General features: G+C 29.0%; 5 protein-coding genes across 7 annotated transcripts; 1 reads left to right on the forward strand and 4 right to left on the reverse strand.

Moving 5' to 3' along the window:
• Positions 1-952: 952 nt before the first annotated feature.
• LOC111031175 (sodium channel protein Nach-like) lies at positions 953-10,506 on the reverse strand. 2 transcript variants are annotated; one of them, XM_022311006.1, is made up of 10 exons: positions 10,300-10,394; positions 10,018-10,221; positions 9,484-9,643; positions 8,648-8,790; positions 7,415-7,571; positions 6,143-6,437; positions 3,629-3,682; positions 2,871-3,006; positions 1,790-1,911; positions 953-1,329 (listed from the first exon to the last, which is right to left on the reverse strand). In XM_022311006.1, exons 1-10 carry the CDS (start codon positions 10,392-10,394, stop codon positions 1,187-1,189), a joined length of 1,509 nt encoding a protein of 502 aa, XP_022166698.1. In that variant the 3' UTR covers positions 953-1,186. The 2 variants fall into 2 exon arrangements, with proteins under 2 accessions (XP_022166698.1, XP_022166699.1); XM_022311007.1 differs by lacking the exon at positions 3,629-3,682 and having other exon boundaries at positions 10,300-10,506.
• Positions 10,507-10,629: 123 nt separating this feature from the next.
• Positions 10,630-17,190, reverse strand: LOC111031176 (small glutamine-rich tetratricopeptide repeat-containing protein alpha). 2 transcript variants are annotated; one of them, XM_022311009.1, is made up of 7 exons: positions 16,734-16,836; positions 15,805-16,017; positions 15,417-15,535; positions 14,226-14,375; positions 11,654-11,935; positions 11,497-11,562; positions 10,630-11,304 (listed from the first exon to the last, which is right to left on the reverse strand). In XM_022311009.1, the coding sequence occupies exons 2-7, from the start codon at positions 16,015-16,017 to the stop codon at positions 11,166-11,168; spliced, it is 969 nt and encodes a 322-aa protein (XP_022166701.1). In that variant the 5' UTR covers positions 16,734-16,836; the 3' UTR covers positions 10,630-11,165. The 2 variants fall into 2 exon arrangements, with proteins under 2 accessions (XP_022166701.1, XP_022166700.1); XM_022311008.1 differs by lacking the exon at positions 16,734-16,836 and adding an exon at positions 16,866-17,190 and having other exon boundaries at positions 10,642-11,304.
• A 147-nt stretch (positions 17,191-17,337) lies between these two features.
• On the forward strand, positions 17,338-27,128 carry LOC111031174 (pumilio homolog 3). Its single transcript, XM_022311005.1, has 12 exons — positions 17,338-17,509; positions 20,048-20,346; positions 20,421-20,635; positions 20,700-20,930; positions 20,998-21,206; positions 23,352-23,535; positions 23,591-23,719; positions 23,810-23,964; positions 24,545-24,690; positions 26,293-26,460; positions 26,533-26,623; positions 26,710-27,128. The coding sequence occupies exons 2-12, from the start codon at positions 20,073-20,075 to the stop codon at positions 26,855-26,857; spliced, it is 1,950 nt and encodes a 649-aa protein (XP_022166697.1). The 5' UTR covers positions 17,338-17,509; positions 20,048-20,072; the 3' UTR covers positions 26,858-27,128.
• A 3,126-nt stretch (positions 27,129-30,254) lies between these two features.
• On the reverse strand, positions 30,255-32,310 carry LOC111031178. The gene is made up of 2 exons (XM_022311010.1): positions 30,542-32,310; positions 30,255-30,460 (listed from the first exon to the last, which is right to left on the reverse strand). Exons 1-2 carry the CDS (start codon positions 31,830-31,832, stop codon positions 30,306-30,308), a joined length of 1,446 nt encoding a protein of 481 aa, XP_022166702.1. The 5' UTR covers positions 31,833-32,310; the 3' UTR covers positions 30,255-30,305.
• Positions 32,311-53,604: 21,294 nt separating this feature from the next.
• On the reverse strand, positions 53,605-55,087 carry LOC111031172. The gene is made up of 2 exons (XM_022311004.1): positions 54,737-55,087; positions 53,605-54,270 (listed from the first exon to the last, which is right to left on the reverse strand). The coding sequence occupies exons 1-2, from the start codon at positions 55,085-55,087 to the stop codon at positions 53,605-53,607; spliced, it is 1,017 nt and encodes a 338-aa protein (XP_022166696.1).
• Positions 55,088-71,224: the final 16,137 nt, after the last annotated feature.

Raw genomic sequence — 71,224 nt, forward strand, 5'->3', positions numbered from 1 at the left:
TTGACCGAGACTCATATCAATTTCAGTTAATCCATCTGGGTGTGCCTCTATATGAAATCAGAAGAGTGTCGCAGACTTGATGTTTTTATATAACTTACTGAATGGCAAAGGTGGGCAAGTTAATGAAAATAATTAACTCAAGATCGATAAGTTAAAAGTTAACTGTTAACAAATTATAAACTTAACTCGATAAGTTAAAAGTTAATATAGAAAAAAAAATTAACTTAACTCAGTTTAAAAAAAGTTTATCTATTTTTATTTTAAGTAAATCACATAAAGAGTGAAAGTGTCTTCCTAGTTTCTAATTTATATGTACGATTACGAACAACGTAAGGGACTGGCCGATGCAAGCGCACTATAATTCATAATATTGTATTGTATTATAGTCTTCAAGTATAGACCAGCATAATATTATCAATTATCATATTGTATATATTATACACAACTATAACGTCTATACTCTATACCTTTTTACTTTAAAATGTACGAGGTCACAAAATCTATTCGTAGTCCCATCTCATACCACCAACTATAGTTCCGCATTTTTTCCCAGAGTACTTACTCTGGCTAAAAGTGTTGCTAATAAAATCGACATTTTTTTTATGTCACGCAGTTTTCAAATATAATGTTTATATAGCATTAAGTTCTGCTGTAAATTAATTTTTAATTTGATCAATTAATTTCTTCTTTTTATTTGTATCTTCTCTGTATCATGTTTTTCTTTTTTGTTATTTTGTCTTGTAACTGTATTTTAATTGTTCTAGTTTCAACATTTGTTTCTTATTTTTTTTTTTTTGATGAAAATGTATATGTATCATATTAAGTATTCACTACTATTGTCTATTTGTAAGTTTCGAATTATAACTTATTAATTACACTGTACTATTATCAAAATCTTCTAAAGGGTCCTTACCCGTTTATTAAAAATAAAATAAATCAGAAAACTGGACAATATAAATAAAATGCGCTTTATGTCTCTATAGTCTATATATTGTACAATTAAACGATTCACACTGTGTAAGTTCCAATTTATATTAATTTAAAACCAAAATCATGATTGTTTCTTAAAACATATCTTTTACGAGCATATTTGCAAATCTTTGGTGCATATAGATGGTTATTTTTTAGTGCGTATAATTTCAAGTCTTAATAATTAAGATCGCTTGTATGGAACAGTTGCATCTCGTCAAGCTGGGTCATTGTTTAACTGGTAGTTGTTGTAGAGTTTTTTCGCAAACACCAAGGCTGACTTGTAGATGACGTAAAGGATTTCCACTATACTGACTAGGCTGCAACCCAGAAACAGACTGGCTACTCCACCAAACGACACTGTTGAACATAAAAATGTTTGTTATTATAATGTCATATACGAAATACTGATTACGAAACTTCAGTCTAACACAATTAGTTAAAAACTTTTAGTGCTAAATTTAATTTTAAAAAGTACCAGACGTTTATGTTTATTTCAAAATTATTATACATGATTCTTGAACTTATATATTATGTATTCCACATTTTATACCAATCAAATATCGGAATATTTACAGACGAATTTACTCAGACTTTATTTTATCTTCATTTCTTTAAAGATAGGAGATTTAAATGGTTTAGTATTAACTGTAAGGAATAAGTAAAAACCTCTTTTGAAATTGTCAACTTTATAGTTCTCCAAAAGCGTAAGGAGAATGCATCAAATAGTTCTGAAACTATTTAAGATGTGATTTCTTAGCACAAAAAAAAATTAAAAATATTACGGTATCTATTATAGTTTACCTACTAGAATACATACCCAACAAATCTTGAGTGGTATATCTCATGGACCGACGATAGCTTGTAGCATACAGTTCTCTGTAATTTACTTCTAGGAATACGTTGTATCTCGAGGACGACGGTTCTTCATTAATTAATTGTCTAAAAAAATTAAGTTATATTGTTTAGATTTACGTCTGTATAAGAGAGTTTTATTTAGTGATATACCGGGTCCACGCATAATGAAATACATAGTTTAGGTAATGTGGACTTGCAGGGGCTATGGAGAGTGAAATGGCATACAACACCCATAATAGTAAAATATGAAGGTCTGATTTTTCAGTGAGAATATTAACACGATGTTTAGTTATGAGGTAATAAAGTATCTGGAACTTTAACTTACTTAAACTTCTTATTCTCTCCCTTAAGCAATTCCTTAATACACTTCTGCTCTTAAGACTAAAATGATTTTTAGTAAAATATTAAAATGTTTTATGGTTGTAATAATTACACCTAATATCGTATAATAAAACTTTCGCCGTAGGGAATATATCATAGTTTCCGTCACAATGTTATGATATTATATTAATATGAACCATGTTTTTCATTATTATATAGATAGTACGTATTAATATAACAAAACGTAATTAGACCTTTGAATCCAACCAAAATTACTTTTTAGTACACTTATGACCTTTTTATATAGCATGAGGTTCTTATAAATCTTAAAATGCATATTTTTCTATATAGGTTATGTTTTTTCACTGTATTTACTTACCGTATACTATACTGTATAGTGTATATATATACACTGAACAATGTTTATTTGAGCTCACTATTAATTTTTTTGTTAGTCTCCCCAAAATAATAATTATTATAGGTAGATATCTACGTATATTGTATTGGGCAATTTAATTTATTTTTAAACATATATAGGTATTTTATTATTTACCTACACAAAATATTTACTATGCAATAATCATTGTGGATAATATTCAAACGTGCGTACATACTAAGGTGTCTAAGGTGTGTAAATGCTTATAACTTATAACATATCACCTAAATTATTATGAATTATTAATAATAATTAAATATTAAAGCACATCGATGATAGGTATTACCTAATTTCATACCGGAGCTCGGTTGTATACGTAATAAACGAACAAGGCGGTCTACAACTGCAATTCATGGAAAATGGTACGCTCCATTCGGGAAACCCTGGTTCATCTTCCGTGGTTTTGGGGTTGCGTTGAAGTACTAAATAATGAACAATATCGTTACTGTAGTGTGCCATTATAGATTATAATATTATATTGATATTACATTTTTAGTAATTATTATCAAATATTCAAATAGGTATAGGTTTTGATAATAATAGATTGTGATTATTGTATTGAATTTCATCATAAGTACCTATACTAAGTACTTACAGTATACTGTAATTTATAACGTAATTTTTAGGTACCTAAATATTTTCTATGGAACTAAATATATAAAATATAATCGACAAATAAATTCAATGTTTATTACATTATCAGGAAAAAATACTAAACAATAAGTTTAGATATAAGTATTTTATTTTTTAAATGCAAAATCACATGTTTATTTTATTGACAATGCATTGCTTAATATAATACATATTTTATAATATCCAAAAGTGACTTGACTTATTAACATGTATTTCCCATATCATATTACCAGTGAAACTTCATATAAACCTAGGTAAGTTATCGTTATGCATTTGGACTTAAGCCTTTAGAATTAATGTCTTAATCGTTTGATTAAAATAGATTGGGTTGTAACATGATCAAGTCCATACAATAAACCTATAGTTATTAAAAGTTGATACTTGATAATGTCGTAAGATTCATGCACTTACTATCGTTCGCAATCAAACAAGGTATGTGTTCGATTCCACAATGGCTTCCGAGACCTATACAAAACGTCAACCATACAAATATTAATTATTAATTTACATAACAAGTAACTAATAAGTAGGCTAAGGTCTTTAATACGTTTTATACTAGGTATTATTTTAGATTTTTTTAATAAAAACGCCTAAAATAGATAGTATCTCTCCGCAACCGGGGCTCTGTAGGGGCGTTCGTATAAACTATAAGCGTAAGGGACGGAAGGCGGTCGTAATCGGCAATCAAGACATTGAAAAGTATAAACTAATTCTATTTTTTTTATTTTAATACATTTTCAGTGTATATTTGTTGTTGGTTGCTTAATTTTCAGTTATTTATATTTAGACATTGTATCATGCTATTTTTTTAAATCAGATCTGAATACGATTACCGCGTAACTTACGATTTACCCGAGTTTAGGGGTATATACGAACGAGTTACGTATCCAATGATGGTATTAGGGGGTTTTGACACCCCGCCCCCAGCTCCCTCAAACTATGTAATATCAAATTAATACAAATATTAAACTGTAAAGGAATATGTATTTTATTTTATACTTTAATAACTGTAACGCCCGGAAATACCATGTTAAAGGTTTGTTTTTTTTTTATAAGTATACATTTGTAAAAAAATGTATGATATAATATATTACAGAAAATTATAATATAATACCAAGTCATATAGTGTACCCTCGATGGCAGCCCAATAAATGAACAAAAAAATCTTCTTTTTTGTGAGCTGAAAAAAATTCATGTCTACCATTTTAGCTACTTTGGTATAGGATTACTTCTATAACAGTTATTAATATAACTATAAACACCATCAATATCTTAAGGAATTAATTGATATAACTTTTTATCTAAAACGGTATAATAGTTTTGAATCTTTAAATTTTGGATAAACCAATGCGGCATAACTATGACGCCACCTCTCGCGTCGTGGTAACCGACTATAATGGCCACCGAACGGGTTTTTTCTTAAACTCTGTAAAGAAGTTTCACATTAATATTTATAATTATGACCCTCATTACAAATATTCTACTTCTGCTAACGGACGTTACGCTTTAGTAATCTTTTTTTTCGTTAAAGTTAAATAGACTTTTAGGGAACATTCAATTAACATTTTAAATGTTAGTTATGAAAAGATAAACTTTAGTTAAGTTCTATCTGAAAATAATCCATCGATAAAATAATTTACAAAATTTGAATATTTTCTCATGGCTATAAAAAGCTCAATAAGAATCAAACTAGTTTGATTTTTGTTTTTGAGTTACAGCTATACATCATAAAACCGATAGATGACAATCCGTCAATTTACAGGTGAAAATCAAATATTGTAAAAATGTTAAACTCAAACTTTCATAAAAAATTAACTTTACTTTCCTGTAATATTTTTTTTATTAAAGGTAAAAAAATTGTAGGGCATCTTCTATTAAAATGTCTAATGTCATCTATAGAAAATAAAAATTTTATAGAATTTCGACAGAAAAATAATTTGAAATTTATCGAGATTTTGATGAATTTTGTCAACATTTTAACTCTAAACGCATATAAAAAATAGTAGTGCTTACCTAGTACCTATCTTCAATATTTTTGAACTTTCATTAATGAAACTTATAAGGAACCTTGGATTATATATTCAAGCTATTTTACTTAGTGATAAAGTTTTTATCAAGATTAATTTAAAAAAAAATTTACAAAATATGAACAATTTCTTAAGGCCATAATTAGCTTAAAAATGGTCAAAATATTTTGAAAATATTAACATAAATTAAAAATGCTAATATTTTATGCTAATATATTTGGTGTAAAATTCATGTGTTAACGGTTATTAGTTCTTGGGTAATTGAGTTACACCAAAAAAATTAAATATATTTTTTCATAGATTGGTTTCGTGTAAATCTTTTTTTCTTTATCAAAGCTAAGACGCTTTATAACACTACTGAGAATTTTCAATTTTGATCTTTCAAAAGTAAAAACTAGATTCACTTTTCTTCCAGAAAAGATGCTTATGTCAAAAGACCGGAGTATTTTTACTACCACAAATGCTGATGACTGACAGGAAAAAACTCGACATTTGAGTGCATATTAAATACACTATACGAATGTAAAATTTAAATTTTTATAAAAATTATTAACAAGCATGTATTAAATAACCTAGCAGTAACTACTTGTTTAAACTGTTCTATAACCTTGATAAGTGTGTAAAGATTTGTCCAGTTTAAAACATTAATATGATATGATATAGGAATTAGGAATATTATATAACGATTAATAATTAAAATGTTCATTGTCTTACTTAATACACTTATGTAATATCATTTTTACTGTATTTAAACTTAAGATAATTCAGTATTCTTGGGACTCAGCTATAGACTGTATAGGTTTAAAAAATAAATTAATAGGAGTGGTGCGTCTGTAGACTGTATATATAGATATGTTTTTATGATTTTAACTTTAAAAATTGTAACGACTCGCCACACCTTTGAACAATTTGAAAAAGTACTGTGTGCAGTTGCACGCCTTGTAGATGGCCCTCATCCTACACTTGATGAAACACGTGTCCTCATTGCTGCTCTTGTGAAGCAATGAGCTGAGATTCTTCGCCTTTGCTTTGTACAAGTAACACTGGCTGTTCCAACTGTCAAGACGGTCGAGCGATTCGTCTGCTTCTACTTGGGCCGCGCTCACCGATATCAGAGTGATGCGATCGCGTACGGCGTGAATCTTGTAGGCGGTCGCCACGTCTGGAAAGCCATCTGGAGGGTGTACCATCACCTGTTCGGAAAAATTACAGTGAAGAAAGCTCTTTATACACCTTCATTATTCCGGCCCTGTTTAAAAGTCAACTTACAACTACCAATATTACTAAGGTAAAGCGCGCACAAAATAATTGCGCAAATACAGAACTTATTTAGGGGAAACGGTTGTTTAGCTTGTTACCATTAATATGTTTATGGCGTAGATTATAATATTCACTCACCTAACGAACATTATTGTTTTATGAAAAGTATGTCATTTTTAATGAATAAAATATGTTATTTGTACGTATAGGTACAAATTTAAGGGATGATTTGCTATTATTATGAATATTGAATAGAACTATATAAGAAGTAAGGATAATACTGACACAGATATCAGATAACTTCTTTACTAAATAAAATACAACAAGATTTAATCAAAATTTAGGTTTAGTTTGAAACATTTTTCAATTCAAACTTTCAACGCGGCACTGGTACCTATATTTAAAAGTTCCAAAAATCAGAATTTGAATTTATGTTTAATTTAAACATAAAAATAGGGATAGTATGCTTAAAAAATCACTCTATAGATTTGTGCAATTGTTTTACCGGCCTATAAGTGCCTATTATAACTTATAAGCCATTGTTTTTTATATATTATACTACGCCACGAGGTGGAAAAAAGTATTATTCTATTATAGACCAAATTGTTTGTTATATGCTATAACTTATACCTATATTGAGCCACCGGACAATTGTTTTTATATTGTGCATTAGGCAGTTTTTTCAATGTTGTGCCAACCTTCTACTGTTTATTTTAAATATTAAATTGTGATAGTTTACCATCGAGCTAAATGGTATTATTTATATTTTACATAGTAGGTCAAAAGTGATTAATTGTTCAAGAAAAATATAATGTCTTAATTATTTCATACAACATTTATAACCAAATATAAATTGAATATTCTGTGTCATGAAGGTACTCAAATATAGAATACACGTATTCCAACTTACGTAAAAGCCTCTCCTGCGATTGTCAGTGGGAAAAAATTCGTGGCTCATGTTGCTCATGATTAATTTTAGTCCGGTCTCTTTGCCTGCGGCGTTGTTTCGAAGTGGAATGAGTACTCCATCCGACCCAACAAACGGTGGATTAAAATTACTTTCGTTACTATAATAATTGTTATTGTTTGTGAGCAAACGATGGAATACAAAAAGGACTAATCGTTGTCCGTTGATATTATCAATGTCATTAATTGGTGATTTAATTGTTCCAAGATTAGCACCTATTAATATCTGGGTAGACAATCACACGCTTGATATTTCTACATATAGACTTGACTTGGCGTGGATAGGCAACCTTAAACGTACGTTGACGACGCAGAGGAATGGAATTCACTGAACATTAGGGAAATAGTATTATACAACTCATTGATAAAGACGATAGAACTGTGGTCGAGTCGGTCTGGTGAAATTTCCACAAGTGTATAAATACAATAAATTGTGACATACCTACTTTAAAGCTTAAACGATAAGGTGAAAGACTGATAGGACCGATGAGTGACATAACTAGACGACCATGACAGCCTCTTACACAACCCACTATGGGTGCTGGAGGACTTATACTTAGTAGTTAGCACAATCATGGCACCCAATCCCAATATCTGGAAAATTCATTGAAAAAAATGACCAAACCAAAAACAGCAGTACAAACTACCAGTATCACTAAAGAAGAAATGTGAACTTATGGACAAATCTCAGATTTATGAGACAACTTTGAATTTCGGTGATAGCACAACTCGTCACTAATTTTGATGGTTATACACTCTTGAATCATCTATACACAAAAAATTCACTAGCTAGAGTGCTCTTGACTTTTAATACCAATAATAATAATAAAGACTTTGCGTAGCTATATTAGCTTTATTTATTGTTGTTTATTGTTGTGTTGTAATGGCTATAAGAGAAAAAATTCACATAACAATAATTTTAAAAAAAGTAGCTGCTAGGGAATATGACAACGGCGACGATGTAATTATGATGATCATGATGATAATAATAATTATAAAGAAGTTGTAAATCATTTAATACATCGAGAAAAAAGGCCTCCAAGAGATTGGGAGTGAACAAAGTTGCCTATTATGAAGTTAATAATTACCAATATGTATGTATAACTTACAGTGCACCGCCTTTAATTGTAACTTGTAGCCTGCATATTGTATAATTTAGGTACCTAGTGGTACCTACCTTGTACTCCTCTCAGCAGTTTGGCTGTTGAATGAATAACAAAACCCTTCTTCGGTACGTTGAAACCGCAGGATATCTTTGCATTTGTACGTTACGCCTCTCCAAAAGCATTTTATGAATATGTCATCTATGGATGGTGCCAACTATATGTTGTAATACATTTTTTTCAATGTGTTAGAACGCACAAATCAAAAAATTAAAAATTAAACTTAAAAGACGATGAGAATCACTGTATGCGCCTTCATTATCTACTACTAGAAGTTTGAGTGATTAAGAGGGGGGGGGGCAGGGCAAAGCTTCAACTAGTCACGATTTAAGAAAATGTATGAAGGATCATAATATCATAATCAAATCATAAAAGAGTAAAATGTAATTTATAATCGTTTTTCTGAGCCTGTGCGAAATGTTCCAACATTATTGAGACTCACATAGTCACTTGTATACGAAAAGAACACGACAGAAGTATCCAAGTAGTATCTTTAAACTATGTTCGTTTTTTACCTACCCCCTCAAGGGTGAACGATAAAAAAAAATTCGGAGAGGAAAATATGATTTATATTTTAAGATATTTTTTGTCGTCACCACTTGGTAATCAGTATACATAGTGATATCGGTCACGGGGGAGTAGCTGGTTACACAAACACACGATAATTGTATTGTTATTTTTGATATTTTGTCAATATCAATTTGCAACATTTTGTAATTAATTTTCAGAATATTGACACTGGAGAAGGAAGTCAAGGTTACGGACGTTTTAAACTGGAATTCAATGATATAAAATTGCATACCAAAATATATTATGCATATTATTAACTTTTATACTTAGCATTTTTTACTTTTAACATGATATCAGATATATCATCCAGGGGTATATTGACCAGAGATGCATTTTGGAGCATATAGTATAGATTTGTGTTATGCGGGAATTGTATCCTTGCAAGTATCATCAACGAATTTGTCCACCTAGTTCTCAAGTCAGAATCGCTGGGGTGTTTACTGAAAACAAATAAAATAAACTACCTATTTTATCAAATTATTTAGTAGTCCTGTAGCAGTACTAAAATATGAGTTAAGCGATAAATGTTTTAAACTTAATATTATAATCATACCCATAATCATTCAGATATGATCAAGATATTTTTAGATATATGAAGAAATAAGACTATACTAGAGACTCCTTTTTTTCCAAACCAATAGATACACTTTACAATTTCATCTATTTAAATGATTTTGATATAAAGTTTTTCTACAATCCTGATTTACAGTTTTATTTGAACAGCTGAAATAAACTATTATCCACCTTAATTTGATAAACATAATTTCTATTTTACATATTTCTAGAAAAATCAAACTAAATTAATTGTATATACTTGAGCACTAATTTGAGAGCCTTTGAATATATGATTTTGCTGATGGGACAAATAGTAACTGCAGGAAAATCAATCTTGGTGAGTGGATAACGAGGGTCATCAACAGCAATTTCCATTGAAGAGTAAGAATATTTCTCCCAAGACGCCGAAACCAAAACCACTATAGCTATGCTGGCGACAATCAACAACAGTATCCACATAAATCTGTATGTACAATTTTAAATAATTTTAAACCCTCACAAATATTAGTTAAATATTAAATCAGTCACATCAGTATGATACCTATTAAGTGGTTTCTCGTCTTTCTGGATAACATGCCTCAACCCATGTATTGAACCGTTTTCACAGTAGTCAACCCAAATAGATTTTAGAGTCATGATACATTACAATATTGTAACGTTGTTATATAATATTATACATTATTTTAGCTGAATTTAAAAATGGATTATAAACATTAGACACTAGACAAGTGTTAAATGTTACTGGGGTTCAAACAAAATATAAATGTGGCATATCAATAATTAAATATTTATTAAAGGGGTGTAGGGAAAGATGACATATTTTGATAAGGAATGAAAACAGTTTATAATTCAAAGAAAAGGGCACTATTGAAAAAAAAAACGATTATATATTGTAATATGTATATAAAAAGAGTATGCAAACATAATTTTTAATCATATTTAGATTGCATTAACTATGAAAACAATGGCCAATATTGCAGAATTTAATTTATACTGCACTTCAAAGAACTATTGTCGTTACCAGACAAATGTATGGTTGGTGATTTCACCTAGATTGGTATTTTTAGGAAATGTTCACACACTAAAAGTGCATGAATATATTAAATATAATATAACTTTATTGTAAATTAAAGAAGACTAGTCAATATTAATTGAATTTAAAGGTTTGAGATAAGAAACAAAGTGGTAGTATGAAAATATGTGACTCTAATTTTAAATATCTCAACAACAAATATTACCTCCTGATTCACCAACCGCACATATACTTGGCAAGTTCTAAGTTACTAATGATTATTAACAACACCGATTAAATTAATTAATTTTATAAAGGTAATCAATAATTATATAGATATCAATGTTTATGAATAAGGAAAATATTTGAGATATTAAGGCTTATATTTTGTTAGACTAATGTTGAGGTTCATCATCATGGTATCCATTGTGTGGTGGCGGTTGTCCTTCGTTTTGAGCGTTCTGAAATTGCATTCGTAATCCATCTAACAGATCGGGATTGGCAGTTTGTAGTCGAGTAACAATAGTTTGTCCACTACAAAACAAAATAATTATTATAAATACATACATTTTAAAAACTTAAATATACAATAACTTAAATATACTTAAATATATTTATCATTAATATTTAAAATATAATTTCAATCCAAATATTTGTACAACACATACACTATTATCGTAAAAATAAGCATACACATTTATTATTAATAATTAAAAATATACTCACACTTGCATCAATCTATCTAGTCCATCACTGCCAGTACTAGTTACATCTCCCAAAATGTTGTTTAACCTAAAAAAAATGCATATTAATAGTTTTCAATTTTTAAATATCGTCATTTGGCTAATAATATAAATAAATCTAGTAAAAAATGATTGCATACACTGATGAAACTTCTGGATTATCAGTCATGATACGTGCTGCGGTTTCCATTAAATTTGGAGTTGCTGTGATAGGGTCGTGTAACATTTGTGCTGGTGGTGGAGGTGGTGGAAATGGTACTCCAAATGGTGGTGGTGGAAATGGTGATCCGGAAACGGTTTGCAAGTTATTCAATGTAAGCTGATAGTTCCGTTGATAACCCTGGTTATCAGGATCTAATTCACATGCTTTTTTGTAGCAAGACACTGCTTTGTGATAATCTTTCAGATATGAAAAAGCTAATCTATTAAAATGAAACACAAAATACATATAAAAGGATTAATTTTTTAACAAAAAAAAAAAAAAATTACATAGCAATTTTAATATTACATGATAAGTTATACTCTGATATCTCATGATACTCTTCACATTTAATAAGTATTTAATAAATACAGTAGTCACTCGATAATTTGAAAAACTCCATAAATCGAACTAAAAGCTAAGTCCCCTGAGAAAACCTCTATAATTAGAAAAAATACATGTATTCCAGTCCCCTCTAAAATTCAAAATGTCTGTTGGTAGAATTCAAATTTTATTTCCACGAATCTCTATAATTCGAATTTCTTTAAACGCAATTATATGTAAGTTCATGTGGATAAAGATTATGTCAATCTATTTAACGTACACGTAATGAAACTAATAATGATGATGGTTAAATATGATCTTAGTTTATAAATGTTATTGTCTCTAACCTACCTAATCTAAACTTTAATTGTATCATTAAAAAATGAACGAAAAAAAGGTGCATACTATTTTCAATGCTATCAGTAAGTTACACAACGCTATAGACCAGATTGTGGCCAATATTTTTTCTCAACAAAAAAAAGAATAAGAGATTTCTTTAATAATATGTATAATAAATAAATAAATAAATATCAATTTATAATTTTAAAACATAATTTTATTTATCAGTAAATGTCAAAATAAACGTAATACATACATTCAATTTTTCACCTTTCTTTAATTCAAATTAATTTTTTTCCCTCGATTATTTGAACACTCGGTAAATTGAAAACCTCTATAAATCAAATTTTTAACTCGGTCCCCTGAATTTCGAATTATCAAATGACTACTGTAATACAATTAAACGTAATGACCAGAAACCTTATGATATATCTCTACTATGAATTTAAATAAATATTTTAACAATTAAAATTTTATGTGTATGAATATTCATTTTTTTAAAGTTGAAATTATACTAAATTAAAAATCTAAATGGTTATTTAAATTTTACTATTAATTATAATAGTAGTTAGTACCATATTTACTATAGTCGTCATATCGCTTTTCTTTATTACAATTTACCGTGATAAATAACAAATTATACATTTTAATAACTATTCAGAGTAAGCAGTCATCAAACAATGTTAGTATCAAAATTATTCATTTTTGGCCCTATATTTATTAATTATTCTGTATTATGCACAAGTGAAAATAGCAAAAATAAGGTTAAGTTACCAGCTTATAAATAAAACTGACATGTTATAAAAAGCATTTTATAACTAAAAAGTATAACATAACACATGTAATCATGAGATACATTTTTTCAAATAGGTGAAATAGCATTTTTAAGTATAAATAACCATGGATTCTCCAGTTGATACACAATAACAGACACCAATTTCCATTGCATTTAACTACCTTAATATTAACCTAACAAGTATAAGTGTTATTAATAATATTAGGTACATGTAAAACAATATAAATACAGTAGAAACCGTTTATCATTATAACGTTCAAGGGACCAAAGAAAATAGGTCATATTAACCGATTGTCATTATAACCAAAATGACGAAAAAAAATTGTAACTTCAATAAGTACATATTATTATTATTATTTATTTATCCAATGTATTATATAGAAAAAAGTAAAGATAAAAACATTTAATTATGTACATACATATTTAAAATAATTAGCTCAATTATTATTTAAAGAAATCTGTAATTTTAGATTGAACTTTGTTAGTATAAAAATCACGCTCTATTGTTTTTTCTAGTTTATCAACATTTATTTTTGGATTTACGTTATTCAGAGCCATATAATTCGCTAACGTTTTTGCTGCATTAATGGATAAATCTTCATCGGGAATATCAGCTTCATCACTATTATCGTCTTCCTCAGGTTCTTCGGGTTGATTAATCAATGAAGAAATATGTTCTTGATCACTTAATGGTTCTAAAGTTGGCACATCATTATCAAAGTTAACATATTCATTTAAAAGTAAAGTCATTATAGATAAAATATTTTTCCAATATAACCAAAAATAACCTTCATAACATCCGTATAGTCATTATACAGACGTCATAATAACCGATACAAATTAGTACAGCAATATCGGAGTTTTGCCGGGACATTTAATCTAAGGTCATTACACCAAATATGTCACTACAACCGGTGTCATTATAAACGGTTTCTACTGTAGTAAAATAAAAAATTTGATGTGGTTTCTAATATTTTGTCATAATCATTAATTTCTACTAAATGTTATTTATAAACCAAAATTAATTATTAGAAACTAAAATAATTATAATTACCCTAAACGACAGTATGCCTTGCAATATGACGAGTCAAGTTCAATTGCCTTCTGGCAATCTTCAATTGCATTAACGTACTTGCCGATAGCATTAAAGGCAGCAGCTCTGTTGCAATAATAAATTGGATTGAGTGGATTTAATTTGATCGCTCTGAAATTAAAATTAATATTAACAAAATTGCAAATAATTAGAAATGTGTGTTAAAATTTGTATGGGTAAATATAAGGTTTACTATACATTATACACAACAATTGTTATTTTAAATAGTATACTTGTATTTGCATAACAGCTAACAAGTCATGAATTCTTATTTTTTAAATTAAAATTACAAATATAAAAGTTTTAATTTATGTAAACTTGGTATACATCTAATTAGTTTTGACAGTAAAAAGTTTAACAATATTTATAAATTAATACATAATATTATATTATATTACCAGCCAAGATTCCTGATTCCAACAACACCAACACTAACAACTATCAAAAAACCAAATCCTACGCTGAAGCCACCAAAACTCATCAAAACCTACACTCGGAACTCAAAACCACCGACGCTCTCTCAAGATTAATATCAAATTTAAACTAACTAATTAGCCCCCTTATCTCCCTACTTTCATCAGTCCTAAATGCACTCACAGCTAATAGCACTCCATAATCTTATCGTCCAGACAATCCATACTAAAATTAATTAACTTATATAATATCTTATCTCATTTCCTTTTCCCATTATATTATTTAAAAATATCTATACATAATCAATTACCATTCGACTCAACTAACACAACATAATATTTTGTAAAATTATATAATGTTTATACTTGTAATAGCATCTTGTATGCTGAGACATTTTAATATATTAAATAAAAAAAAAAATGTTTATTTAGTGACATTTTTGAATTGGTCAGTAATGAGAATATTTCAATGATAATTTATTTTGTAAATTATATTTCATTATTAAGTTAAGCATGTACTATAATAAAACTTGAATTAAAACAAAATGTATATAGTTATATATTAGATAGTACATAAAAGTGTCTATAAGATCATTAAAAATGAACAATGTTTTTTACAGGTTTTTTTTTATAAATATCATAATTTCAAGTTTCAACATTTTTCTTATTAATAAAAAACTTAACATTTTAAAGCATTAATCATGGAGTTGAATAGTTCTAAATTTTAATTATAACATACTTAGTGTAAGCTTCAATAGCTTTGTCATTATTTTGAGTTTTCATGAACTCATTTCCAAATTTCTTTTGGTTTTCAGCTTCTTCTTTTTGAGCTTGACTTATTTCTGACTTTATGTTTGGCTAAATTAAAGTAACATTGTTTCAATCAACATACATGAAAAATTAAATATAAATAGGTACCTAATACAAATTAAAGTTGATAAAAATAATAAAATATTCAAATTAATATAATTAATACCTACGATAATCAACAAAATAAAACTTTCATCTAAATACTGGGTATTATATAGATACTATTGTGGTGATGAATTGAATGCAAGAAAATGTTTCAATTAATCGGCATGTTGATTTTATCTCATATATAATAATAATGCTTATTACTTATTTACCTTTTGTTCTCTAACTTGATAATATTCTTTCACAATGCTTTCTAACTTAGCGTCAACACGATCAGATTCAGTTGGGCTTAAATTATATGCTGACTCGATGCACTGAACTGCTACTTCCATACTTTCCAATGATTCATCATTGAAGTTACCATGACTTAATTGACTTTTCAAATGGTTCACAATAAGCAAGGCCAATTTCTTTTTGTCTTCCATCTAGTAAAAATTAACATAAATGATACAAATAAATACCTAGGTAGATGCTACATTATATATGAACATTACATTTAGTAACTATTTATACTACCATATGCTTATATTTTTTTAATTTAATGAACCAAGTATGTATCTATGGCATTGTAAATATTTACTGTATATTAGAACTTGATTAATAAATATATTTCATCATTTTAATATTATTACACTACACTCAAATGTACATTTAAATATTTAGTTATACATTTTGAAACTTATTTAGGTACTATGAATCAAGTTAATAAAGATCATAAATAACTTATATTTCTTCAATTAATTTCACGACACCAATTTAGGTATAGGTTCTGTTAACCATTGAAAGACATCAGTAAAACAATGGGCAATTTAATTAACGTCAGTATTGTGCATTACTCAGAACGTCTACCAGCCTAACATCTGATAAGTCACTTGTTTATCTAAAATGTAAGTTTTCTCATTATGCATTAAAGTAGTGCGCAAATACAATCTAGATTATTTTTCTGTCTGATGTACATCACACATCATGTGAAGACATGTGGAGATCTGGGGCATTTAAAATCTTCGTAATAATAGGCCTATGACTTAAAACAACGAAATAAATCTAGAAACTTCAAAGGTTATAACTTCTAGACTAAATCGGATCAACAATTTCGGATAGCTATATTGACAACACGGTTTAAATATATGATAAAGGATACCTGAATTACTTATATTTCATTGCGAAGTTACTGAGGTTATGACGTAGATGCAAAACAGCAAACTTTACAATTAACATAATGGCTGTCATTCACAAGGCATATGAATCTTATTTAAAATTCAATTCAACATACCTTGAACGATGGATTACTCGAAATCTTTTTTACTGAACGAACACCACAAGAGGTAGTGTTGTTTGACTCTTAAGATGTCGTACGTTGTTATAAATATTATATTAGAATTGTATTATTGTTGACATGTAACATAACAATGGAAATAACAAAATGGCTAAGCTCTATGACTCGCAAATCCGGAATAAATGAAGAGTAGTAATATCTCGATGCTTTTGCTATGATAACGAGTTGGTTATTTGCTATGCTCAGTGACGTATTTGATTGGGCACAATAATAATAATAATACTTGTGCAGTGATCGACAAACGTAGTTCGACCACGTATAACCGCGACCAACTCGATCCGAGGTAGTCGTCGGAATAATGAATCATAATTTATCATATAATCATTAATGTTATCACGAGTTCTTATCAGACCGTTCTTATGATAAACACATACATACAACGACAAAACTTCACAAAACACGCTGTGGCCCGTGATAAATATTTTACCCGCATCCACGATCCACATGGTCGGCATTGTTGATTCCGGATTCACGAGAAAACCAATTTTCGTTGCTCTCGCTGTTGTGACTTAAGAGTTGAAATTATTTTCATCGGTCACCTATTCAAACGATCGCATCCAAACTCCAACATCGATTGTCTGGTAAGTACCGAACGTGTTCATTTCATAACTTTTAATTCTGATGGACTTCACGCTCTACAAATTTAACATGGTTGTATTTGTTATACTTACAGTATATACAGGTATGACCTAACCATCGAGAGTATATAGACGCAATTCCATATCAATGGCTATGTTTGTTTGGAATAATTTTGAGATTGAGTTTTGCATTCAATGTGTGCACAGCAGGGCTGATCGTACATTTAGCATCAAACTATTCCAATCTATTCAGTAGCTGATTGTCCGTTTTTTTTAAATATAAAATATTGTATGGTAGTTAAAATTGACACAGCATCTAACTATCCAAGTAATCTTACATTAATTATCTTGGTGTTTCAAGTTATAAAATATGTTTTTAAGTAAAACAAAACATGTTTGATTTTGTACCTATTACATATTTTTACAATTTCTATGAATACTATTTTTGCCTTCTATCAAACCCATTTCCATTAATTTCTATAGTATATTTTTAGTTGCTTAAATAAAATTATTCTAATTAATTAAAATCTCTTCCATTTCAACAAAGTAAGTCTGTGTTGTGACTTCTTTTGTTGACATGTTTAATTATTTCAATGAGTAATTAAAAAATGTTAAAAGCATGAAGTAGTAACTATAGTGAATTTAACTTGATTTGTAATAGTTATTTCTTTTCCGAATATTTTGATTGTGATTTGGTTCATTACTTTATTAACTTTAGCCCTCTAAAAAAAATTCCTTAATAGTTGGACTCACGGTTCAAATTGGAGTATTTGGAATAAATTTCATTTACTAAAACTAAATAGTTTTAAAAACATTTTTAATCATCTTTACCTACAGTTACAATACAATTGGATCTTATATTCTTATTATATACTTAAATCTGAAATCTTTAACCTAATGAAACACATACAAATATTTTATTCATTATTGAAATAGCTGCCAAAATATTAGTTAGCAAACATGGTTAGCTATTTTATTTTAACATACCTACTATATTATTAAGGAGATGTCAATGTAAAATTTGTTTTCTTTCCCAGACTCACACGCAACATAGATAATACGCTTTCACTTAAAATAATTTATTACAAAAAGTATGTAGGATAATATTTATGAGGGTATGACATACCGGTTTTATATTTTATTACTATTTGACTTTGTATTCAACTTTCAAAATAAAAATAAAAAATTGTAAATTTAAATGATGTTTAAAATGTTTTGGGACAATATTTAAACTAATCATGGATGATTTTACTCTAAGATTATTCAAAAACATAAAAAAAATGATTCTGCATAAATGCCTTTTGTGTACATTGCGCGTGGGCCAGATAGAGAAAACAAACAGTGCTCTGACGTCCTGTTAATAACTATAAAATTGGTATTTATTGTGAAATCAAAACTTAATTATGTGGTTGAGCCGCTTGATCAATAATACTACACATACATGCATATTTATATTATTATTTTTATTACATAATGATTCGATTTTATAATGGACATTTGCAATTCACCCATTTTCTAAATTCTAACATTGATATTGACTATTTAAATAAATGTTTACAAACTAGGCATGTCCGTAGACAAAAATTGGTCGGAGATATAAAGGAAAAATTTATTTTGTTTTAAACAAAATTTAACACCAAAAAATATTTATATTTATAGCTTAATCAATTTTCTTGTGACAAGTTCCACATTGCTGCAACTCATCAAAATCAAACGTCTTCTAGGCATATTTTGTCATTAGTTGAACATTCAGTGTACTGTTAATTATGAAACAAAACAAAATAAATATACACACATATACACACCATCCAATCATAAGAATAACTATTTTTTTTTCTGTAACCAATAACGACTATATAAATATCGATTACAAAAGATTCAATATGGTCGAGTTATCGTCGATGTTATTATAATATAAATAATGAGTGATTAATCTTAATTAATTAATGGCAGCACCTAGAAATGTCAAACTTAATCTATGCATCTCTTTAATCTCTTTAGGTATTAAAGAATTTAGATTTTAAGTTTCATGAAGATTAGTTTAGTAATTTTGGAGACAATAGTCATTATGAAAAGCATTGACTAAGAGATAGTAGAGCTAGGCATTATAGTTTAATTTTAATTATGAATATTCAGTCGATTGAGTATTGCTGACCTATAAAATGCCTTTCCCAAGATCCTCAGGTTTAATACCGATTGACATTTATTAATCTCTTATCAATTATCGACAACATTTACATACAGGAACAATAAAGTATTTGATGAGCGCAGCGCTGTAAGTTAACAGTTAATATATGATCAATTTCAAAATATTTGCTAGGAATTTGGCGTTTTTTTTTCATTTTCAAGATTTTTGTCTGAAAATTTTAAGAAAATAAATAGGTTACATTTTCACACAAATTATTTTGAGTGTTATACTATAATTCAATTTGTTTCTTATTTTTATGTATTAATTAATAAATATTTTGTATTAAATTGAGAAAAAATACAATTTCTTTCACCTTTTAAGATTTAATTAATGAATTTTTAATTATTTTTCAGCCTTTAGTGTTTTGTTTTTAAAAAAATGACAATGAAACGTACTTCGTCTACTAAAAACAGTATCAAAAAAAAACCAAAAATACTAAATACTGAAGATTCAATTGACTATACTAAGTCATTAACATCTGAAGATGCTGAAACAGTTGAATCTGGATTTGAAGAACTAGATATTGCTGAAAACCCTGGAAAAATAAAATCCGAAAAAAAAAAAACTCAAGCCATCAAGAAACCAGTACTAAAATCTGAGAAAGAAAATAAAGCATCTAAGAAAACTAAAGGAAAATCTAACACTACAAATGGTGGGCATATTTTGATTATTACTTAATTAATGTTAATTTTAAAATTTTAAATGCATTATTATTATATTTTATAGATGACAAGCCTACTGAAAAACCTAATTGGAAAGAGTTTAAAAAAGAAAAACAAGAGCTTCGGCTGAAACGTAAAACACAAAAATGTCCATTTTATGAAGCTGTTGTGAAAGCTAAGAAACTTTGGGAAACTGTGCGCCGCGATGATTGTCCCAAGGAAAAAAAAGAAACTTTACTGAATGAACTTTTTAAATTTTCTAAATCACATTTAGAAACAGTAAGATTCATACCTTTGAAATGTCTATATCTGGTTTATAAAATGTTCATATTTGATTCTATAGATGGTTTTTTCACATGACACTGCCCGTATAGTCCAATGGATGCTGAAACTAGGAACACCAGAAATTCGTTCACAAGTCATAAATGAGCTTATAAAACATGTTCCAAAAATGTTACTTTCCAAGTATGCATGCTTATGTGTTAAAAATATGTTGAAACAAGGTGATGCAGAACAGCGTAAAATCATAATCAATTCCCTCAAGGGAAAAATCTATACATTTACATTACATACTGTAAGTATAATTGTAACAAATATATGGTGTTAAACATATTTTAATTTCGAAATTTGCGATTATTTAGAACTCTTCTAAGATCATGGATTTGATTTATACAACTTATGCGACACAGGAACAACAGAATACAATGATGCATGAGTTATATGGAGCAAATAGTATATTGTGCGATGCACCCAATGTATTATCATTTACTGAAGTATTGAAGAATTCACCAAACACAAAAGACATAATACTTGCAAAGACAAAAGATCACATTAGAAAATTTGTTTTAAAGTAATTATCAAATTTTAAAAAATTATCTTATAAAATACCTGTCGAGTGTCAACATTTAAAAAAATTTTCTTTTGGAAACACCTGGAAACAAGTTATTTAATTACTGAGGAATATGTACAGAAGTAAAAATTCTTATTCTACAAATTTAAATCTATAAAAAAAAGCTTAAAATATTTTACTAATTATTTGGTACTGATTAAGGTAAATACTTGAGGAAGCTATTTAATGGTAAAATCTGATAAGTATCTATGTTTTCATTGTGATATTTTATAAAAATTTAAGAATTTTTCAATTCCTCTAGTAATTTTATTGTCAACTGTTTGATATAATTTAAATTTTCCTCATGTTTATCTCTAAAATCTCTACTTAATAAAACAACATCTACAAAATAATTTAATAATTGTTTCTTAGAAAAAAAAAATGTATATATTTCTATTCTAGATAATATAATTTATATCCTAAAAATCCAAAATGTTTATACTATATTTGAAAGTATTAATAAATATGAAAAGTAGGTTCTGAGAATACTCTTTAATAAAATGAGTATGTAAGCAAATAATATTTCTAATTTAGCTTTTAGGAGATATTCTGACTTTTTAAAGTTGAAATAGGCAATTTTTTAACGACATGCAAGCATATTGTGTAGATGTATGTGTAGTAAGTCACTATAGTATAAAACTAAAATATTAACACTCCATACCAATAATGTATTAAACTACATATTATTATATGGGTTTTTAATATTCAATATTTTAAAATTCAACTTTGAAGTTTTTAAATTTAAATTTAAATCAATTGATATATTTTCAGAAGTTATTTCCATTAATTACAATACTTAATATATTTTGCATAAAATAGGTTAGGTATATTTTGGTTGAAGACGCTTGTGGTGGTTGAATCTCTTTAACACCAGTAAAATTCAAGGCTAGGCAAGTTAATAACATTTAATTCAGTTGTGTAACTATTTTTTTTCCTTTTAAGTTAATTAAATTAATATAATTTTGAACACATAGGTGAAGTTAAACACTAGTTAAAAAATACCATCAATTTACATTTTTCATTTAGGATAATTAATAAAAAAAAAACAAGTAAGATGTGTTACCCATTTGGACAGTAATTTAATATATTTATCTATTTAATGTGGAAACCTATAATGCTATGGATATTATTTGTTTTAAAACGTGTAGCATTAATTAAACTCATATTTTAGACCTCGAGGATCATTTGAATTCTTTATTTATAATTTACTGAATAAACAACTCAAATATTATTAAAAACAGAAGATATATAAAAAAAACTACTATATTTTCTACTTATAAACATATTTATTTTACATTATGAGTTTAGTGCGCCTTTAAGTTAATAAAATTCCATTATATGTGATTTGTTTAATTTAAATTAAATTGCATATTATATCTAAAGTAAATGTTAAACAAATAACTAAGCAATTATTGACTAACTAATCACAGTAAGAATTAAGTAGCAAATACTAAATGCTGAATACTGAACAACACTCCACCAGTGTAATACGTGTGAAGGTTAAAATTATAACAAATACAGTTATATTACAACTATAGATACCTTTATGGTTGGTAAATATAAATTTAAACACCCACAATCCAAAATAATTGTTTTTTTTATTAATATTTAAGTATAATAAATACTATTTGTGGGCACTAGGATATTAATGTCTTTGTTTGGGTAACTTCTGTTTCCCCTATAATATTAGTTATTAATATGATGAATTAGTTTTTATCTATAAACATAAATAGAAAATTCTTCATAAATACCTATAGCATTTTTTTCCTTATATTCTTTTGTATGTCTTACAAACTCATAATAATAATAGCAAACTATGATAAACAAAATACATATTTTTCTTTGTAGTATGAAAATGTAAAATTAATTTAATTGAGAATATTTTATTACTATTATTATATTATTTATTTATATTATGCAAATGAGTTAAAGTTAAGTGATTTGAATATGTAGATACTATTTAAATTAACTAATTAACTCGTCAATGTTCAGCCTTAGACTAATATCCCTACAATACTTACATGTATGAAATTAATCTTCGAATTTTAAATAACACACTTAAGGGGATCTCATAATTTAATATTTATATCTTGTGTATTACTTTAGGCAAAAGACTTCTATGCAGACAACATTAGTTCATAATTTAATATATGAATACATTTTATATACTGGTGGAAAGGACTGTGGTGAACTATTCACTTCACTTAAAGAATTCCCAATAGAACTATTTTATACATCCAAAAGTGGTTGTCACCTTGCTATGTACATTATATGGTCTGCAAACTCTAAGGTAAATACATGATTAAAAAAAAATTTCTAGGTATTAATTTCAATATTTTATTTAGGAAAAAAAGGCTATATTGAAACAAATCAAGACTACTGCTTCTACTCGTGATTTGGCCACATCAGAATATGGATATTTAATTTTATTAGCTCTTTTTGACTCGGTTGATGATACAGTTCTTGTAAAAAAGGTAATAACAAAATTTCTGCCGTTCTTAAAAAATTATATATAGAAAGTAGAATAATGGTTTATCTTATTTAAAATTACCATATGGTTTCAGACAATTATTCCTGAAATTTTGAATAATTTGGATACAATTGCAACTAATGAATATGGCCGTAGAGTTATATTTTCGTTGGTAGCTTGGAGAGATTCTTCATATTTCCATCCTCGAGATATTGAATTGTTAAAAAAAGGAGAATCAATTAAAGAATGGTAATATTTAATCAATAATTATGTTTTATGATTATAACTTAGTTTACATGTTGTATTTATGGCCTTGGAAAATACATTTATGCATTATTCAGTTAAACTATCCTGGTATCTTTATAATTCTTAACTCAAATCTAAATAAAATTTAACTAAAACAATGATTTTTATTATGAATTGTTTGATTAAAATTTTATTTTAATATCTTGTTGTAAAAATGTAATTTTTTATGTATTTAATATGTATTATAAATATTTATTTTGTACAAATCGATACATTTTTTCACCTCATAAAACCATTTATGTTTTGTCACTTTTGAGAAGTTATTAAATATTAATTATTTTTTAGTATTAAATTATTTACACAATATTTTACATATTTATTTGGCTTAGTAATAATTGTTGGAATATCTATATTCTTAAAAAAAAAAAATACAACCAACATCACTTCTTCAATTCTAAAAAATGTTTTTCTAAATAAAAGTTTAAACTTCTTCATTTTACTTCTGAATATTTTCAAAAATTTACGTAGAATTTTGTCTATTAACCTGTTATACTAATTTTGTTTTATTTTTAATATTCAACAGCAAAAAAGATGACGATGTTAGAGTAAAAGAACTCTTGAGCACAGTTTCTGATCGTTTTCTACAGCACATACAAGAGAATCCAAGCTTCTGGTTGAGTAGCGGGTCAATTGCAATGGTATTACTTGCAATCCTGAAATCAGGCAGTGGTAATTAATTAGTTAATATTCTGTTAAAGTCATTAAATAATTATAATTTGAACATTAATTATATATTTATAATAAGGTGTATAAAATATTAATTTATATTAAGTTATTATAAGGTATGGATTATTCACTTGCATAAGTGTGGCTAAATAGCTAGTTGTGCATTATTTTGAATAGTTTATTAGAATTGTGTGTGTGTTTGGGGGGGGGGGGGTTAAACTACACAACATAAAAAAAAAGGAAGATTCTAATTCCTACTTGGATCTAGTTAGTACTTCTGAGGGGTCAAAATTGAAACATTCCCAATATTTTTCAAAATATAATGAACGTAATTTAAATTTATAGTTAATCGATTTAACAAATTGTTAGCAATTAAATTAAATTTTAAATTTGATTGCATAATTCTATACCCCTGTAACCAATTTGGACAAAATATTTTATTTACCTGTACTGTACCCAATTCGTACACAATTTATAACCGTAATGATTTTCGGATCCAATTCAATCGAGTCTTCATAGTCTATGTAGCAATTTAATAAAACCGATTTTTCACTGGCATGTCAATATAGATAATGGTGCCCGACTTCCGACAAAATGTGTATGTTAGCAACAATGTGGTGGTGAACACAAATACCATTTTAATATATTATATATTTTTCTTTGATTTATACTTGTAAAACTTTTTTGCGATTGTGAGATTTTAACAGGGCATTTCACCCAAATTAACCAATACTTACCCAACATTTATTTAAATTTTTTATACCGTATTGAAAACCTGTATACATCTAGCACCCAAATATTTGATTCCGTTACAAAGCCCTAAATTTACCTTAGTCTACTCTTGACAATAATGATGCTGAGCATGCACACATATTGTTACACATACTATATCACTGCATTTATGTTGACACTTCGCTTCTCTTAATGCAGCTGTAAGTGCAGTTAACTTCAAGCTTATTACTGTAAGGTCTTTGATTTTAATAATTTACTCATTAAGATTTTACGGACTGAGCCCTTTAAACAATATATATATGTTCATATACATATAAATGTGTTTTGCACTATAATACATTTATATATACAATAACTAGGACAAATACTTATTTTTCAATATTCTAAGATTGTACAGTTCAAATGATAGAAGGTTATTATTAGAGTGGTGGTAAACTCCAGGGATAACATACTGTTTGCCTGAAGAAAATAATATGTAAATTCTTCAAAGTTGTTTTAAATTGTATGTTCATATAATTATAAAAATCAAATGAAAAGTATACTAATTTGAAATTGATTTAAATTAGGTATTATTTTGACTATTTACTATAATTTAAATAAATTACCTTTTTTAATAGAACTCCAGTGTGTCTTAAATTTAAAGAAATTGTATGTTCACATTATTATAAACATTAAATAATCGGCAATGATATTTTAGTTATAATGTATAAATAGAGTTATCACATACTCTGGAGAGTTTACATTTACTTGCCAGGCAAAACTGGAGTAGACTGGAGAGAGTTTACAGGTCATTAAAATTGGGAGGGTTAACTATCGCCCCATTGTTATTATTAAATTTAATTATTTTAATTTCAATTTGTGTTCGTTAATTAGGAGACAAATTGAAAGAAGCTATGACTTCAGTAGCCAACTATCTAATTGATTCCAACAATAAAGTAGAAGATAAAGATGTAAAAGTTCCTGTGTATGAACACTCAGGTCTTCATATGGTATTGAGGAAGATAATAGGTCATGATAAGATTCTATTGAAAAATAATGAAAGTATGATACATTTTATTGTTAAAATTGTTTTCTTAATAATATTAATTTTACTGTATTTCTTTATTTTTCTAGCTACATTTTCTGAAATATTGTCATCTATTATAACTGAAGAAACTTTAAAATCATGGGTTCAATGTAATCGTGCCTGTTTTTTGCTTATTGCGTAAGTAATAACATGCAAAATTAACAGCATTAAGATGGAGCAATTAATACTTTTTATAAAATATAAATTAAATTAAATTATTTCAGAATGATTGAATCAGATGTCCAGTCGGCTGTAGAAAATATAAAATCATCCATTTCAACAACAATGATGAATTTGTTAAAGAAACAAAAATTTTCCGGTGCTAAAGTTTTAGTGACCAAATTAAATTCCGAAGCTTCCATCAAAAATTAATATTTTACTTTTTAAAAATGTTTTAATTTTAGACATTAAGCAATTAAAAAAACGTGTATAATACTTATAAGAAATAGAGATATTTATTTTATAGATATTAAATTAATTATCTCTATTATCTTCAATCTGTACCTACAAATCAAAAAATTTGTTCGTATATATTCAATGTATAATGTTGCGTTTTTCTTTTGTTATAAATGTTTCTTTTGTTTAAGAACACCTACAAATGTCAGAAAACTATTGAACAATTAAATTTTGACATTACGTATTACATCGGTTTTTTTTTTAAGTTCTATTTTCCCTTCAATTTTGATTTAAATTAAAAGCTGTACGATGTACATCAAACTACGAGTATAAGTTAGTTAAACACTTCTTTCTTTGTACAAATAACTTAAGTAAAAAATGTCTAGTTTTCGGGAGAAGAAATTTAAAATTAGAAAAATATTGTCAAATTGTGAGTGAATTTTTTAATTACTTTATGTTTTTACGTGTTTTTATGTAAGACACTTGTGTTACTTAATATGTATTTGTATGGTATTCAATCAAATAATTTAAAATTTCATATTTTTTTATGACTCAAGACTAATACCTAACTACTACCATGTGTTAATACTTTTAGACCATACTATTACCGATTGGTGCATAACATCTTACTAAAATATTTCAATAATAAATCCAACCACATTATTAAACAAATATATACTAGTGGATACAAATTAAAAATTGTGTATTAATAGTATATCATATTTTTAATTTTTATATGATACAATATTTAAAAGTAAAATAATGTTGCCATATTTTTTTACTAACCAAGGGTGTTTTTTCAATTAAATAAGATTACTAAAGTTACTATATAATATACAATAATATCGTGTTATTATTGGGTACAAATATCTTATGTTATATTATTATAGATATTGACATCATATATCAACGTATGCTTATTCAACTTAATTGTACTACTGAAAATATGTATACTGTCAAGTGGTTTTAAAATCATAACTTAACTTAATTTTTACTTTTCCAAAAATTTACAATTAAAATAGTTTATTATCATGTGTAGTTATGAGCTTGTTGTACTGAGCCATAATATTCAACCACTCCAAAATACTACCATATAATAAAATGTATATAGTATATTATACTATATTACCACACAACCACACAATTTAAGAGATAGCCGTTATAAATACTACTTAAGAGTATTGTACTCAAAAAAATTTACATTTTTTTCTGCATTTTTCAATATATCAAGTCAAAAATTTGTTGGTAAGTAGTTCAAAGATTTAATCTTGAGAACATGTCACTGGCAAAATAACTATTCCCAATTTTAGTGCACTTGTTAATATTAAACATTTCAAATGATCATGATTGATTTCTTAATCAAAATAAAAATATCTCTTCAAGACTGATGTTTACAACATAATTTATTTACAGATTGTTTGATTATTATACTTTTATAATTTACATAGTACTGCGTGCAATGAGAATTGCAGTTTGTCTTATCTTGTATTATATCTTCCTATCTTAATACTATAGAGCAATTAATATTTGACTATACCACTTGCTTAGGATTTAAGCATTAATGTCTTTACCATATTTACTAATAAGTATTAAAAAAAATGTCATCACTCATGAGTTTTTTTTATATGTGATCTGCATGGTGAGACTAGACGTTATGATTTTTTTACACATTTTTGTGTAATAGTAATAGTACTAGACGAAATGTCAATAGTAAAATATATTGAATAATGTTGTAGATGAGTAGAGTTTTGGACAAACCTAACCACGTACCACTCCACTTTGCTCATCTAAACTTTAAATACTTATAACTCATAAGCTGCTCGTCCTAAATTTGATTTGTGTGTATCAAAATATTCTGAATTAAAACTAAAACTGTATGTTGTGATTGAATTCAAATAAATAAATTTATTTAAAAAAAGGTTGGATAAAAAATAATTAAAAAATGTTGTTTTTAATAACTAGAAACCATAAAATATTTTTTTCCAAAACATTCATACTTTTTGAAATAATGAGTTCAGTGATAAAATAATTGCATGTTATATTCTAACTGTTTTTCCACTAATAAGCATAACAAAGGTTTAATTTTTTCTCAAATGTTTGACGTTAAGATTTATTTTAAAGTTTTTAAGATAGATGACTGTGTGAAAGCCGAAAAGCCTCCAATATTTTGGAAATATATATTCAAATTTATATTGTTCTTATAGATTTTAATTAATAATTCTAAAACTATAATCTTTATTATAATAGTTAGCAATACTTATACCAGTTATACCTACTTCATACATTCCAAAAATATAGTTTTACGATTGCCAATATTCAATAGGATTACCCATTTCATACTAAAGGTCTATATACAGATTATTATATGAATAAACTAACATTTCACCTATAAACGTTCTTACGTTCCATATATAACTATGTTTTCAGGAGTTTCATAATACAAGAACCTATTCATTTTTATCAGTGGAATAGGTTAATTAATAAATTATAATACAATATTTACAATACACTGTTATATTTCAATTTATTAAGTATAATGAACAGTAAAAATGTGTACATATATAGACAACGAGTCGCGTAGCATGACTGACTAGTGACTACGTTTAAATTATATTCATGTAGGACATAGGTTCCTAGGTACCTACTGCCTGTTGGACATAACCAGCAAACTCTTTGAGAAACTCATATCCAAGAGACTTCGAGAGCATTTGGAGGAAACAGGGCATCAAACAGAGAACCAGTATGGATTCAGGTCGGGAAAATCGATGGTTGATACGATGGTCAGATTCCGAACCATAATCGAGAACGCCAAGGCCGCAGCAGAGTTTACAACAAGTTGGTTGGCATGTTAACTTTGGACGTCAAAAATGTCTTTAATAGCGCCTCGTGGGACTCAACTCACAAGGCGCTCGAAGGAACGAACACACCAATGTACCTCCAGAACATCCTGGGACAATACCTAGCGGATAGGACAATCACGTTTGGGGTGTGGTACAATCGGCCGACAGACATTTGGCCGACAGACATTTGGCTGACACGCAATAGGCCGACATACTAAATGGCCGACACGCATTAGGCCGACATATTAAATGGCCGATTAAGCAATTTTATGTTGTGATAGGTAAATTATGCACACATATATATATATATATAGGTGATACTTATTCTTAAAAATAAAATATAGTGTATTATTAATAATTATAAGTACATTTTATATTCCTAATATATTTTAAAAATTAAAAAATTTGATATTTATACATAAAAATAAAATATAGTGTATTATTAATAATTATAAGTACATTTTATATTCCTAATATATTTTAAAAATTAAAAAATTTGATATTTATACATACATAAAAATAAAAAATACTAATAAATTATTATTGATAATTATGTTATATAGTTAAATGTTAATAAATAAAAATTAATAGTGCAAATTGTATGCAATACCTCGTATTGTCTCGAGGGTTGTCCTGTTTTCTTTATCATTAAGAATAGTTTGAATTTGGTTTTGACGTTTTATGTACTTTGAATTTTGTTTTGGCCTTGCTTGTCCGGATAAAATAATTTGAATTTGCCCTGGATTCAAAATTTATGTATAAATAAATTATATTTTATTGTAATATTAGTAGAAAATTTTTATTCGTGAATTTATCTTACCCACAACGTGTTGTTGCTCTTTTCTCATTTCCTCAATTATACGATATACCCCAACGTGATCAGCTCCTACTAATACTTTCCATCTTTTGTGCCATGCTTCGACTTTGTTTTGTGTCCTTGGAATATTGTTTTCATGATTGAAATGTATTGACCAAAATGATGGTGGAAACAATGGCTCATATCGAGATACTATTCCATTTCTAAATTTCCTTCGTACTTTTCCATGCACGTAATTTTCTTCAAAGTAATTTTGAATTTCACAGGGTAAAGAATCTTTCAATTGATCAAAAGCGTTAGGTATATCTGATGGGTGTAAAAATGCAAGTGACCACATACATCGAAGTTGTAAACTAAATTCTTCATTTTCTCCATATTTAGTAGCCAATCCACTAGACTGGATTTTTCGCCAAATATTTTGGCCTAAATGAAAAAAACACCCTTTTTGTTGGCATTCTGGAAATACTTTAAATGCAGCATTAATTGCAGCTTTTTCGAAATCTGTTATAATACATCTTGGTGAAACATCGAAACCGAAATCATCACAAATTGATATTAGGTCTTCGAATAAACGTTCGTAACAACATTGTTGTTTACTGGTCATTAAAACATATACTAATGGCAAAATTCTAGAATTATTTCCACCAACAGGTGCATGTATAGTGTACATTTGTAAAAATATACTTGGCACAGTTTTAAATGTACCATCCATAACCCAGTAATTGGCATTGACAAGTTTTGATATTTCATCTTTAGTAGAAAAAATATATATTTTGTGACCCTCAATAGTACTTTCTTTTAGTAAAAATGTTTGACCATTAAAAGACTTACGTAAGTTAAGAGGAATATCTATTTGTGAAAGACTTGTTGGTTCTGGTGGTTTCTGATGTCTTCTACACCGTGAAATAATTTTTCGCGTTGCTTCAACTGATGGCATGTATGGCTGAGAATTGACGGGGATGCGACTCGTTGCTTCCTGTATTATTTGCGAAGGTTTATCTCTCGAAGACAAAGCTTTTGAAACAATATATTTTATGTTTTTCTTTACCAACAATCGGCATGGGTCAGGCCCATGGTTGTGATTTAAAAAAGAATTATCTTTAACAATATGATTACCATCAACAAGAATTGTTACTGCTCTTGCATTACAATATTCGTTATTACTATTATGCCGTTTACTATGTTTCCTCTTTTCACATTCCCAATAATATTTATTGTTACGGTTTTTGTTTTTAATCATGATAAAATTGTCAATTAATAATTTTGTTCCAAAAATTTCAATTTTATATTCCATAATTATTTAATGCAAATACATAAATTAAATTAAACAACGACACAAAAATTAATGAAAAGACGTGACGTGGTTAACGAATCAACTGAAACAGTATTTGTGAACTTGCAATACCCACTGTAGATTATAGTTATATTTACAGGCTATAGGTATTAGGTATCGTTAAATTTCGATAAGTTATCGATAACAGTATGACAACAAAAGACAACACTACGTTATCGAATAATAATAGTTTATACTTAATTTATTTTAGTGTCGGCTTTTCGTAGTGTCGGCCTTTTGACCTTGTCGGCTAAAATACTTTCGGCTATCCGACTGTCGGCCTATATAGTCGTCGGCCGTTTGGATTCGGCCGGATGACCGTATCCCTCACGTTTGACACTACAGACGGAAAAACAAACGTCATTGCTGTGAGCTGCGGCGTCTCGCAGGGATCGGTGCAGGGCCCCGATCTCTGGAACCTAATGTTAAATGTACGATGGGCTATTGAAAATAAGTCTTTCCGTGGACACGGAAATCATAGCATTGGCAGATGACGTTGCTATAGTAGTATAGTCTGTACGGCGCAGGTTAGGTTATGCGATTTTTATTATATTTTTTCATCATCATTTATTATTTTTGAAAATGTGTTTAAACATATTTAATTGGGTATATAGTATGTACATAATATTATGTACCTTTTTCCGCCGTGTAGGAATTAACGTATGTATTTTTTGTATCTGCTACTCTCGTGTAGGAACTTACAATTTACATTCGAGTCATTCGACCATATCGAGCATGACCCCTAGGTAGGTACAGTAAAAACCGATTACTAAATATAAATAGTTGGAATAGTTGCAATAGTTGGCACTCGTCCTCAAGCCGACCGGCAAGCCGCGTCTCACGACGACGCGCCACTTGCCGCCATGGGCTTTTTACACAGGCGTCTCGCGACAAGATAATTTCCGATACCAAAACTCAAAGCGCATGCGTGGGGACTTACTCAGGAATCGGGGATGGTTACAGATTTCCCGATTTTGATAAGCGAAAAAATTTTGATGATAACTCGATATACTACAACTCATACCAGAATATACCAGAGATCCAGCAGTGACACTACCAATAACAAATAATTTACAGTGATGCCTTGTTAGCGGCACTCGTCGCTACGCTCTTCGGCGCCATCGCTCCGCTCCGCAAATCGAAAATATCCCTCGACTTGCTATGCAACACCACCTCAAGTTGGTCACTGTGTAACCGCTGTTATACCAAAGAACAACCACTCTCATCATTTCGGCCAAAAGCTTATCACTACCGCTATCAAAATCGGGAATATTGATAATAGGGAATATGACGTGCCGCGGCTGTCACCAACCTTTTGTGTCCACACTACGATTTACGCTCAATAAACTCGTTGTCTTTTTCTAATCAAAAAAATTGTCTCGAGTACTGTACTGAACCTTGTCCTTCCGAGCAATCAGTTTTACGACTGTTGGCCGCGTGGGATATCACATCTACCAACAATCCCACACGCGCCACAATCGTGTAGATGGTGAAATAACTGTAGACATGTTGCTGAGTGATAATACAAAAAAGAAGCAGAGAGACGGACACAAATTTCGAGCCGAATTTTGAACGTTGTTATTTTTCTAGGAGAACGAGTCCTATAATCAGGGCTTGCATTTGAAAAAAAATTTTGTTTTACGTTATTTACAATCAAAACGTTATACACATTTTGAGTTTATCGTTATTCAAAATTTAAACGTTATTCAACTTTTGTGTTTATCGTTATTCAGAATTAAAACGTTGCACATTTTTTGCGTTTATCGTTATTGAAAATTTAAAATCATTTAGATACCTGTTTTAAAAGTACACCGCAATTTAAAAGTATATGACTATGACTTTTTTTAGGGACATAATTTCCCTATTCTGAGTTTTAAGTAGGTATTGTATAATTGTATTTATTTTATTTTATTTATTCAATTAAATGGGTTAAACTAATATAAAGAAAACGTATGCACGTTAAAACTATAAGTATATTAGTATAAAATATAAATATTAAATATTTGACAACAATTAGACAAACACCAACGAGTGACGACTGAACAAATCTGAGAAACTGAACACCGAACACAATAGTTGAATAACTTGAATGGTATAAATTTTGACCGTAGTACAAATAGTACAGTACAATAATATTATCAGAGTATTACTATTATTAGCTATTGGTAATTAAATTATTCTATTAATACCTTCTTATTAAATTTTAAAATAATATCTAATACGGGATCTCCTGGATGTGCCGGATACGGAATAAAATTAATTCTTGGATTAAATAAATAATTGAATTCTACTAAGTATTATTAAATAATTGGAAATTAATTATTTCGTTTAATGGAATACAATATATACCTTTTTGCGTTATGTTTTGTTTAATGATACATCATATATTTTGTTAAACGTTACGTTTTGTTTTTTGTTATTTATGTTTATCGTACTCCGTTATAATTACGTTTACAAATTTCAATCGTTTTTTATCAAATATAACGTTATAATCATAACGTTATTATAACCATGATAAAAATAACTAGGTATGACAGCAACTTTACTTATTCTATTATTAATACGCGCAACCATGGAAGAAACAGTAATAACTAGATTATTCCGTTATAATGTGACGTCAGCCGCCAAGGATTTTATTCAAAATTTTTGGCGGGCTTTTAGAATATAGTAATGATTAACTAACAGTAGTAATATGGGATATTAGTATTGGCACAGAATATAACATTAGTCTATGTCTGGTATCGCATGATTAACTGAGTATAGAATCAACAAGCCCACATCTCAGCTGATGTACAACCTATTTATACTTAAATAAATTGTACTTAATAATGTAAAATATATAATATATATGTATAATAAACTATTAAAAATCATTTGTTTTTATTTCTTTATTCTATAAACAACCATGATTACCAAAATAAACCAGAAATAAAGATAGCTATTGACTGCTATGGGTGTATTATTACAACAAAACACAAATTAGCTGTTTCAAACATTCTGTTTATTAATTATTTTGGTTTGATGTGTACATGGTACTTATTACTTTTAAGTTAAATACAATCTTTTACTTTTATTGGTTTTGTGTTTTTAATAACCTGAATAAATATAATTTTATAATGTCTTGGTGTGCAATAAATGAGTGTAAGAATGGAAGCAAAAGTAAGAAATGTGTTAATTGCAATACAGCTGATATTAGGTTTCATAGATTTCCCAAAAATCCTTTTTACCAACAAAAATGGAGTAGTGTTTGTAATAGAAAAAATGTTATTGAACAATATACATGTGTAGCAGCAAATTCTGATTACAAACTTGCACATAAAACACATATAAATGTAGTAGGAACACTAAGGCAAAATGTAAGGCTGGCTGTGCAATTATTTTGAAACACTGTATCCAAGGCCCTTCAATACTGTGGAGAAAAACAAATTATTAAAAATAATAATTGAGAGAAGGTTACAGTTATTGAAAAAATATGTAAGTAATTGACAATTGTTTTAATAATTAAAAATGGTTTTAAATATTTTAGGCTTCATCAGTGTTTTCTTTAATAAATGATTGGTCTGACCTACTAAATACACAATTCCCAGTAGACTGAGCCGACTATAGACGTGATTTACTTGCTTTAGTATTTATTTACTAAGACTTTTACAGTTCCTTCTTTTTATTCTAGAAATCCCCAAACTTTTAAAACGAATTTTCACACCACTAACTATGGGTACGCAGCCCCTCTTGATCGTGCTTCTCGATCTATTAATAATATGTCAAATATTGATATTTTTAATGATTCTTTGCCATCATTAATTCTTAAACTTAAAAATTGTACTTGTTAATATTTTTCTTTATTCATGCACCAATGTTCTTTTTCTCACCTTGTAATATTATGAATAATCTATAATTATAATCTGTACTATACTAATGCTCCTGAGGCGACGATAAATAATAAAAAATAAATAAATAAAAGTTACATCACAAATTTAGTTTAAGTCATGCCAAAGAACTACTTTGTCATAGTTTAAGTCCTATAGTACTACACCTATAGTCCAATAACTTAGTACTTACAGCAAGACGTAAATAGTATTAGGTAATACATTAGGTATTAATTAAGTGAAATAATTGTAAGGTCAAAAGTGTAAATTATTTATTTTGTATTACTACAAATTACAATATTCCGTGTGTTCCTAAATTCATCAGATTGGTCAGCCGCTGGAGGGGAGGTAATCAAGCCGATTAACTTATCAGCAATCTACTATTCTAAAGGATGGACTGAAATGAAACCCGATGGATTTGATAACAATATGCAAAAGTTTAGGAACACACGGATTGTGTGTTGTTGATAAGCAATTATTTAACACTGATAACAAATCCTTGGCGGATGACGTAGACATGATGATTATCACTGAGTTGCTGTCATACCTAGTTATTTCTATCACGATTATAACGTTTGCAAGCCCTGCCTATAATTTAAAGGAGAGGAGAGACAGTCATCTTATAGGGAACCCACGAAATAGTAACTTCATAGGTATTCTAGAGTTGATAAGAAATTATGAACCCTCGTTGAAAGATCATATTAGTAAAGTTAGAGAGTCTCAAATAGCGCATAACTGTATGCAAGTACACTACCTTTTTCCTGAAAGTCAAAACGAATTTATTAAATGTTGTTCTAACCATGTCATACGAGCTATTTTGAAAGAAAGAGAAGATGCTATAAGCCTATAAGTATAACTCAGTTATTGTAGATGTAAGTCCAGACTCATCTCACATTTTAATGTAGGACAGACGGTTTTTATTTGTATAAATAAAAATACTGTTGGAATACTGTTATCAGTTTTCCATCAATCCAAAATGTGTTTCTATTAAAAATAATTAATTAAAATAGGTGGTGAAAAAAAACAATTTCTTGCTGTAATCCGAATCTATAGACTTGATAATAATTACTTATTTTCGAGTCCAAAAGAAATTCTATTTATATCTTTTACGGTTGTAGCGAGACAATCCGACCACTAGATAGCGCAACAATATGTGTAACAATATAAATTCAAATTAAAAATGTATGTCGTTGTCGAGACATCTACATTACAATAAGTCAATTAATACTCACACAATCAATCAATCTCAATAGTATACATATTTAATATTAATACTAATTTCATAAAAAATCAATCCATTTTACAAATAAATACACAGAAAACATAATATATTAAAAAAACAACAAACTATATCGAAACCACAACCGGCTACTCGATACGTTCAAACCAAGGATTGATAGTCAAATAGGAACCACCGAAGAACACTTGCTAATGTGACTTAAGTAAATATAAAAATAAGTTTTATTTTGTTACTCGACAACTGCATTTAAGATACTCATCACAATATTTATTTAAACTTTCAGACCCAAGGGCGACATAGACATGGATAATAGATATTATACGTGTATACGTATAAATTTAATATTTAATCGATTTTAAACTTAGAGTAAAATTACAAATGACAAAAATTATGGACTATAATATTATGCATAGTATTTTTGAGATTTTGACATATTGGATGAATACTTTATTGTTTATTTACTTTATATAAGACAACAATTTTTTTTTAAATGTTAATTTATATGAATATTCAATTAATTTTAGACAAATTACTAAAATACAGTGTATCTATTGTCTAGTATCTACGGCCAAATAAAAAAATCGGGTAAGTGGTAGTCGTTCCGTTATACATTAGGTGTCTAAAAAATTACTGTACCTAATGAAAATTATTAAATTAGAATTCAATGAAATAATATTATTGTATACGAAAAACGATTCTGTCTTATATACTTATGTAAAATTGGGATGTTTTGGAACCGAACTATAACAAAATGATTAAAATCGTTCATCCTTGAGTTAATATGTAATTTCGTCCAAATTTGAACTTAAAATACATAATTATAAAAAAGCTGTGTTTATTTTTAGATTTTTTGGTTACAGTATTAACTACTAACATAGAACTTTGTTTTAAATTTATAATTCTTAGTCGTAAAAGTTGTACATTAAGTACATTTTTACCTAATTATAAAATAAATTTTCAATTTGAGAAATTTTGTCCAAATTGGAATTTTAAATGATAATAAAACAAAAATGTGGCTAAGGATTTTTAACATTTTTCAACTGATATTGTAACGATAAATCAGGAGCCTTGTATTAAGCTTTCACTCTCTATGATCCAACAAATAAAACTGTAGTGACATTTATAAAAAAAAACTTAAAATTTTCAATTTGATAATTGTTGTTAAAATTTAAACTTTAAATGCTAACTTTTTTAAATACATAATTGCTTCTTGAGAAATCTAGGGAATGTTCTAAAAATATCAACTTTAAACGGTCAGAAAATTAAATTTGACTTTCCGGTAGAATATTTTTTTGATAAAGTTAAACGAACTCATAAGTAATCTTATATTACATTTTTTTAATAAAAAATGTTAAAATATATTAATTCATTTTTAAGTTAATATTTATGAATTTCTAACTTAAAATAATTTCATAAATTTTCGTGATTTTTACGTGTATTGTCGAAATTTGAAATTCAGACGTTCATAAAAAGTTATTGTGGTCTCAAGCTCAATTTTTTTTTTAATTTCCATTTATAACAATTTATGAGGAACTTTGCATTATATTTATAAGTTTTTTAAACTAAAATTTTTTCATAGACACTAAACGAAAAAAAAAATAATAATCGAACATTTCATATGCCAATAAATAGTTTACCGCTAGTTAAAATATTATGAAAATTTTTGTGTGTAGAAAATGATAACACAAACATTCAGTGAAAATTTCAAGTGTCTGTAGTAATTTTTGTTAGAGTTAAATTAAAGACCAAAATCGATTTTTTCGAAAACTGGTTTTGGTAAGGATCCCCGTTTTTAATTAATTTTTTGTTTTTTTTCCTGTCGCTTTTGAAAACTATTGGGAATTTCAAATTTTGACCTCCTGAATGCACCAACTAGATTCATATTCTAAAAAGAAAAGGTGCTGTTGAAGACAATCAAAGCGCTCTTACTACCCCAAACCGTGACGTCAGACACAAAAATAAAAAACACACACCATTGTAAAATCAATACTTTCATCGCTATGCTCAGAATCTAAAAAAATTGTGTTCAATGGAATCAGTGAGAGATAACTCGGAAAATCGTTACAAAACGTGATTCTACCAATATAAACCAAAACTTAGAGTCCTGTACCAAGCTGTTCTGATTCTGTCATATTGTTCGTAATCGTAATACTGTCGACTTTCCAGTCATCGTCGAATTCATACGTCTTGGTAGTAAGTGCAGGTATACTATACCCAACAAAAATACTCTGCCAAAGTCCGTATAAAAACACCAAGTTATAAATAAAATAGTTATAAAAGTTGTGAAATGATATTTTTAAAGTTAAGCCTTTGAATTATCTATACTCTATAGTTATCATTGACGTTAAAATAATCTGTTAATAATTAAATTTAGCTTTGCGACTTTAAACCCGTAATTAGTAACACACTATATTTCAATGATAGTAGATCATATTTTGTCTATTACTATGTTACTTATTATGCAATAGTACTTTTACATTTTCAACTTAAATCATCAAGCTTAGTTAAATTATAAGCAGACTGTTTTACATGAATGATATATTCTATAGTTCATAGCCTATGAATCATAGGCTTACCTATAAAATTATATCACAGCTTTTTAGCTGGATTTTTTTATAGTTATCTTTTTTTTAAGGAGCTTTTTTGGTACATAACTCATTTTTAGTTGTTGTACCTATCATTATTTTTATTACATACCTGCATAGTTTTTAAGATTAATTACATTTTTTATGATAGTTAACGCATCGAACCCTTATTTTTGTGTTAACATAAATTGGTTTTATATTATTATAAAAATTGTAGCGTTCCCTTCTACTTACAATTTTTAATTAGATTTATATTAATTATATTTTTAAATTATTAATACAAATTATGATTTTATTATAAATTTGATATAATTTCTCAGTTAATTTATTTTTGGTGAATCGTGTAGTTGCTTCCTGTAAAATTACCGTGTGTTGTATTGCAGATAAGTGATTTTAAGGCATTTTTTTCCCATCTAACATTTTATTTAAGAATATACACTATAATATTTTTTTTTGTTCAAATTGATTTGAAATATGTAGCGTTTCTTCCACCCAAAATTTCTAATTAGATTAATGTATTTTGAAACTTAATTATTTATCCACAACTTATGCACTATGATTTTTCAATATGTTTTTTTCCTGAATCAAGTAATTTATTGTTTACTGTAATATTATTGTATGTTATGTTGTAGATGTATGATTTAAAGGCGTTTTTTACCATCTAATATTTTGTTTAAGAATATACACTATAATAATTTTTTTTCTTCAAATTGATTTGAAATATGCAGCGTTTCCTTCTACCCCTAATTTCTAATTAGATTATGTATTTTTAAACTTAATTATTTATCTAAAAATTCACTCTGATTTCTCAATATTTTTTTTTCGTAAATGGTGTTATTTCCTGTAGTAACATTTCCTTGGCTAGGTTAAGTGTTATATGGCTGGCATGTGAATTTGTGGGTGATTTTTTTTATACTTAGCTCAACCCTTCAGTTTCATCTGAGTTAAGCTCATTACAACATAACACATTTTTATAATTATAGGTTATTAAAAAAGTAGAAATAACGTGTGTGTGCTTTATCTCTATATACAGTAATGGTGGAAAAAGTAATTTTATTTCTATATAATAATAGCTTCAACAGCTAGGTCATCAAATTGTGTGGTAGTTTTAACATTAACGGATAATTTAATTACAAATTAGTGATTACATATGGCTAACCTAGGTAGTTTTTACAGTCTTATATATTTACATTTAATGTTAGTTATAGATTTTTATCATAATATTCAAATTTTGTGTCGATTCCGATGGATTTGAAGAAGCTATGGATCAAGTTTGTGTTGTGTTCTCCTAGTGCTTCGCCTTAATCGTTTTTAATTTATTAATAATTTTTAAAATTACTTTACTTACTTTACTGAGGGTACTAATTAACAAATTGGACGGTAGGGATTGCGAGTGCATGTCTCCATTAGTTAGGGGAAATTCCATTGTTCCAGATTAAATTGTACATTTCTAGGAGAGTGTTGATTGTGCTGTCAGAGAAGTTCTTTAAGAAACTGAAAGGTAATACAATAATGTATGTAAGAAATAGAGAAAGAATTTTGATGACCAAAAACTATCTATAAACTCAACAAATTAACTTAAAAAATGACGAAAATTAATCATTTAAACAAAAGAAAAAAATGTTAATTTAAAATATAGATATGCTTAAACGTAATACCTATTATTTGCATTTGAGTGAGTTTTTGTACTATATTAGATACTATACGATAATCACGTGCTTGTAAAAACTTTTAGTGTGTGTTTTATCTTGATTGAGGGGCAATATTTAGACAATATGCAATTTTGTCGATGCCACCCTTGGCATTTGTGTCGGTCGTCAATGATGATTAGTGTGAGTGTGGTTGTCGATTGTAACCGGATACCAGGCAATTTTTTTTCGTTAGAAACAGTATAATTTTCTACAGGGTTTATTGGACTTTGATTATTAATTCCGTTGCCTAAAACAAACATAAAACAAATAAAAAAAAGCTTGTGAAAATTAGAAATATTCAAACTCGTATTAGGTACAATGGTACATGGTTTAGAAATAGAATTTTAAAAATCCAAGTCCAATGTTCAATGTAAGAAACTCTCTTTTTCCATAAAAAAAATTATTATTGAAGTCGGATCACTCAGCGACGCATGAGAGTTTTTCCTGTGAGGCATGTTTTTAAGCAAAAAACAGGTGACGTGCAGGCCCCTTAATAATAATACAAATATTTTTTAAAATGTTTACATTATTACATTACAAAATTAAAGAATATTAGCATGTTCAAAAATTACAAATAATGATCCTTATTATGAATAATGCCTTAAAAAAAGGAAAAAATTCATTTATAGCTGAAAATGTCCCATAAATGCGTAAAAATAAAAAATTACATATAAGTACATATATGCAGAATTAATGAAGCATGAAATAAATTTGTAGCTTTTTTAGCACCGTATACAATTAAAAGTACAAAAATAAAAAAATCATTAACATATCTGTAGTAGGTAATAATAATAACTGGTGAAGTCTCCACAAACATACCAAACACACTATAACCATCTACTATAATATGGATACCTATTTATATATTTACATCACAATCCATATCCGAACACACCCAACACTGACCTAACGACTGGCAAAAAAACATAGGTCCTCTTATTGATATAGGTGCCTGAAGAATGTCTATTTTTTTGTATTTTGTTTTAGTATACATCTATTTCATTTTAATATGTCTTGAAGGTTCATTGGAAAGACAATTTCAAGCTCTTATAGATGAGAAATAATTTTGTTTTCTTATTAGTTATTGGTAGGTATATTATTACTATATTATTATAAATGTATAAACATATTATATATATAATACATATATACTATACATGTATATTATATATCAGTTCTGCATTTATATTTTATTATAATGTATTAATTAACACGTATGTCTAATACTTTAATAGGATATTGTGAATAATTTAAAAATAGTTATTAACATTTTATAATTTTTAGCAATTAATATTATTTACATTGTTTTCATTTCAAGACATTATAACGTAGTGAGTAATATTTTTAGTAGTACCTAAGTCTTATAATCATATCAGTAAAAACAAATAAGAGAACAATTATCACGTATATATAATTTTTTTGAACAATTGTAATATTTTAAACATGTCCCCAGTAAATACTAATACTTGGTGTTTGTGGCATACCTACCTACGACTTTTAGCATATTACATAGCTATCATTGACATTTGATACAGACATGCAGTCAATGATATAAATGGCTACAGGCATAGGCGCAAGTTGAAGCTCCCAGTTTCTAAATCATCACTCTCGTAATAAATGTATGTAACGTAAATGGTCCGGGTAATAGTTTTAATTTTATATGATTAAAATAATATGTACCAGTACAGTTATAATGTTTGTAGTATAAAATATGATTATTTAACAATGTGTGAGAGGGGTTTGGTGAAGTTGATCATTGTGTAATTCATGATCATATAACGAACTGAAAAACTAGGAGGGTTTCAGCACCCTTTTAATTATAATTGTGCCCCCGGCTGCAAGTACCTACTGCAACAGCAGCATCCCGGCGTCCTCGGTCCAAACAGGTGTTTGTTTGGCGCCCACGATAGGGTTCAAGGAACACTATGATATACGTTATTTTAATATTATAGGTGAATGCGTATGTGTAGAAAACCAACCTTCCCTTACGGTTCGAACACTTTCGCACAGCCGGAAACTGCGAGGGTTCGTCGTCTACGTCTAACATAATGGATATTGCCTTTAAACGGATGTACAAGTACCTATAGCACGGTAATATTATGGTATAGTGGCAACTGGTAGGTCATATAATACACCTATACCTACCAATATGGTACGCTCACATGTGCAGCCACAGACAACCTGAACTCTTATTGTACATTCCCGAGCAACCGTATACGTAGATCCATTACCCGTATATCACTTCCGCGGGCTTATATATATATATATATATATTGATGACAAGTACAGCAATGTGAGATAAACAGCTGTCACGTGTCTAGTGATAAATCCATATAAATGTATGATATAGATTTGAATCAGTTAAAAAGTACTGATTTTTTTTATTGTTGGTGGAAAGTGGAGATAAATTCCTTCAAATTTTCGGAGCTTGAGATCGATTTCAAAATCGATTTTAAATATTGATAAAAGTATTTAAAAATCATCTGAGAAATCAAAATTAATAGGAAAATCGAATTTTTTTATAATGAGATTCAAAATTTATAATTAGCAATACAATAGTGCATCAGTAGGGTCCTATAAGTAGGCAATAACTAATAAATTAATAAATAGTAATTAGTATTGCGTTTCTATCCTTAGAATTGGTATCAAAGTGGGTGGTATATTAATTTCAATGATCCGGTTTCCAGACGATATCGTACTGTTATCGGAAACAAAACATGACCTTCAGAGAGCCCGGGTTGAGGTGCAAATGACATAAATGAGTATCAAATGCTTATAGATTCAAGAAAAACAAAAATTTTAGTTTTGTGCTCGTGAACCAACATTCAATACAATATTTATTTAGGGAACCTAAACCGTATAGCCCAAGTTTCCAGTCTTAAATATTTAGATAGTTTAATAACAGCAGACTGAAGAAGTTCGCAGGAAATTAAGCAAAAAATGGAGAAGACATTTCTAAAAACTTTTGCCTGGAGTATCGCTTCACATGGTTGCTGCGATACATAGGTTACCTATAAATGAAACAAAATAAAGACCTCTCGAAGCGCTTTCGAAATGTGGAGTTGGAGACGAACGGAAAAAATGTATTGGACAACAGAGAGAGTTACGAATGAAGATGTACTGACCCAAGTAGGAAGGGCGAGATCCATATTGAATGTCATAAAGCGACGGCGATGGGACATAATGTGTTGAAATCAGGGAGGTGCTCACTGCTCATGGGCCAAACCTCTGCTGATTTAACCCTGATTTTTCCTATACAACCTATATCTATATATTTTATAGTGACCGACGGTTAATCGAGGTTCTGCTGTATATATATCATAACTTGTACGGTATAATATTATGTATTGTACACAGTATAGTACACACACACTATCTAGCATACCTTCAGTATAAATCTAATGACGTGCGTGTATGAGTAGGTACCTACCTATATAATGAGTCAGTCGGCAATGGTTGTCTAGTGTCCAATGTATAATATAAACCATATAGTTATGTATATATATATATATATAATAGTAATTGAATGTTTATGTATTGTGCAGGTACATATAGCTATAAGTATAGGTACTTTTGAGGCGTTTATTGACGTTGAGCGTTTCCAGGTCGAGCGATTATTGTCTGTCGTTTGTAGGGTATAATATTGTAATACAAAATAAAACCGTTTTTCAAGTCTTAGTAATATTTATTATGCAGGTACATAGGTACGTACCTATATCGCACAGCTAGGTTATTTACTTAAATGCGCACCTGCTATATATACATAAACCGTATCAGTGCAAGGACATACGATATATTATATACGTACATGCATAGATTATCATAAAACATTTAGATGAAAGAGAAACAGATATTATATTTGGGCTCGTGATATTGCTACAGGCGTCGGAAACGAGTGTAGGAAACCAATAACAATCTATATCTATTACAATATGCCTAATGGATAATATACTTATATATTATTATGTATGCCATGCCTATGTAATAAGTAAAATAATAATATTATAATGACAATTTTATACTGTATTTGATCTGCGGTTGATCTCGTATCGTCGAGGTAGCACGGAGAAACCATGATGGGGCGGGGGGAGGCGATTATTTTTAAAAACGGTTGGCTATACACGTTTATGAAAGTATGAACGAAAATTAATATAACATAATCACACATTAACGATGACAACAAATAGCTCAATAAGTAATAATGTTTCGTTTGCGCAAGCGCATTGCATAATATGTATATAAATTGGTTATCCGTAGGTACCTACACATGCATCAGGTGTTATTTCGGTTTTTTTTTCTGGGCGTGCAAACTTTTAGGCAGGCCAATTTTGACATTTCACCAGGCAAAAAATATATTTATATATATAAATGAAGGTATCCTATGTAAACCTATGTAAATGTCCTTTTCTTCCCTTTAATAATTTTAATTGAAACTTATAATGACTAATTTTAAATAGCTTGCAATTCAAAGAATTAAAAGCTTATAAACAATTAAAGCAACCAGCTAAAGCCATATCACTATTATTTGAAAAAAAAGGCGAATAAGGTATAATCAATAAACCTGTGAAACCGAAAATATACAAAAACTTGAAAACAATAAACATTTTACTTATATTACCTATATAATATGAAATCATAATTTATAAGTTAATGGTGAAGGCGCATTGGAGTATTAATGGCGGACCAATTGTTCACATTTTTTAAATTAGTGGTGCCGTTGCACACCCTGTTCCCCCCCCCCAAATGATGCCCCCTGCACACATTATATAGGTACCTCTAAGAAGCACACGAAATATAATTACAATTTATGCATTAATACTATAAGTAACTGAATATCTAAATAGTAAATAGTATTCGAAATACTTTCAAAAGTGTACCTAAGGTAACTATTTAGAATACTATACAAGTTACAAAATTAAATATTTTGTGAAACAGTATTCTAAAAGACAAAAGTACTCTCATCGGAATATACTATCCCCATGTCTGTTAATATATAGAATATAAATGAAAAATCTAAATCCAAATACCTACCTAATAATAATATATACTGCGGAGTCGTCACTCGTCTGCAGTCTGCATGCAGACATACCGTAACTACATTCTATTACTACCCATAAATGTGGCGATTTACGACGATCGCCCGAGGCGGAAATAACTTTATACAATCTTTTCAGATAAAAACATAATAATATAAGATTGTAGTGAAATAGACAAATTTCAGCGTGACCGCCGACCGAGGGCAAGTATATAGACAAAAATCCGACGACGACTAGTCCGCAAGTGCCGCAAAGATGAAAAAAAACTTAGTGTGGCACGCCCACCTTAATTCTTCCACGGACGCTGTCCCAAGCCCGCGGTCATAGAACAAAGGACAAATATTTATAATAACCGCTTATTCGTACCTAATGGCTAAGAGATAATAATAATAATAATATGAGACATAATTTCGGCGTTAATACGTTATATAATATAATATTATAAAAAATATATTATGAAGTCCGGCACAGTAGGCAGCATTATTATAATATATTATTATTGTGTTCGGTTTGCCGGTTTTCGAATATAATAATGCACTCGAAAGCTGAATAATAATAATAATTATAATATTATTATTATTATTTCACCATTTCCTGCCGTCGAACTCGAACGCATTTTATGCACTTGTACCTACATACTATTATGTCATACACCGCAGACGAAAATTGAAAAGAATTAAAAATCACAGTCATCAGCACTGTTCCTATAAATATATGTGCACATAAATGTTCCTATACTCATAAATTATTGCTCGCCTACGCTTTTAAGAAAACTCAACGCATTGTATTTTACAGACGACGCATAAAGTAGGAACCTAAACCTACCTATAATACTGCTATATGGGGGATGAGGTGACCGAGTGGTCTGACGCGTCCGCTGCGACGCAGCCGGTCGCGGTTCGATCCTCGGCTACCGGGCGGCATTTTTCTCCGGACAAGTCGCGGTGACCGGAGAACAAGTGCTGCCATCCCCCACCCCCGGGACATGGCAGAAACCTACGGGTGCCCCATTCGAAATTTTGCCAAAAACAAACACACACGTGTTCCCCCCTACCGTCTCAAAAATATACAATACAAACCTACAATACAAATCCTACTACAGCTAATGGCCTCAGTTGCCGAAGCTTAAGATCAATAAAAAAAAAAAAAAATACTGCTATATATAAATATATTGTATATAAAATATGCAAGGCGATAAGGAACTTGATAATAGTATAGTCACTGCTTCATAGTGCATTACTAAGCTTAGAAGACATGTCCAAAGGTATAGGTACTTATTAAGTACTACTTTGACTTGAGGGGGTCGCTGGGGAACGGAGTAAACTTTCTTTTTAAAAATTACTGTACCGTACCCCAACTAAAACTCTCTAACTGTAACTGATCAATGAGAAATTAAAATATTTTTGTAGCCAATTTTCATATAAGTATTGATAATACAACATTGTATTACAAATTATTAGAGTTAGGATGCTCACGATTTTTTTTTGTTTGTTCCGTGTTGCAAGTATTCTTATACGGAAATTCGTTTCGCGATGTCTAAATTCAAACATGCATTAATATTATATATCATTTTTCCAAGTTTAGATTATAAGTGTATAATATATTGGTTTATTTTTTTTTTGGTTTTAATCACTTATTTTATAAATTTTGATACAAATATCAACGAAATTTTCATCGCCTAATTAACTTAGTTTGTATATCTATATTTTATGTTGATTTTGATTATTAAAAAATTATCACTTATTTATTGTAGAGAGTTCTATATTGTTATTCGGAAATGTACATCTAGTGTTAGACAGGGCTCGTAATTATATATATTACATTTATTTAGCATCTCATTAAATAATTAAAACATAAAAATGTTTAACGCATATTTTAAAATTTTTTTTACATATTTAGCTATTTTTAGGGTATAATTGCATACACATTAATTCATTTATTAACGCATAAACATCTTATCCCAGTTTATAATGCTATAAACTCACTCGAGTCCTCTTAAGAATGTTGTAGACAGCATTGCAGGGCGCTGTAGTCTGTAATAATTTTGTATAGTACCAACTACCTATGGGTACCTAACTAAAATATAAAAACAGTCACTAAAAAATATATTATTATCTGCAGTTGTAAAAATTATCATTTATATTCATACATCAATAAGCCATTATAATATTATTAATTATTAAGGTTATGTTATGCCCTGTCGTATACCTTTTTATCAACATAATATGATTAAAACTATTATTTTGCAGTGTACTTAGTTGTAACTTGCAGTTACCTACCTACTTATTAATTATTCCATGCGGCATGGTTAGATTTTAGATTGTGAGCCTATGTATACGTTATATAGTTTAGTAAAAATATTTGTTGATTTTAACCCAACGTTGTAGTAGATTAAAAAATATATATTATTATTACAGGTCATTTTAGAGAAGAACAACCGTATATTATTGTTATTGTTATTATACTTATTCGTGTTAACAAAAAAGTATTATTTAGTACAATTACAATATTATTAAGTACCTACTTTATAGTGTTATGAAATCATCGCGTTGTTTTAATTGTATGAAAAACACCTTGATCAATCTAATATTTAAATGTCATTTCATTTGTATGCAAATATTTATTGTTGTAAATTATAATTAGATTTTTCTCTTAATATTATTATATAATCATACAAATGAAAATTTTTGTTTACTTTGATTTCTCTTTAGTATTCAGAAAATTGATCACAATATGGATCCAACAACACGAGTCCAGCTTCAGAGGGTGCTGCAATATTGTAAATTGATTAAATATAATCTTAAATGTATTGTATATTATAGTGTTGCAAATATATTATTAATATTGAGCTTGTGAACAAGTGAACACTGGTTTCGATAAGCAATAATGAAGTACTTACCTATTAATAATAAGCAATGATATTTATGCTATAAAAAAGTATTCCTGTTACATCTGCTCAAAATATGAGATAAGATTAAATGTGATCGGTATTGATTGGTTCTTTAGGTAGGTTCCCCTATATTACTATAGAAGAACAATATAGATATTATAGCTCTTAAGGAGGTGCATTTCCCTGCATTTCCATTTGAACTTTAAACGTTCATAAAAATGTAATTTGACTTTCCAGTTGACATTTTTTTTTTTTATAAAGGGTGAAAAACTTTAGAAGATTCCGGTATTACATTTAAAATCTTGGCTATACCTAAAAATAAAAGTTTTTATGTAATTCTTACTCAAAATAATTGGAAAATTTTAGTGATTATTACGAGTTTTGTCAATATTCCAGTATAAAGATCCCTGTCCGTTTTACCTGAATTTTTTTGTCCACCGCTTTTGAAAACTACTGGGAGTTTTAAATTCTAAACTTCCCGATGCACCAACTAGATTCACATTTCCACAAGAAAATATACTGAAGTTGAAAATCGAAGTATTAGTTCGAATACTTATTGTGTACACAGACACAAACAAAAAAAAAAATAAACAAAAAATAAAAAACACATTATTGTAAAACCTACACATTCATGGCTCCACGAAAAATCTAAAATAAATAGTCTTTGATTTTTAGTTGTTTCACAATATTTTGATCAAATACAAATTTGTGGATATTGAAATTAAACCTTGATTAGTATTGGCGAAAACTGCAAATTTATTTTTCCTGGAAACGGGTAATTGTCGTGCGGTTCCGACAGAATACCAAAGACTGTTATAATAAACATTTTATTACTATGTGTAGCAGGTAACTCTTTTATTATTAGAAACTCATTATTTAAAAAAGTATAAATATTTTAGAAAAATAAAAATGTACATATAGTTCCTAGTCGTTAAAAAATAACACTTTTAAATATTTTTTATTCTTAAATGCCATTTTTTTTTTGATTTTATTTTTTTAAGTTTTTACTTTTTGTATGGAAACATACAGTTTTAATTTCATATTCAATTTCATATTCTAAAGCAAAATGTTCTTCTAAGTATTTCGAAGATTAAATTAAAATTGAATAATTATAATTTTAAAAAGTAAAAACTTAAAAAAATATAATCAAAAAAAAAAATTGATGTTTTGTAACGATTTGAAACCAGGTAAAAATTTGCGAATCACATTTGAATCATATTTTATGACAATAGTAATAACTAATAATATTAAATATAAAAATATAAAACACAATATACAGCACTTGTAAGCGAAAATCTGTCATTGTCTTAATGTGTTTTTTTGTGAATTTATAGTTTGTCTTTTCCTGTATACATAATTTATACAAATTGGAAACGTGTACGCAATATACATGTACATTGTACATAACTACTAAGTATCTTCTTATGATTCATTTTTTTTAGTAAAAATATACGGGTACCAAAGAATTGTTAGGTTTATGAGATCAATTTAAACTAGGTTTCAAATATTGTATTCTACCGCGTATAATAGAAGATTTGGTGAAACATTTTCAGATGTTCTTGAGAATCACAAAAACATAGAATATAAGAATATTTTGACGCAGTATACGAGATTGAAATCGTCTGAAAATCTATTGTCAGAAAATTCAAATGACGAATTGTATTTTCTTTATTTTGCATGCTAGGACATATTCAAAATAAATATAACCATGAGAGTGAATTTTGCATTATAAACGTAATGTATTCCGAATCTAAAAAATCACATTAAATGTCCTTGAAATGTTTGCACAATAAGACGTATGCGTGTTGCAAAAAAAAATAACGAAACGATAATAACAATTGCAAAAATACGAAAGAGTTTGAGAAAATGAAACTTTTCTAAATGTACGATAAAATAGCTAGTATAATAAAATGAAAACTCATGTTTCGCTAATGAAGATGAGTTTAAAATATAAAATAGACGAGATTAAGATGAGTATTTAACATATTTTAGGAGAAAATGAAGATATTTCAACCTTATAGGGTTTATTACTTATGGTAATAATAATTATAATAACACCAATACTCGTATGGATATTTATCAATGAGATTTAGAGGTTGTCCAATTATTGCAATTTTTTAATTACCGACATTCATGGCGTGAAATAATAAACTGTATTTTATTATTGTCTATTCACGAAAAAGTATTATTATTGAGACATCAAAACATGTGTGATAAACACACTGCAATCATCTGAATAAAACATTTCAAACTGTCTTGAATATATTGTTATGAACAATTTTGAAGTATAGTTTATTATTCCAATATTAAAACAATTATTTTACATTTTAGACGATGCAATGTTAATGAATAGTAGGTAATATTTGTGTTGGCATTTAACATCCCTAACTGGCTAAATCACAATTATTGAAGTAATCAAGTTGTCATCCAATTGAATATTGGTTGTCAATAGGAGTTCGATACCTATAAGCCTGTAGTCTTTTTATCAAGCACGAAAAACTCTTTTATGAATTTATAATATTTCGCGAACAACCATGAACCATTAAAGATATCTACAATGCATAGGTAGGTATATGTAGCTAAATTTAAAATTTAAATTTTCATTGAAATTATCAGTGCCTAAAAACAAATCTCCTATATAAAACCCATATGCTGGTGCCCTTTCATGACATATATATAGGTACAGGAATACATTTATACTGCGTTGCAATAACAATTCATACAACAAAAATTCATATCTATTACAAAAACATAAATTGGTTACATATTGACGACCGTGGTGAGGTGATCGAAATTCTACAAAAATATTTAACGTAAACAGTATTTAAATGCATACGTGGTATACAGTTTACTTCTGGTATATAATTTAATATAAACCTATCTAAGTTGTATTTATTTATATTAATTAATATAGGTAATACATGGGCGTGGAAGAATTATCACGGGAGGTAGTGAATATAAAATTAAAAAAAAATTAATAAAAAAATCAATATATATGAAAAAATGATGCATCTTGAGGTCTTGGCCCCACGTCCCAAAGATATTTAAAAAAAATATAATTTACATTTTCTCCTTCATATAAAAACAAAAATCAACATAATTGCACATTAATTATTACAATTTAGCAATAATTATTGTCATGTTATTAAAATACGTACACAATTTAACTGCATATTTTTGTGATTGCTGTTTTATTATACGACCTTAAGAATGGAATGATTTAATAGTCGTCTGTGGTTAAAATATTTTGAAATTGTAAAACTAAATTTTCTCTTTGATATAGATTTAACGATTTAACATTATTGAGGCCTAAGCGCTTAAGACAATAGAAAGTTAGAAGAATCTTAGGTAGATATTTAACAGAATTTGACAAAAATTTAAAATAAAATAATAAATTACATCAACTATATATTATAAGGATGGCGATGACCTAAAAAACACACAAAAATGCCCCCCCCCCCCAAAAAAAATGCAAAAATGCTCTAAAAACTTCAAAAAATTACCTTAAAAATTATCTAAAAAACTAATCAAATAAGTGAAAAAAATTTATTTATAAATAATAATTTTTATTAGAGATATGGGTGTGATAATGGGTGTAATAGTAATTTAAAATATGAATAATAAATTATAATATTAATAAACAATAGTATACATTTACATTTTAAGCATTATATAAAATTATTAATAGTAAATTAAACTTGGGTTTAATATTTACTCTAATCTAAAATTTGAGAAATATGCCTGAAATTGTACAAAAACTACAAAAAATGACCTAAAAGATAAAAAAATGACGTTAAAAACAAAAAAAAATGCAAAATAAAATTAGAATATTCTACATCAAGGGAGCAAGAAACAAATTTTTAGCTAGGATAACATTGAATAGAATCGAAGGAAAAAAATGCAAAAGTCATCAACATCCTAACTCTAGATTTACAACAATACAATTGAATATATTGATGAGAAAAAATTAAGTATCATATTTAATAATATCATAGAAGTCAAAGGGATGTTTAAACTGTGTTTTTCGTAGGCTTTCCGTCAAATGATTTAGTAATGACCAAAAATAAAAATTGTATTACTACTTCTTGCTATCGCTATGAACACTTTCGTACAAGTAGGTTATTGTGTTATACCTTTAACTATTACCTATTAAACCAAATTATGTTAAGCATTTTGGTAACTGCAAAAGGTTAGTGCATTGAATGCTGTAACCTATATATACCAACCATTTCCTTAATCACGGGATATTAATTGATTTAACCTATACGATTTAGACAGGAAGGATTTCGAAATAATATTGTCTAGGTCCAAATTGTATAATTAGGGTGATAATTAAAACTATAACAATGCATAATATTTATACCTATAAGTATTCAAAGTACCTATTAATAATTTTATAAACATTTATTCACCCAAATTCGCTGTTTATATATACATAGGCATTTTTTTTTCGAAAATAGTACTAATTAAATCCCGTAATTCATTGTTGTTCTGCCTTACAGCTTCGAGCCGTTTTTCCAACGATACTTTGTTAACATTTTCAGAATCGTAGCTGCTTAATATGTTTAACAAGTCTTTCTTCTCTTTTTGGAGTTGAGCGATATTATTTTCAGCAATCTTCGTACGCCTCTTAGTTTCAGTCAACTCAATTCTGAGAGCAGCCATCTTGCTACCGTGATTTGACGGGGGAGGTTTCTTTAATTTCTCATTTAATTTACTGTTTAATACTGTGCCCAACTTTTCCATAGACTCCTTGGAAGAGGCGAGTAGTTCCGATCTGATTACTTCACAATCATCACCAGCTATTTTTAACACAGAATTGACATGAACCTTTACGTCCTCGAGATTTTTAAATTTACGTTTGTCCAAAATTTGTGTCAAACATTGGTAGTAAGCATTGTTGATGCTGAACACGGAAACCAAATTTTGCCAAAATCGCTTGCACATAGTGGTCAAAATTCCATCTAACTCTTTAGTTCCAGTTTTGAAATCAATATTTTCGGACCTTAACACATGTTTTTCTACTTCCAGTGGTTTATGATCATCTAATAAAATGTTGGGATTCGAAACTTCAAACACATGATTTTTCACCTAAAAATGTTAAGTGAGAAAACAGTTTAAATGACAATTCTTAAAAATCAAAATATTAGTATTTATTTGTGTATAATATAGTTAAAAATAGATATATTAAATATTTATTGTACATTTTAAATTCCTACAGTTTATTCATATCATAGTATAAAACCCAAAATAACAACAATAATATTTATTTTGCTTTGAAATTATATGTCATGTTCATAATATAATATTAGATTTGTCATTTGTATTAATATATTATAATAAAAAAATGTAACATCAGCTATATATTAATATTAAATATTAATTAGTTACAGATTTTGATTGATTCAAAATAAGGTATGAATGCAGTTTAGTTCCCAAAATAACATTTTGATATTTATAATACTTCAATAGTTTATTATGATTATTAAATATTATTAATGTGATTTATTGTATCCGCATAGTTAAACTAAAATAATATATTATATAGTAATCGTACGAAATTTTCGACGTTTTCCACTTGTCCCGAGTCACCTTCCATTTTTTTACAATCGTTGTACGAAGCACAAAAGCTTTCACAAGCATTGGCAAACGATTTCTTTTTGGTGTTGAAGTCGTTTACTTTAGCATTTAGTAATTTGTCTTGAAACAACCTGTGTTTGTCGATCAGAGCTTTTACATTTGATTGTCTTTCAGTAGGTTTCTGCAGCATTTCCTGCCCATGAACCACTTTGCAACTATTGTAAGATCTCAGTGAATTATTGTCAGATGCAGCTAATATGGGCGATGTCAGTTCAATGCGAGGCAACGATTTCGTTTTATCGATTGCATTTGGTTCAAGTTTCGACATGACTGTAATAATAATAATACCTATTCGTAGACAGACGGTTCGTTGATTTTTTCACAATCTTCCTCGTAGGACAAGCACTTATAGTTATTTACGTAAATCTTACAATTATATTAAAATAATATAAAAACCAAGTAAAATAAATTGTTTTCCAAAATTCGAATTACCGTGTAATAAAACACGTGTAGTCATGGTAATTAATAATATTATACTATGTAGGTACCTACGCTGCGTACTATATTTATTATGTTATTTTATGAAGTTTATTTCATCGAAAACACGCGAGCGATTCTCTCGCGTTCATATTATAACGACAAATTATCAACAACCTAGCCAACAGCACTGTTCGTACTTACAACATTTCCGGTTGGTACCTTACTTCAAATATGAACAAAAAAATAATTATTATTATTATCATTATGAACACCGACAACATTTCGCGGTGTACTTATTATTGACTGTTGTACAGTATATTATACCACGTTTAAGATTATATTATTTAAATATTGTAAATTGCAATAATAATCAAGTAAGACTGTGCAGAGGCTGATATTGCAAAGTTTTATGTCTAAACTCTATAATTTTCCTCAAAAACAATATTGTGTTATTTCATATGATGACGATTAAAGTTGCAACCCGCAGCAAGGGAAGTGTATAACTGAAATATAAAAAGAGTAACCTAGTATTTTAATGTTACCAAACTTAAGTGTGTTTTCCTCAGAGCTGTGTTCATACACTGAACTACTGAAGGTAGGTACAGTTATAATATTAGTGTTATAACATTTATTATTTTGAATTTTGAGTGCGTTAATTATCAATACTTTAATTTTAAACGTATTTTGTATGTATTATTATTTATTAGATTAAAGAGTTAACAGAACATTGACAAATTGGTATGATGTAAGGGATAGTTTGGTGTGAATAAACTTATAGTTGATACGGCAAAGCAAGAATTATCAGACCAATACCTAAGAGTTAAGGACGTTCACATTAGTGTGATGAATAATTAATTGTAAAAGAAAGAGATCGTAATCATGAACCAGATTCAGCAAAAGTCAAAGTTAACAATGTGATTGGCCAGTTCAAAGAAATGTCTATCAAATACTTGAATTGAGTCCAAGAGCATTTCTAGGATAACAACATCATTAAGTAGGCAATCTAAATTTTAACTTACTTTTCGTCTTAAAATATTTTGCATAATACATGCGGTGAACAAAGGTAGGTACTTATTATAAATTAAGTATTTGCTATTAAAAAAACACAAAAATGTTTCCCCGCTGTCGAGAGTCAAACTCGTGATCATATACTCGCCTATACATAAAAAGTATTGTTTAAGAAGTGTAGTTTATTATTGGCTCTTTATTTATATATTTAGCTTATAATGTTTTTAATTGTATGATTTAATCAATTTTGCTAACATTAAACATATCAATTTTTTTTATCATATTTGTACACCGTTTCATTAATTTTACTACTAAGTTTTACTACTAAAATAAATCATCAGCGTATAAACATAATATTTTAACGATGATATAAACGTAGTGTAAATATATTTACTCTTTTAATGTTTATTCGGAAAAACCACTTGTAGAAACACTTAGATAGGTACACTTTACCTAAACCAATTCTGTCCATAGCAGATTATACTGGGATTTGTGGATACGTACTGCTTACTCGTTCTATATAATATAATATATAAACTGCAGTACATCGTTAACTGTGTAACACAATTATTGTGTTAGGATTGAATCGTTCGGACGTCACGACGTTCACCCGATTACCCGAAGTATACAATATATACATTATACTTACCCCATATGGGGTGTGGGAATATCCGGAAAGGGTTGGCTCGCCGTTTCGTTTTTCGCACACCCACACACGGCGATATAATATAACATAATGCACCGGGTTCGTCTCTCCATTCTTTCGCGACACAGATTTTGGAGGCCCGCGTGTTGTTGACACAAAAAAAAAGTATACATAAAAATACTCGAAACCGAACCAAACCGCACCGAAACCGTCACAAAACACCGAACGATATTATATTTTGTGAAATGTAACATATTCTCACGGAAATCGTCCGTTTTGAAAAGGTTAAAATCCTGTGCAAACCACCGTATAGTTTCGCGTGCATGCGGCGGGCGTGGGAACGTCGTCGACGCGGCTGCAAATATTACCTACATTTGATATTATTATGAGCACTATTATATTATTATTATTATTATTATTATTATTATTTTTATTGAGATGCAGTCGGGGGGTGATCGATATTATTGCAATGTATGATATATAATATATCAGTCATGATGTGCAGTAGGTACCTGTACCGGTGATATACGCATTTATTATTACTGTTGTTGTCATTGTTATAATATTGTCATGACGGCTTGCTCATCGATTAACGGCTGCATAATAATAATAATAATAATATCAAATGCATCGATCCGCGTAAACGGTTTTCTTCGTACGATCGTATACATAGTCAGATTATATATTATGTTTTAGAGTTGGTCCGCGATCATTTGTTATTTTTGTCGAAATAAAAAAATACGTAGTATTTTATCACCTACACGCGAAATCGAAAATAACGTACAAACATAATTGATTCCGACAAAAGTAAAAGTCATCTCATGTTCGTTTCAAAACTTCTGCGCCGTTGTATACAGATGCTAATGATTTTTACTCCTTAAGGCATACGCAGGTACCAATCAATGTAATAATAATATAATATATATATATACGTATTATATTACTGTGTGTGTGTGTGTGTGTGCGTGTGCGTGTATACGATATAATGGATTTTCGTTACGTTTATTACACGCGATAAAAATCTGACCCTTATAATATATTTTTTTTCAACCCCAAAAAACAATATAGGCAGGTACCAATGATTTATTGCATTTTTATATTTAGGTACTTTTTAATCGAATTTTTTTTTCATCTCTTTCATATAGGTATAAGTTCAATAGTCAAACGTAATTGAACGAGCAATATATGTATAGCTAGGTAGGCATACCTCCCATATGTATATTATAGTGAACACATGATTATTATATTATTCAGAGCTCATGAAAACGGAATGCGTACCTAAACCGTTCGTTCGAACTTAAATGGTGAAATTAAACGGTTTTCGCATAAAATATATTTCGTTAATCGTTTCGTTTTAGATTGCATAATAGGTGGGAGGTAGTATCTACTCAACAATACAGCATTGACTATTAGCTATAAAATATTCATTTAATATACAGAGTGATTCAATAAGCATGCCCACCACCTTTTAATTTATCAATAATGCAATTATTTAAAATATAATGTTTATGGTTTTCAAACATGCTTAATACTATGTTCAAATTCTTGAGATTTTTGTACAACTTAAGAAGTGTCCTTTGAAGATACAAAATTTAGTTTTTTCAAATGAGAACCCATTTTTCCACTTAATTACAGGATAATTTTTCAGATAATTTTGATGCATTTAAATCAAAATTCAAACAGTTATTTTTTTGGTATTATTTCACGTTTTATACTAAGCATAATTGACTTGGAAAATATGGGGTCTATGATGATTGATGATTTGAAAATATTAGTACCTAATATTAATATTATTATATCGACATTAATAATTTGAGAAAATAGTCCATGTATATAATAAATATTAGATCCATCATTACATCTATTTTATATTTTTGTAAAACTATTTTTAAGGACTAATGTAAATTATTATGATGTTACTCATTCAAATGTTGAAAATTATTAAATTACACTCATATACACACGGTGGTATATGCAATTGTAAATAATTTACAGTAACAAAGGTTCGAATTTGAAGAACAGAAGTTTCTATCACCGCGGGAAACTTTTTATTAAGCAGTACACAAAATCTAAAAGATTCGAAAACACGGTCTATAAAAGTATAAAGTGTAAGTGTAGGTGTTTAAAAATTCCAAAAATCAGAGTCTGAATAAATTTGTTATTAAAGGAAAATACGAGAATGAACATGCCTGGTGAATAACTCTGTATAATATAATATTATTAGGTACCTTAAAGGTACTTGTGAAACGTAAAAAGGTGTGTAAACATTGAACGTTGTACAAGATAATAATATATAAAAACATGTAATATGACGTGTAAAGTGTAATAGTAAACCACTAAGCAGACAGTTTTCTTCCATTCGCATTGCTACTGAATTTTGACATTGTTTTGTTCGTAATTTAATTGCTCTTCAAGTCTCCGGTCTTAGATAAAGTCACGTACATGGTACATATGTCAAATACCAATATAGTATATAATAACGCAATTCGTGCAATAATAGGTACTCGACTCACTCAAGTATTAAACAGGTGCGTATACTAATTATTTACATTATACTATTATGGTCAAATATTACATTGCTTTGCAGCCGTCGACTATATAGCCTGAAACTGTAATCTGCGAGTGGCTTATTAGTAATTACCAAATTACATACCTAGCTACTTAATAATTATATTGTTGTTTCGATAACTTTTCGGTCGAATGGATAACTGCAGTCATTAGTATTTAAATGTTTTTTTTTTTTTTTACAGCTAGCTGGTTCGACAATATTGTCTGTCTGCGCTTACAGTGTTTATTTTTCGTGGTAAGATTATACATTTGAAAAATTTAATCCGAGATAACGGTGAACACATAATATCGTAAATACTAAATAATTATTCAATGATTCAACGATTCAAAGTGTTCACATGTCAAAAAAGTGACAATTTTGTAATAATGTATATACCGATTAACGTATTCTGCTTAAGGTCAATTATATCGAGTACATGCGTTATACTTCGCAGCGATTAAATTACCAGTTTTTCGATTTATTATTTTAACACATTTTTTGGTCACAATATTATAGTAAATTAATAGAAAATGGCCTAAAAAAATCACATCAAAACACATCCTCGAGGAGTGTCAGAAATACTAAGTGAAGATAAATGAAGACCAATTGGACTGTTTATTTCACTAGGTTGCCACGAGGTTACCAACAACATTTTAAAACAATAACAATTATAAATTAATTTATATGAAAAAATATATTTTTGTAAGAAAAAGAAGTAACCAATCGTTTTCAGTTACAGTTTATTATATAATCTATGGCCGCTGTCGATAAGATGAAAAAAAAGTAGGTAGCTGCGGTAAGTTAGTTTTTAATTCCGCCTCGAAAAATAATCATAATACAAATATAATAAATAATGAAATATGTTGTTATATTATATTATTGTAACGATTTCGCTTTTTCCGAGTACCTTCTGCTGTCCCTTGGTGAATTGTTATTCGCACACACAAACACACACAAACATATTATATATATATTATATTAAATATATTTTATCTGACAATAATGGTCAGTTGGAACGCAAAAATTTCATTAATACACCATCTGGCATCTTGCTGGACAATACCAAAATATTTATTACGATGTAGAGACCATACCCTCTGCTAGAAGTCCGTAAGACCAAAATTAATATTATATAATTTGATAATCTGTATCAAATTATAAAAATCCATAGTAACTAAAATATAATAATTTATTATAATCTTTAAAAAATAATTATCTTACATCGATATCGTGCCACTGTCGTGTGTTGTTGAACTAGAACTATAATACAATAGACAAATCCAGATAGTTTCTTAGTTAACCTGGAAGAACCTCTCATGAAATGAGTGTATCCATAAGAATACCTGAAAATTATAAAATGGCTAAAAGGACCTGCGAATTAATAAGAACCAGAGTAATTATTTTTTGCGACATGGTGGACTATTATATTATACTCTCTTTTTTTTTTAATGAACTTAAGCCCGGCGACTAAGGCCATTAGCTGTTGTAGGGGTAAAGTTGGTTGGTTGGTTGTTTTTTTTTTTTTACGATTGTTACGGTAGATAGCAAACACTTGTATGTGTGCAGGCAAGGTTTTTAACTACTATGAACCCGGGCGGTCACCCATCCGGGAACTATAGTATTCCGCGACTGGCAGCAGCCAACTCGCCACGCCGCGCCACATATCATACTCTCGTTATACCTAAATACATCATGTCTTCATTTCCTGAGTTGATGCATATATATTGACGAGTTGGGATGTAAAACATTATATTATTATCATATTATGGTGCGGATATGGTTGGGACGTATGGTACGTTTCTTTTCGAAAACTATGTAGGTAACATCAGGCCCGAATAGCCGGGCTACCCTGTACTCCGGATCCAACAATCCTGCCCCCCCCCTGTAGGGGCCCTGGGTAACATGCTTTTGCCAGGGCGTTAGTATGAATGTGTGTAGTGTGACACACTTCTGTAATATACGATTACAGAAAACGAAATTCCTTAATGTGTAGCTTGAAATCAAAATGTGTGTAGGTGCAGTAGCTGCCTTCGAAGTGACTGTATTATGAAAATTTGTTATTTTTGAATTTTTGTTTTGCGTAATCCAAATATTTTGTTTTGCGTGATCCAAATAATATTAATAGTAGAAACTAGAAATATCCCATCATTAAGTATTGAGATTATAATTATTTGTACTCTATGAAATTTTTCAAATATTTAGGCTGATTTAAAGCTCTTTACACAGCTGTCTACTGTATATGTGCCACGTGGTATTGTCGCATTGAATCATACGTTATAACTTGTAAGTTCATAACATTAATAAATGTTATAGTAATTAATGAATTATAACAGTATAATTCGGGTATTGGGTAACTATGCACATTTTTAGCGAAAATTCGTTCAGCGTGCCGAATTTCTGAGAAATAGAAGTATAGATAATGTATAGATTTCTATATAGAACAATAAATTATGAAACATCCTTAAAAGTAGAGGTCTAATTACTACGCCGTAGGATTGATTTTCATACGTCATAAGTATGCCTGCAATGATTTATTATTGGATTCCAATCGTTTAACATATCCACTACACTATACTACAGTGACCTACTCAATGACGTGGTCCACTCGAAACTTACGGTACGTCTGTAGTTATAGAGCAGAGAGACTTACCGTTTATCTACAATCTACTTATTATCATATTATGTGCTTATGTGCAAACAGCAAGTACTACACGATTGCAGTGGAGGGAGGGGGGGGGGAGATCCCCCGACGGCAACACGTGTATGGCCCAACGCAATACGAAACAAATAACTAAATACCGTCGACGTCTGGTCTTGGCGCCAACACGCATCATCGATACAGTCGATACAACAATAATATGATCGTAAATATTATTATTGAATAGTTTATCTGCAGTGTACATTTAGTCGACCTGGTAGGTGCAACAGGTAGATGAAAAAAACATTACATTAGTGAACACCGCAGCTGTTATGTACATTACAGCAGGTACCTATATATGATATTATTATGCTACCCATACCCAGAAAAATAATGTCAAACGTGGTTGTTTTCGGGCAGCAGATGGACCGTTGTTTCCGTCGTTATGACGTGTACCACTGTACCTACTGCACGAATCGTGTATTATCGTTATACTATTATTATTGTTGTAAATCCGTTCGGACACGATGTTACGGGTAGTAATGGTATTCGTCTACGCGTCGACCTCTGTATAATCGTATAGGATGTCGTGATATACAGGGTGATTTGCCCATCACGCTCACCCCTCTCGTTTTCTTCAAAAATTCAGTAATTGGAAGTATGATTTTTGGAATTTTTAAATATACATATAGACCATAATATTTTCAATCGTTTCCAGAGAATGAACAGTTTAAAGGGTGGCAAATTTTCGTTTGGATTTCGAATTAGTTACATCGGCATCTAAAAAAAGGTATAAGTAAAGGTAGATTCGCGTTTGTGAGACAACATTTTGTATTATCACCCACTGGACACTCCATAATAGATTAGTACCTACGGAAATTCTGAAAAATTTGAAAATATGGTCTGTCGGTGTGTATACTATTTAAGAATTCAAAAAATCGACCTTTTCATTTTCATCAATGAAGGACAAATGTGGGTGAACATTCTTGGTGAATCACCCTGTATATACATTTATTATCGTCTTTTACGGTTGTGCGGTGGACACAATATAATATGGTCTGTCGACTACGACTTTCTCCCTATCCCCGGACTGTCTGTATTATTATATTTTTTGTATGCTCACGACTATACAATAACATGGGCATTTCGGATTTAAACATTTTAAGTGTTTTTATATTTTATACAAACCAATAATCGCAGAGTTTAAGTCGCCAGGACTTGGGACGGACGACAATACACATTTTTATGACATTATTTTAACACGTATTTGGGCTTACGAGTGTTATATTATAATATGTTTTACTGTTCATCAGATTTGTCCATCATATAGTAGGTATACTTAGTAACTATTAGGTCATTTCTTCAATTTTTTTCTGAGGTTATCCGCATTGGACTCTCGTACAGTGAGCACACATTAAAATATATAAATATATAACTAGATGCATATAAATTTCGAAAGCGAATTTTTAGGGTTTTACATAATATTATATTTATTGACTTTATGCAGATCTACGAGGATGCAAAATGTGTATGACATGTCCATTGCATAATTCGTATTTCGTACAGACAAAAATGTATTTTACATATATATTTGATATATTAAAGCATATTTCGGTTGAATAATCCAGTAATAATGGGTAAATAAAAAACATATTTTGGGGATAAGATATTTCAGCTTAGTATGTATCATATTTAAAAATATTATATTGTATTAATCTTTATAAAAAAAATATTCATTTATCGAGTTGTAAATATTTCATCACGGGACAAAAAAATGTTATCAACTTATAAATAAAAATTGATAGAAATCGATCAATCACTTTTTTGAAATTGCACTGGAAATTGTTTGATTGTTTCAAATAGGATTGAATTCCAATAACTTTCTTAAAAAAGGCGTGTAGGTAATAGCTATGTTTGTTGCTTTTTTCAAAATTTGTTTTTGTTCAATATGTGTTATAATTCTTATTGTAACTTGTGTATAGATTTTTAAGTAATTTGAAGTAAAAAAAACACATTTTACCAGTTTTTGGATTATTGTAGAGTGCATTTTTCTTTTAGAATGTTTTAGAAGCATACTTTAAACTTTTAAAAACCTAAAAATTCATTATTTAGTTAAAATATAAAGGTGGTTGTGTTTTTTATCCTCCCTACAAAAATATCATAAATTATCAAAAATCATTGAAATGATTCAAAATGACAAAATCCTTAAACCAATTGAATGCGCTGGAACGATATTTTTAAAATATAAGACCCCAACTTCTGGGATCTTTCAGAGAGTCTTACATTCAAAGATTTATAACTTTGTAGTACATTTACCACGAAAATACTCAAAAAATCCAAAAATTTCAGACCTATATGACATTATGAAAACTATATAAAATTACAAAATAAATTAAAATCTTAGTGTAGTTCAATTATTTGAGCCTCGACGATCGTTTATACCACACGAAATTATAATCAATAAACCGTATAGATACCTAAACTATTGGATGAGTGAGTTCTTTCTCACTACCTCCGCTCTAAAACGATATGTTTAGTGTGGACATCTGCGAGGCACATTTCTTCTCCAATATAGGTACTCAGATATTTCTTTGAGAAAAAGTTGATGCAACCCATCAAGACGTCACACCGTTATCGCATGTATAACGGCGATTAACGCGTAGGAACACACCATGTGTGCTTGTATTGTTCAAAACCGACAAGAGCCGCTGTAATGTCCTCGAAAATGTCATTGGAGTCGTTTATTTTTTACGATCGCTTTTTCTAGCACTATATTATATTATTATATTCACAGACGCGCGAGCCCGCAGTCATGATCGTATACGACCAGGTCGGACGTGTTTTCGCCACACTTTACTGCACGTGTCCGCCGACTGCGGACTGAGATAATAATAATATTGGCGTGGCATCTCGTCGTAACAATAATAAAAATTATCTATGTTATTATAACGCTATGTGCGCCATACCATGAATTTACGAGTATGAACGATATGTATATATAGGTACCAAGTTATGTGGGCAAGTCCGTGAAAATAATTAACTCGAGTTAAGACGTGAACATACAAGATCGTTACCAAAGTTAAAGTGAACACATAATGAATTTAACTCCCTCTAAGTTTGAAATTGATATGGAAAAATATATTAGTTTACCTCAGTTTGAAATAAATTAGTCTACTTTTTTCATAAATTGGTACGCTCTTCACTCATAAAGAGTGATTGACCGGTTCATTCTAATAATTTCTTAAGTTATTATAATTGTATAACATTTTTATCATAATGTATAGTTCACTACAACTGCAGCATAAATCCTATTACTTACGGAAATTCTGAAAAATTTGAAAATATGGTCTGTCGGTGTGTATACTATTTAAGAATTCTAAAAATCGACCTTTTCATTTTCATCAATGAAGGANCGGTTCATTCTAATAATTTCTTAAGTTATTATAATTGTATAACATTTTTATCATAATGTATAGTTCACTACAACTGCAGCATAAATCCTATTACTAGGTAGTACCTACGTATATATTAATTTATATGACCACTAAATTATATGCACATCCATCAAATGGTAATTTAATATAAATAATAATATTTAATATCAAAAAGAAATTTAAATTCATACACCCAACATAAAACCCGTACAATTTGTAATTTAATATTTTTATAAGAAAAACTTTGTGATGTATATTTTGCGCCTATCTATAATGAATAATTATGGTCAATGAATATGAACTATTTCACATGAAATCTTCACTTCAAACTTCAAACTTTTAGTCTTCATGAAATATGTATGGTCAGATATAGTATGGTCGTATCTCATTAGTGACTAACCTAACTACATTATCTATTATTAATTCCCGATCGCTGTGTAGAAAGGATATAAGATACTTAGATAGGTACATAATTATCATGTAATTTATATAATGTACAATAATGTAAGCAATATTTACACTTAACAACTAAGTAGACGTGTTTACTGTACTCCCTACTATAGTTTTAAATTAAAATTTCATTTTTTTATTTTTTATCAAAATTAAATATTTTATGAAATATTAAAAAAAAGATGACATTTTAGAACTTTATATGATTAATATGTATTATTTTATCAAAAAACTTGTTAGAAATTACAGTATTTTATTATATTTTATATTTGAAACAGTGTATATTTATAGTGATATAGTAAAATAATAGTAATTATAAAACAATTGTCAAATACGAAACCATTAAAAATAAAAATTTCAAAATATTTTTTATTTATACTTTTAGAATTATTTTTAATCGATTGAGCTTTTCAACGGTAAATTAAACTAGTTGAGTTCCATAGTAAATTATAAGAAAATAAATTAATTGAGTTGAAAAGTTTAAAAAAATTAACTTTAACTCAACATTTTTTTCTACTCAATACTCACCGTTGATAAAAAATATTTAAAAATAAATACCCATTTAAAAGCGAATAACATTCTTTGCGTATCGGGTGCCACTACAGGTGAGTGGGTGTCGTGTTATCATGACGCACATTATAATATTATTATTATTTTGGGCTTCTATATTATTATAGTTGAGTTATTCGAAAGATAATCCCTGAAGGACGATTCAGCTGGTTTCGAGAAATCCACTCAGGTATGTACGTTGTTTATCGAGCTCCCTTGTTTTCGAAAATAATAATTTAGAGCAGGAAAAGTGCATATTTCAGCATTTTGGAATCGTATAATTCATTATTTCCGTATGATATGCGATATTGTTATTCAGAATGTGGTGAGGTATTTATCTCGGACGAAATTAATGGAATATAAGAAATTAGAAGAATACACCTTTTACGAGGGAAATTCATTTTTCGAAATTCGAACATTTAGATAAACAATTTTAATACGCGTCGACGTATTTCGGAAATTATTTTTCATACTTTAGTTATAACAGTTATTATACTACAAAATGTATAAATACTAGTTGCTATGTGAATGTAGGAAATGGCTGTTTGAATATTATCATAAAATAAAGGCGCCTATCGGATATAAATTTAGTACGAAATCGTTTTCGGTGTGTACTTTATAATTTGAATTTTTGCAGTTTTTCGAAATAAATATAGTCATTATACTTTATTATGCTTTGATGCTGCGGTGGAATCGAACAAATTTAACTATATAATTACAGTAAAACCTCGATAAGACGGAATCGCATGGGACCATGACATTTTTCCGTCTTGACGGGGTTTCCGTCTTGACGGGGTTTAAAAAAGTTAATTTAATATAATTAAAGATTACATACATATTTATTTTAAACCAGTTGGTACATATTACATACAATTTATACTTATATTTATTATAATTTTATATTTATACTTATTCATTTATATTTATTCATTTATATTTATTTATTACATACATATTTATTGTACATTAATATTTTATTTTAATATTTTTTCAAAACGCAGCGACACGAACGTAACGATATATGATTTGATACTGAACCAAGCAACTCAGATAATGTTGTATAGCGTATAGGTACGTATCAATTTTATTAGTTTTTAATGTCATCGTACGCGCTCGTATATCGATAATCTATGGGTAACGACAGTACGAAAATAAATTTATTACACGAAAATCGTGTTATATTTCCGTCTTAGCGAGGGTTTTCATCAACTTTCATTACAAAAACGTGTCCGTTTCCGGCTTGGCGAGGTTTCCGTCTTAGCGGGATAAAATTATATGCAATTTGAAACGGGACCAAAAAAATTTTCCGTAATACCGGGGTTTCCGTCTTACCGAAGTTCCGTTTTAGCGAGGTTTTACTGTACAAGTAGGAATACATCAAACAAGTTAGCAAAGCTCACTCTGTTAATGTATTTTAATACAATAAATTATAATTCCATATCTATTGTGCAATTTAAAACGAATTTTATACGCCTGACAAAATTGTAAGTAATTCCAATATGATCCGATCAAAATATGTAATGTTATGTTTGAACGCTTAAACAATATTTTACTTTGCATTGATCGAAGCACTTTTCAATTTTAGTAAATTCACGAAGAGAATAAACTATTGAAGGTGTTGAATATTTGCTCTAACCTATGCAAGCTAAACTTTTTTGCCATATCAAAAATTTTTAAATTTTTTATGTAGGTACATTCATTTTTGTTAGTCGATAAGGTCGTTTTGATAAAAAGTTGATATAGTTTGCAAGGGCCTTAAAAAGTTAGTCTAATGATGGCGTATGAATCAAAGCCCCCCTCCTATGGGCCACCAGAGTCGACATACATTTAGCACCCCCATAAATTTAACCCATATTGCTCCTCTGCAGCATAGCCCGGCCTAGGTGATAGTCTTTGTCATCTATGATTGTACTTAGTAGGTGGTCATAATTGATATTAAGTATGTTTGATCTATTCGCACGGGGTATCATAATCACAGTACAAAATTAAACAATTACAGTCGTAAAAATGTAGTGATACAATTTTTTTTTGAATTTAAAATCGAAAGCGGGCCCACTAAGTGCATGGTGTCCCGGCGCCCAATTAATCCTTAATCCTGGCTTGGTAGTATAGTTATTTTAAGGATTCAATTAAGTACACAAACCTATACTTCTATATCAGATTTTGAAAATCATTTTGAATAAATACGTCTATATATTATATGTATAGTATTATGTAGTCACGACAAAAACCGCACGTGCTTGCATTTTCGTGACACCGATAAGCTGTACTTTCTGTAATACCCTTGTCAGATGAAGCTCGGCTAAATCAATATACTAAATTAGATTATATAATACGATCGCTGTATATATAAACATTATAATAGGTAGCTAATAATATTGTAAGTATTTTTTTTTTTATTGCGGTGACGATGATCTAACGGCAGTAGTGCGGGTAACCGTGGTCGCGGTCAAGGCGATGTTATTACGAACTATAGGTACGGCGGTACTTACACAGTAAATTATATTGAGCATGACATTTTTTTATGTAAACAAAAAATGATGATATCTTCTATGTTTGTTTTCATTATTACAAATTTAATTTGACTGCATTTTTACAACTTTTTTACCATTATGAATCAATGATATCATGTAAGTATAGGTTATATGTAAAGCCGTAAAGGTACATTATGTGTTACCATAATAATAAATAAATAGATAGCTTATAAAGTATAATAAGTCGAAAGTATTTTTTTGCAATTTCATGTTCGTTTTTATTTTATAAACAATTGGTATGTGTTTTATTTATACATAATATTTTGTTAAAATATGCAGTAAAGATGAGGTATTGTTGCAATAAAGTTATTACTGTTATTATTTCTTAACTTAAATGCAAACTCACAACGTTTTTGCAAACGTTAATACATTATAATTTTGTGATAGTCAAGTGTCAAGTCATCAGACATTATGTGGCGAATGTACCTATTGGCTATACCTAAGAAGATATATATATAATAAATAATCACAATAAATAGCCAGTATTGATAAATTAGAAATAAACAAGCTCGGTAAAATATTTTCATTCGCTCATCTTCCGAAGCACTCGACAACTCTAAAATTCCTCATTAATTTCAACATAAATTAATAGTTAAAAGACATAAAACAAACAAAAGTCGTGTTAAACGTCTGGACCACCTATATTGTGTATATCGAATTCCGGATTGCCAAGACTCTACTGTAGGTCTGTAGGTATAGCCTTATATAGGTACCTATTATAATTATTTATTGTAGACATTATATAAATAAAATAAAATTATTAATACTCGATATAATCAAAATATTATTATGTTTTTTTTTTTGCTGTGCGAGCTGCTGTTGTTGTTGTGGTTTTTATACACCACGACTGCACGATTTATCGTTTTATCGTATTCCCGATATATAATAATAACATAATCTTTTTTTTCGTTTAACGATGTTATAATCGTTCCCCGATGGGTAACATTATACCAGCGCGGTATGCTTTTACGTTATCCCTTTTTTTTCGTTCACATAACGGCCCCCTCCCCCCGTCCCTTCACCGTGGCAAACATTATATCGAGTAACCCGGCGAAACTATATTACACATAATGACGTTAGGATGTATATAGGTGCCTAAGCGGGGTGGGATGCGAAAAAAAAATCAGGTCGTCGGGCGTCGGAGGCTGGGTCGGCGTACCCCATCTCATCCACCCGCGACCGATGTATTATATATAAAATATTGTGTCTTATTCGCACCGGGTCTTCCATGGGAACCAGCTACCTGACTCTCGGACCAGTTCTCATCGATCGTCGCCCTCACACACACACACACACACACACACACACACACACACACACATGCGTGGTTTAATAACACAATGACGCGACAGTGTGACGTTACAATATACATGTATATTGTATAGTGTATAATACATTATGGGCAGAGGGGGTTTTTACTCGCAATCTGCCGAGTTATTATAATAGTTCGGCTCTAGGAGACGAACGGAGACCGAATAAACAGGTGATGGTTAAAGAGGAACAGCACATTTTTGAAAATCCTTCGAGGATTATGCAAATAAGAAACGGCTAGCCGAATGCTGATCTGTCATGGATTTGGTGACTTTCTAAAGTTTTGTCCGATCATCACCGAAAGAAATAGGGTACACGTCTTTACCCAATTGGCATAATCTGTTTGTCCTCGCCTGTATTTGAACGAAAAGTACTCACACAGCGATGTATGCAAAATAGGTACGTGGATTGTAGCTCGTGACAGAGCTTTTCATACCTGCACTCATTACCGTCAGCGAGAAGCAGAGATGTCAACTCACTCTTTCCGTCGAGGGTTAGAGCAATATGACATGAGCTTCAAAGATATAAAAAATGCATATCACACCCGCCAATACATGCGATTATACCTATAAATATACAGGTGATACGACTTAAGCGCTAAAGACATATAAAAGAAACGTTATTTTAGCCAATATTAGTATTTTATATTTTTTTATGTATTTAAAAATATATAAGATTCTCTGTAATATGAATAGCCGTAAATGTTTAAATTTATTTTTCATAAAACTCTTTTATTCGCAATTGTTTTTTTGTAAAATTCATCATCACTTCGGTATAGCTTACGCAAATGCTTACTACACACTAACACAAACTACATATTATATGGTAATATTATAGTCAAGGTATGGTACTGAGAAGTAACAGCAA

This window comes from Myzus persicae, unplaced genomic scaffold (genome assembly GCF_001856785.1).
Source record: "Myzus persicae strain clone G006 unplaced genomic scaffold, MPER_G0061.0, whole genome shotgun sequence".
NCBI classification, from domain to species: Eukaryota; Metazoa; Arthropoda; class Insecta; order Hemiptera; family Aphididae; genus Myzus; species Myzus persicae.

What these genes read in the sequence shown, in the direction of transcription:
- LOC111031175 (XM_022311006.1), bottom strand. Translation starts at nt 10,394, where the DNA reads ATGACTCTAAAATCTATTTGGGTTGACTACTGTGAAAACGGTTCAATA. An exon ending in TTGTTTGATTGCGAACGATA is followed by an intron (nt 3,007 to 3,628) that starts GTAAGTGCATGA and finishes TTCATTATTTAG; the next exon opens with TACTTCAACGCAACCCCAAA. An exon ending in TACCACTCAAGATTTGTTGG is followed by an intron (nt 1,330 to 1,789) that starts GTATGTATTCTA and finishes TATGTTCAACAG; the next exon opens with TGTCGTTTGGTGGAGTAGCC.
- LOC111031176 (XM_022311009.1), bottom strand. Translation starts at nt 16,017, where the DNA reads ATGGAAGACAAAAAGAAATTGGCCTTGCTTATTGTGAACCATTTGAAA. An exon ending in ATCAAGTTAGAGAACAAAAG is followed by an intron (nt 15,536 to 15,804) that starts GTAAATAAGTAA and finishes ACTTTAATTTAG; the next exon opens with CCAAACATAAAGTCAGAAAT. An exon ending in AAGGCATACTGTCGTTTAGG is followed by an intron (nt 11,936 to 14,225) that starts GTAATTATAATT and finishes TCATTTTAATAG; the next exon opens with ATTAGCTTTTTCATATCTGA.
- LOC111031174 (XM_022311005.1), top strand. Translation starts at nt 20,073, where the DNA reads ATGACAATGAAACGTACTTCGTCTACTAAAAACAGTATCAAAAAAAAA. An exon ending in AATCCTGAAATCAGGCAGTG is followed by an intron (nt 24,691 to 26,292) that starts GTAATTAATTAG and finishes TTCGTTAATTAG; the next exon opens with GAGACAAATTGAAAGAAGCT. An exon ending in GCCTGTTTTTTGCTTATTGC is followed by an intron (nt 26,624 to 26,709) that starts GTAAGTAATAAC and finishes AAATTATTTCAG; the next exon opens with AATGATTGAATCAGATGTCC.
- LOC111031178 (XM_022311010.1), bottom strand. Translation starts at nt 31,832, where the DNA reads ATGGAATATAAAATTGAAATTTTTGGAACAAAATTATTAATTGACAAT. An exon ending in AGAGCAACAACACGTTGTGG is followed by an intron (nt 30,461 to 30,541) that starts GTAAGATAAATT and finishes TTTTGAATCCAG; the next exon opens with GGCAAATTCAAATTATTTTA.
- LOC111031172 (XM_022311004.1), bottom strand. Translation starts at nt 55,087, where the DNA reads ATGTCGAAACTTGAACCAAATGCAATCGATAAAACGAAATCGTTGCCT. An exon ending in TGGAAAACGTCGAAAATTTC is followed by an intron (nt 54,271 to 54,736) that starts GTACGATTACTA and finishes TAACATTTTTAG; the next exon opens with GTGAAAAATCATGTGTTTGA.